This window comes from Amblyomma americanum, chromosome 7 (genome assembly GCF_052857255.1).
Source record: "Amblyomma americanum isolate KBUSLIRL-KWMA chromosome 7, ASM5285725v1, whole genome shotgun sequence".
Lineage (NCBI taxonomy): Eukaryota > Metazoa > Arthropoda > Arachnida > Ixodida > Ixodidae > Amblyomma > Amblyomma americanum.
In genome coordinates, this window is record NC_135503.1 from 102,672,720 (window position 1) to 102,744,808 (window position 72,089).

Below are 72,089 nucleotides of genomic sequence, written 5' to 3' on the forward strand. Positions count from 1 at the left end.
GAACGCTATACACCACTCTGCTAACCACAAGGCTCCTGACTAGCTTGAATGTGTCGCTCTCCTTCATGCCGTGTCTCTTGCTGGATATTCTGCTGATCATACGGGTCACTTGCATGGTGGCGGTCTTCAGCAGTGTCAGAGTATGAGTGCCCCGCTGATTTGACTGAAGCCACATCCCCAGGATCCGAATGGTGGTCTTCTCCGGAATGCGTTGCCCCTCGAGGTATACGTTGAGTTTGAGCTCATCGCTTGTAGGGACCATTCGAGTTTGTTTGCCTCGCCACACCCTTAGGAGCTCGGACTTCTCCGTCGAGCAGCCGAGGCCCCTGGCCCTAACGTAGGTTTCTACGCAGATGGCCGCTTTTTGCAGGCATTCTTCTTTTTCGCTGAGCGATCCCCGGTTCAACCATACTGTTATGTCGTCAGCGTACATGGCGTGCCGTGTGCCTTCAATTTGTTCGAGATGTCCTGCTAGCCCAATCATTGCGGTGTTGACGAGGATGGGGGAGGTGACCGACCCTTGAGGAGTTCCCCTATTTGGGGTGCGAAACTTCTCGGATGTGAATTCTCCCAGGCCGATAGTTGCTGTCCGGTTAGAGAGGAAGGCCTTGACGTAGCCATGAATCCTTCTCCCACAGTTCAGGTTGTCCATTCCCATCAGGATGGCTTCGTGGCTGACATTGTCGAAGGCTCCTTTAATGTCCAGTGCCATGATGACGTGTTCGCCGTTCCGCAGAACGTTGCTGAGCACCTCCTCCTTGAGCTGTAGGAGCACGTCTCGCGTCGATAATTTAGCGCGGAATCCAAACATGCTACGGGGGTACAGCTTGTCCTCCATATAATTTTGCAGCCTCATAGAAACCGCCCGCTCGTATAGCTTGCCTAAACATGACGTGAGGGAGATTGGTCTAAGATTTTCTACTTGCAATTTTTGCCCGGTTTTGGAATCATCACTACTTCCGAATGCTTCCACTCCTCGGGTACTGTCTCCGCCGCTCAGTGCTTGTTGAGGTATTCAGTTAATTCGACTTCGACTACCAGCTCATCACTGAGGTTGCGAATCAGCGTGTTCTTTATCTTGTCTGCGCCTGCACCCATATTTCTAGTGGTATTTCTTATTGCTTCGTAGACTTCCTCTTTGGTTATAGGCCTGTCCAGATTATAATTTTCTTGCCCCTTGTAGTACTCCGTGTAGGCTGCTGGGTCGCCGTCCCCGAAGCACTTGTGCCTTACTTTTTCTTTGAGCTCATACTCTGGGCCCAGAAACTGGTGAACCAGCCTCTGTATGGCCTTCTTGTTCTCCGACTTGGTTTTTGTCGGGTCCAGGAGTGGCTTGAGTATGCTCCAAGTTCGGGCAGTAATCAGGGTTCCGCTCAAGGAATTGCTAAATTGCTGCCAATTTGCTCTCGCCAATTGTTCCGCATGCTCTTCTGTATTTTGTGTGATTTCCGCAATCTTCAGCTTTAGCTTCCTATTAAACTTCTGTCTCCTCCACCTTCTGGTCAGGCTCTGTCTTGCCTCCAATAGCCTAAGCAGTCCTGAGTCTCGGGTGCTTGCTCTGCGCGGTCAATCTTCTTGGTGTACTTGCTTTGCCTTTCCGTCAGCATGTTCCCCCATTTTTCGATTGACAGTATCTCGCCCAGCGGATGTCAATCGCATGCTTCTCTAAAGACATCCCAATTAGTTATATTTGCTGTACCTATCCGATGCTTTGCGTGATCCACACCGAGTTGCGTCTTGATGATGTTGTTATCACGACAGAGGCTTTCCAATATATTTTCCCAGACCGCCTGTCTCGCTTTTCTTTCAAAGGTGAGGTCGGGGCTGGTGTCCTCCTGGACGCTGCTCCCCACCCTGGTGGGGACCTCTGGGTCCGTTAGGAGTTGGCAGGCTATGTTGTACGCCGCCTCCTTGACTCTCGTACCCTTTTTATCGGTGGTCTTGCATCCCCAGCTAGGATCCTTGGCGTTGAAGTCTCCGACGATTACGAGCGTGTTGTTTTTAGCCAGTCTGCTTACACCGCGGAAGTGTTCCGCGAATTTGTCCTCCTGCTTTGGAGGACTGTATATGTTTACAACAAAAGTACTTCCCCCGTTTGTCTTCTTTTTCGGTATATTTTCGGTAATATAATCTATGTCTGTGTCAGCAATCTTGTCATGTGTTATGGCGGCAAGGGGTTTTCTGATTAGAATGGCTGTCCGACCATTCTCCTCTTTTTCTTGACAAGTACACCCCTGTAACTTTGGTGTGAAGCCCCAGGTCTCTTGCAGAGCAATGACGTCGGGCGGAATTAGCGGCTTGTTGATGCACTGTTGTTATTGTGCCTGTTTTCTTCGGTACCCGCTGCAATTCCACTGCCATATTTCAAGCTTTTCGTTTTTGCCTCTTCGTTTATTTGGACTGGCCATGATTAGTTCTCTGAATGCACTCCCAATGTTTGACGTCGCTGGTCAAATTTTTTTTGACCTCTTGTTTTCTTTCTTGTTTACGCATGTTGCGTATTTCTGTGTTTTGCATCTCTATTCTTTGCTCTACTCTGTTGAATTTCTGTCTTATCTCTGCCATAATGTATTCGGGTGCTTCTGATGCCTGGTCTTGTGGCTGCGATGCCCTGAAGGGACTCCCGATGGGAGGTCCCTGACTGCTCTCATTAGTTCTTCAATCTTTTTATCCTGCTCCTCTCCCTTCTGTCTGAGGGCCTTATTTTTTTTCTCTGAGTCTCGAGTGTACTGATGTTATTTCGACTATTGTTACCTGAGTGCGAAACAAGCGATTTGGGAGGGCCTGCATCCCACCTCACCTTGCCGTTGTTATTGTTGTCGGGCTTCTGCTTCTTCTGTTTCTGCAGCTGTTTGCCTCCCTTGTGCCTTGGGACGACTGGGAATCGTTGGTCCGTGACCGGCTCCGCGAACGGTTCCGCGAACGGTTCCGCGAACGGTTCCGTGAACGGCTCCGCGAAATCCTCCTTTTCTCCTTGCTCTGGTTCCGGGGTTGGCTCCGAGATTGGCTCTGCTCGCCCTCTGACCTGACCATCTCTTCCGCTGCTGCTGCTGTTGCTGCCCGCTCCGTCTCTTCTGGTGGCTTTGCCGTCCGCCATAGGCCGGCCCGCGAAGCCCCTTGAACTGCTTCAGGCGCTCCTTGCAGTCTCCAGATCCTGCGGCATGGCCGCCTCCGCATATCAGGCACTTTGGCTAACATTGATGTCCATCCGGCGGGTTCTTTGCACCGCACTGTCTGCATGCACTGGCATACGGAGTAGGACATATGTCGGATCTGTGGCCTTGCTGTCCGCGGTTGTAGCACACTTGCCTCGTCGGTCGGTATGGGTAGCATTTGTATTCGCCGCCCCACCAGTTTACCATCTTGGAAATGAAGGGCCCATCGAAGAGAATGAGGGCTGTCTACGACTTCCCCAGCATTCTGACCCCCAGTACGGTAACACCCTGGGTGCGCAGTGTCAGGTTTTTCACCAATTCTTTTTCTGTGGTCCCAGCGTCTATCCCGTGGATCACAGCACGCTTGCAAATTTCAGGTGTCGCTACGTAGGTGTTGACTTGAAAGGAGCTTCCTCTGAAACTCAAGCTTGTGATTCCACGAATTATCTTCGCAGCCTCGTCGCGTGGTGTGCTCGCTATTATGATGTTGGAGCTCAGTCGCAATCTCACGATAAAGTCCTTGCCGCCTCTAATCTTGTTTCCGCTGGCCGCGCCGATGACTTTCGCTTCATCGGCTCCTTCCCAATCAAAACGCACGACAGAATTTTTTGTCGCGCATTTGTCGCGCGACACAATTTTGTGTCGCAAGACAAGCTGTCTTGTCGTGCTTTGTGTCGTGCGACAAGCTTCGTGTCGTGGGTTCTTTCGCGCGACAAAGTTGGTTGTAGTAGGTTCTGCCGCACGACATACATCTTTCCTGCATTTTGTCGTGCGAAGAAGGTCCCTGTTGCAGCATTTTTCGCGCGACAGGTTTCTGTCGCAGGTACTGTCGCACGACAGAGGAAGTCGTGCCGCGCGACAGAGATTGCGTGCCTCAGCAAAGTTGCCTGTCGTGGGTTCAGTCGCGCGACCGACTTCTATCGCGCCTCTTTTCAAGCGACAAAAGTACCTGTCGTGCGGCCTGTCGCGCGACACAACAGCTTGTCGTGGGATATGCCGCGCGACAGATACCTGTCGTGGGATGAGTCGCGCGACAGATACTTGTCGTGGATTGTGCCGCGCGATAGATACGTATCGTGGGATGTGTCATACGACAGATTCCTGGTGAGGGTAATGTTTTACTGCAGAATTCTAGAAATACTGTCGTGCTGTCGTGTGACAGCGTTAGGATCAAATTGACCAAAGATAATTCAAAGCGCGTTCATTGTGGCGAGTCGAGAAGAGGATGCGAGGTGCTCTGGTCTGTTGGTGACGGCCACCGATTGTAATGAAGTGCTCATTCACATTGGTGAATCGAGTTTTCAACTCGCTTCCCGCGACCTGGCTCTCTCACCGAACGAGAATTGGCTTAGAGGAGAGGCACTGCTCGAGCACTCACCTAATTCCCTTCTTTTCCCACATGACAATGTGACGAAAGTAGTGCATGCTCAAGTGTATAATGCGGCTTTGAAAGCCCAAAAACCTGTAATCCACAGGCGACGAAGCCAGCGGTGCCTGCGTATCCGCACGCGCTTGCGGTGGCGGCATGTAGCTGCAGCCACGACAGCGTTTGCACACCAATCGGTGTGCGCAAGTCAAATGGCGCAACTGAAAGTCAGTGTCCTCTTGGCTTCTGTGACATGTTCAAGCCATGTAACATAATGTACCGCTACTACTACATGCGCAGAAAAGGCCAAGGACACTTCTATGCGTCGCGGAAAAGAATGTCGTTAATCGTCAACCAGGGAAAATTACTCGCCATAACCATCCGGCTACACAAAGGCAGCATGTGTGTACATGCACCCAGTTCTCTGTATAAATGTTCAAAGCAACCCCGATATCATTTTTCCGCGTTTCAGTTTCAAGAGCGTCAGCTCTTACTACTTACGTTTGTCAAGGACACGTCTGTCTGCAGGGAAGGTCAAATTGGCCAAGGCAGTTACCACACTATATCACATAGCAACAGCGGGCGCGCAGAACCTCAGTTGTCATAGATACCTTCGATCCGTTTTACATATGCCAGTATAGCGGCTATCGAAGCGGAACCCCGGGGACCCCTATTTGCATCAAATTTTGGGGCCGCCCGTTTGACGCATAACGATCGAAGTGGTGTCATTTGACTTGTCATGTTCCTGAGGATAAAATAAATATTTAGATGAAGCCCAAAATATGTGTGGGATTCGCACCGACGACCTTTCGCCCCCAAACCGTGCATTCCGGGGACTTCCAGACAGCCATAAGACCTAATCGTTTGTCGCACAGGGTTCCGGATGCGGTCAAACAATTCGGGTTGTTGTAATGCACACGTTTATAAAATTCATTAACTGATATATAAGGAGGAAGCATACCGGATATAGCGAAGGTGGCTGTAAATCGCAATAGTAGTGCAAAATCTTTGAAGTAGATGACGCTGCTTGTACCTTAGAACGAATGTTTCCGAAACGAAACACCCTAAGATGTTTGTATTTTGTCTTCTCCACGTTTGCTGAGCACCCCGATCTAGCACCCCGATCTAAACACTTGAAGCTCTCGTAGCTAACGCTGTTTAGTCCGACGCTGATGCAGTGTTGGCGGAGAATTTTTTTAGAGGCAGTGACGTGGTGCTTATCATAAAATAGCAAAAAAAAATACTTTACGACGTCGCTCATTGCCTTCACTAAAAATTTCATGACGGTGACACGAAAATGTCGCTAAATATAGACAACAGCGTATGCAGCCGAAGGTGAAATGCGGCGGCCGGCGATTTTGAACCGATTTGATTCTCGGTCGAAATGAGAATAAAGTCTTGGGACTGACGTGAACCGCGCGCTTTAAAGAGTTTCGCCTGCTTTGACACAGTCTAGCTCCTGTGCACCCGCGCTCGGTCCTCTAAACTACTCTGGTCCCAGTGTGACTGTGTGCTATGACAATCTGAGCGAAAAGGAGGATGTCTGGGGGTTTTGATGTGCACCACGGCCATACAGTTGAGCGACATGATAACGCACGGGCGCGGCATGCCAGCCTGAATACCGGCCGCCAGCGTCACAAAAATGCGACAGTAATGTTTGTTTAAGTCCATACTAAGCCGTCGGATGGAGTATCGTTGGCCAATATCGAGTCGTTGGTAGAAGCGATAACAGGAATACAAACAAATGCCTCCCCACGGCGCCTTTAATTGCTGCTGCTCAATCACGGATGTCCTGGCCTCAGCTGGCTCCCCTCCTGAAGGTGTCGCGGAAATCGAGCATACCTTTGTTTTACTATGAGACGAGGTTCACAGTAAAACGATGACGAGAGCAGCACCTCAGCGCTAGCCAGTTTGGAACTGCACTCAGCTGCTGCATGGATGTGAAACTGGCTAGGCTTAGCGACGACTAGGGCAGCCAGGGGGTAGTGCGTAGTTCATTGCCCGGCGCGCCCGCGGGCGGCGTCGTTCCCGAAAGCTCGCCTCGCTCACTCCGGCTGGCTCACTGATTGGCTCAACAACTTGCCACCTCCACTCGGAAGGCTGGAAAATCGAGAAGCGAGCGGCTGGCGCTGCGACTGAGCGATACTTTATGCCCACGTTTGCAGTACTGGTGAACAACTTTTAACGCCCATATGCTTGGGTTATCGGCTGCGTTGCGGCGAGTGGGCTCTTGCTTGTTAAACTACACGCGATCAGGATGCGGCGTTAGCTAAAGTGAGACGCAAGTATCGACGTAGTTTCGTAATGCAGTTGATATCAAATTAATCCGCTTGTACTGGTCACCGATTAAGCTGTTAAGTTTCATGATCTCCGGTGAGCGTGCCAGTGTCGAGCAAATTAATGCATCGCAGCTACTCTCCATCATGCCAATTGCGTTCAACATATCCACGATATTCGCCAGCTTGAGATACGGCTCTTTTCTTCGCTGTTTTGTCGCAACTTATTGATTTTATCTGGCATCAAACGAAATTGCATTCTGTCAACACCGTCGTCTGCTCCGTCATCTGCTAGGTCATCCGGGTCACTTCAGGGGATCACAGGATCGCAGCTTCTACAAACGACATGCCAGAAAAAGTAACTGAAAGCGCTTTAGTATTCTTAAATAATCTAAAAATAATTTAAAATAAATGCAGTGTCTTTGTTGTGAAGATAATATAAATATTCATGGTTTAAAAAAACAAATTTTTTGTCGGTTGCAATTTTTCACCGACACGAAAGCGCAGCCGTCGGCGCCATTGCAGCGCAACCGACGCGTCGTGTTTTGTAATATTTGCCTCTTTGAGGCATTGCTTGAGTACTTGTACGGCGGACACGTGTGAATAACTCATTCAATAGGAAGGTGAGCAGGAGTGTGTATTGGAAGCCAACGACCAGGATTTCGGCCTGTCAACATTGGAGAGTTTCAACGGGTAAGCCATGAAGAAAGACAGTGCTGCGACGTCTAGTCACCTGTAAAGGGAACGAAGACTCCTGCGCCGTTTTACTAAGCCTGGATGAATCGCATGGCCGGTGAGTCCCGATCTGCGTTTCTTTGCTAAAGATCTGTATTCACACGCGCTATTTGTATGCGGCTATATAGGGATGTGAGTGGAGGCAGTCCGCCTGCGGTTGCCGCAGCTATAATGCGGCGCCAAAAAAGCAGGGCCTGTATCCTGCATGGCAAGTGTTGTTCTCATTGTCTTTATGTGCATTTAGTACTCGCGTGCCTTGGTAAATAAAAATGGCACCAGATATCACAACAGAGTTACGCTTTCGCTTGCTAGCGCTTCGACACTGGGTGCAAAAGCATGGATTTGCACTGCGTAGAAGACGATGAGCGAGAAGTGCCGCGCGGCGGAGCGCTCGCGCTAGGCCAGCTGCGATCAGACACCGCACTTTTTTGCTCAGGGTTAGTACTCTTCGGATTAGTGCTTGTGCCTTAATGTGCGTCATACTAAATTCTGAGACAGTGATCGCATGCGAAAGGCTAGGTCATATTCATCGCCTTGTCATTTGTAAACTTGTCTGTGCTTCCCCAGTGGAACAGAATTTGAGGCAGTGTTATGTCAGTTAGATCAATCTTGCGTCTCCTGAGCTGTAAACGTTGATGCTTCCTCTCCTTCCGAGCACTGCGAGCTGTCGGAGATGCAACTGCACAATTATTTAGGATTTCTACCTTTTTGCTATATCCCTCGCTCTTGCGGCCCGCATTCAAGTCGTTCGCCATTGTCGATGGTTTTTTTGTTACTTATTTTCGCTTTGTTATTTATTCTTGGTTGCGTGCCATCAGCTGTGGTACCGGCGATTCTCCGAGCTCAGAACTCTTCCCAGGCACGGGATCCTACCCACAGACCTCCCTTCGCCGCACTCATGAGTGTCTTTGGTATTTTTTTGTTTCTCTTGCCCTTATTTGCATGGCCAGTTGACAAATTTGTGCAGCTTTTAATTGTTTGCAGATTTGTTAAATGCGCTAGCAATTTTTCTATGATGCTATGCTGCGCTGTGAGATATCATGCTTCTTGCTAGTGAAGGCATGCTTTTTTTCATTCTCTCTTCTCATTTAACCAAGGCAGACTGGTTGCAACTTTCAATTTAATACCTAGACATTGGTGCAAGGCACCATGATAGGAATTAATGAAAACCTGCACATCCTATATTCAAATTGGTGTGCGGCATTTCAGCCAGCTCATCTTTCAGTGTGGTTATAACAGTCATTGTGACTATTCTCAAAGAATGTATATGGGTGCATTACATAAAATCTGTTCATTTGTTTTGTCGTGGGCTAGCTCATTGGTTTCTTATTTACTTATACTACGTCTAAGTTTAGTTTTTAAACCAAAAGACGATTTCCTTTCTTGTCATTCATGACATGGCTACAGCCACTGACAGCTGTTGCTCTGGATGTATTTATTTGCAGTTGCCAGCGGCCAGCATCTATTGGGCCATGCGTGCTTCCTACCTTCGGCTGTGTCATCCCTCCTGATCAGTTCATGGTAGTTATTCTTTTTCAGTGATGCATATCTTAGCTTCCTATTTAGAAAAATATTTTCAATATAGGCTTGCAGCAAGGTTTAGAAATGCATGAAACTCTACATGCACTTCACAGCAGTACCTCAGCTTATAATTACCGGAACTGTAGACTTGTACAAAATATAGTCGCTGATGTAGCTCTTGACGCAACTGCTGTTAACATAAACGTGCTTTGACATTGCACACCTGTTGCCTGGTATGCATATGTGTCCTCGAAAAGGACCTATATGTTCATTTATCCCTTTAAAAACATTGTGCTCTACAATGATGGTTTACGAGTATTTCTGATACAGAGACCAAATTGTCAGTCAGTAATGTAACATTGCACGATGACTCCAATTCTTGTATGGCATAGCATCCTTGCAATGCACTGGGCAAGCTGCTGTCAGCACAGATTTCTGCTGGTTTATTGTCATAGCATATGGTTATACTGCACAGTTTGTACCTCTACCTTCTTAAAGCTGTATACTTAAAAAATTTAAAATTAGTTGAAGGAAAATTCAAGGAAATGTAACAGTAACTGTCTCACATTTTGGTGGACACTTGAACCGTGATATAAGGGAGGGATATAGAAGGGAAGTAATGAAGAGCTGATGCCCATGTTAGATGCCCCTCTTTAGTAAAACATACCTCGCGATTAACACATTTGGTGCAAAACAAACATGGGACTCGCAAGCTCACAAGCACCCTCATGTCAGTAAAACAAAGTGCCAATGTTGCCGTACTTTAGAGCTTTGCTCTTAAAAGCGCAGCTGACTGCTGCTCAAAGTTCAGAGCAAAAATATGTCTACTTTTCCTCATGTGCAGTCTGCGGTGCTGGTGCCATTTGCAATGGTGATTGACATTGAGTTGCATGATGCGCAGTCCGTTCCTGGAGTTAGTGATTTTGTCTGTCGTGTGAATGTGCTGCTAAAATTAGTGCATAACAATGGTTCTCTAGTTCATTTTAGGTAACTGTGTCCTGTGCCACATGCTACCACCCTTTTTCCTCAAATTTCCTAATCTCATTTAGCTATCTGATTGCCACCCATTCATGCATTCACCTACTCTTGGAATCCTCCCAGTGTTTTAGTGTGGTATTGCTTATATCTTCTCTGCATTACTCATGCATTGCACTTCCTCTTTTTTTTTATTTAGTCAAGATATCTGTGTTCCTGTTTCTTGCCTAAGCATAAGAGGCGACTCAAGTGCACCATCTGGGCTTGTGATGCATTGTGTAGGGCCCTTCGTTTTTGAGTAAAACCTCGTTTCTCCCTACTGTTGCACCAATAATGATTCTTAAATATCAGGTTCAATGCAATTTCTGTGCAAATGTGCCTGTAAGAAAGTGTGCTTTGAAGGTGCACAAAGCCGAAGAACTGCTGGAGTGTAGTCGATGTCACATAATTCTTCTGACAAATTTTTTAAACAATTCTGGTTATTTTATTTCCCTTTTAATGTTTGTTGTTTGTCGGTTGCTTATAATTTTTGGATAAACTGAAAACTACATGTACTGACTGGTATTTCATCCCAATAATTATACCCATTATTATGAAGCTGTGTTGGAAGCTAGGTGTGCATTTAGTATGCGTGCTTTGAAGTTCAGTGATTGTTTCTGCAATGCAAAATGAAGGACAGGTCTCTGCTGTGCGAGTTTTTTGCAATGGAGTGAAAGTAGCTGGAGCAGCATTTTCTACTGTGTCACCCAGCCAAAAGTTCTCCCACAGACCACTGAGCTTCTGAATACCTATGGCTTAAAACTCGAAGCTCTGGTTGCCTTTTACGAGGTTTTCTGCATTAAAGAGTGCAAGCCCAAGGGCTCAGAGCTATCAAGCATTTGAAACCATAGAGCTATACACAGTAGTGCTGGGACCGTGCAACAAGTCAGTGTGAATTAGGTCGCGATAAACGTGGTTTACTGTAGAAAGCTAGTGTGAAATAATAGTTGCGCTCACAGAAACCGCTGTTTTTTTCTTAGTCGGTCATTGAAACAAAGCAATGCATGTAATATTTGATATCTCACTGATCCCTGAATTTTTTTTCCAGCTAAAGACCAAGAGTTGCATGGAAGTTGTGCAAGCCACCAAGTGGCGTGCGATTTTTGCCAGGGACCTGGAGCAGGCTGGGAAATTAGTGGATGACTAGTGGTATTCACTCAGTAAGGCAAGCTTTTTCTGTAAGTACAGTTTTTGCCATGTCATTGCTTAGGGAGGCATGCACTAATCTGACTACTCCACGCCCGCCCATGTTTCAAGAATAATGAAGTACATGAAAAAAATTTATTGCCAAAAAAATTGCTGCTTCTGTTATGTTTTTTCAGGAAAGTATTTGCCATTTAAAGGGCTGTGAAAGCCTTAAAACTTATTATGTGCTTGTTGTGGCTTTTTTTTCAAATTTCTCCTTCCACGTCTATGTTGGCCTGACCTTGTAGCTTGTCTGCATGAGATTGGCTGCTACCTACAATTCGCTTTTTTGTTGCTCCTTTATTGCCTGTCACAATCTTTACCTTCCGTGGCAGTGTCATGCAGTTTGGGAAATAATCTGATCTTATTTCTGCATTGGCCTGAAGTGCAAGCTTTTGCATGTGGGGCAGGTTTATGGTGTTTTTTTTTGTTTGCTGTAACTGCAATTTGGCGATGAGGGTTAGAGGCTTAGTCCTTTTTTATTTTGATGCAGTGTCAAATACTTCATGCATAAATTAATGAAGTAAGCACTAATTTTTGTAATAAATGAACATTCATTATAGCTGTGGCCAATATAAGTGCACTTGACTCTAAAATGGCTGTCTTCCGGCATTCAGTATTGCATCTTAAAACCAGCCGGAAGACACAAAACAGGAGAAGAGATGAGCACAAGATGAGGCTGGTTTAACAACTGACATTTTATTGAAGGAAAGTGGCAAAAGAAGACCTGCAAAGAGATTCAAGCACGCAAAACCCCAAAGCAGTGAGGGGGCAAAAAACAATCGAAAGGCACTGACGTACTAGTAAACCATCTAAAAAACTAATTCCTTACAGTGAAGGTTCACCGACGGTTTAGCCAGGCACTTGTTTTTAGCCTTCCTGATGTAGTAAGCCTCAACTATATCAGGACAGATTTATCACTTCCCTAAACCACTGATGTGCCGCAGAAATCAGGCGTGCAAAGAGAAAGGTCGTCCTCCGATTGCATTCACGAGATTGAATTTGCAGTGTCAGGTGAAAATTCGCCTTCCTCTCTATACAGTGAAAGTGCTCTCAGTCAGGCGCACATTCAGATATCTGCTTGTCTGCCCATAGTAGTTTCAGCTACGAGGCAGTGGAACGCAAAAAACTTGTTTACTTTTGCAAGTGGTGAACATTTTTTATCTGCCACTATGCATAGCGGATGATTACCCGTAGTTGTATTAAGCCTAGTTTGAACGAAGAAGCAAAGGGCTCCTACCATACTTTTAGCGGTCAAGACAACAGCAACATCATACTTTGGTGCAACTTTCTTGAGATGGTGCGAAATGGCGTGGAGGTAAGGTATAGAGCCCGTCTTTTTGTGCTGCTCAACAACGTCAGCATCATGTGAATGGTGTTCCGTTCCCTCGAGAGTAAAAACACACTCTGACAGGTGCGCGAGATGGGTAAGTGGGAACCCAGGTGCCATTGGCTTGGAAACCTGCTCCGAGAATGCATTCTAACCACTGTGGTGGCATGACTTCCATAAAGCGGTCCTGATGCATGCGATTGCCAACCTGTCCTTCACCAGCCTCGAGTGGTTCAACTCGTAGCTAAGAGGCTTCCTGATCTTGGGCTGTGGCGCCAACATATGTGGTCTTCCGCAAAGCGCAGGTCTAAGTCAAGAAGCTACAAACGCTTATGCTTAGTGAAAATCAGACATAAAAGATGGGCTTTTACCACATGCCTAAAGATTTCTAAACGTCTTGTCCCAACTTATCTGAGCCCTCCTTGTGCAAAAAATTAGGTAGCTATCAACATAACGAAATGCTACTATGCCGAGGTTTTCCAAGCAGGGCTTTGATGCGGTATCGACTCTGGACAGAAGAATGTCGTGGAGGAACACTGCAACCTGGTACCCTCTGCATATGCTTGATTTCCGATGTAAATACCGCCTTGCCAACTCACAAAAGTGGAGTTTTGTGGAGTTCTAGTTTCTTGTGGACAGCAACCTCGGCAGCTGCTCTGCAGTGAGCATCGACATGGACGGCCTGCACTATTCATTGTCGCATGATAGACATCTGAGGCATGTGCAAACTACATCAGGGTGAACAATGAACATGCTTTTACAGATGATTGCGTGATTTCGGTTGCTAGCTTCATGGGGCTGTTGTCCTTTTACTGCAAATCTGCATTTGTCAGTTGGCAGGGCGGTATTTACACGCAGGTCGTACCTTTGCTCAGCAACATTTTTCTCTAAAGTCGATAAGGCATTAGAGCCCTGTTTTGAAGACCTTGGAAGAGTAGTATTTCGTTATGTTCATGACTATCTAATTTTTCTGGACATAGAAGGGTCAGATAAGTTGGCACAAGATGTTTTAGGAGTCTTTAAGGCATGCGGTCAAGGCCTGTCTTTTACATCCGAATTGTCAAAGCAAAACCGTTAGCAGTTTCTTGATGCAGACCTGCGCTTTGCGGACGAATATGTTTGTCGGGGCTACAGCTAAAGATCGGGGAAGGCTCTTTTTAGCTACGAGTCGGACCACTCGTTGCTGGGGAAGGATGGTGAAGAGGTGTATTTGTCGCTGGTTAAGGTCAGTAAAGATGGAAACACTTGATGGTTGTGCAATCGTGTGCATGACATCAGCTGAGGACGCATCACTGCTGAGGACGCATCACTGCTGAGGACGCATTCTTGTAGCAGGTTTCCAAGCATCTGGGTTCCCACTTGCCCATCTCAACAACCTGTGATAGTATGTTTTCACTCGCTCGAGGGTAAGGAGCACATACTCCGATGAAGCTGATACACCTTACTTCCACAGTATTTTAGAGTCTCAAGAAAGTCGCGGGAAAGCGTAATGTTGCTGCTGTCTTAACAGCGAAGTGCAAGACAGGAGGCCTTTGCGCCGCCATTATAAAGGCTTGATAAAAGTGGGTACTTGTCCACAATTAACAGTGTCACAAAAAAAGGTTCACTACTTGCAAACGTAATGGAGTTTATTGCGTTCCACTGCCTTATGGCTGCAACTAATATGGGCAGACAGGCAGATATCTGAATTTGCACCTGACTGAGCACTTTCACTCTATAGGGAGAAGGCAAATTCTAATCTGGCACTGCATGCTCAATCTTGTGAATGCAAATCTGAGGATGACCTGTCTCGTTGCACGCCTAATTTCCACGGCACATCAGTGGTTTATGGAAGGGATAAATCTGTCGATAGATAGTTGAGGCTTAGTACATCGGTAAGGCTAAGGACACGTGTGGCTAAGCCATCGGTAAACCTTTACCGTAAGGAATTTGCTTTTTTAGATGATTCATTAGTATGCCAGTGACCTTTGATTGCACTTCGCCCTTTCACTGCTTTGGGTTATTGTGCGCTTGTATCTCTTCGCTGGTCTTCTTTTGCGGCTTTCCTTCAATGATGCCGCCGCCGTGGCTCAGTGGTTATGGCGCTCGGCTGCTGTCCCAAAAGACGCAGGTTCGATCCTGGCCGCGCCAGACAAATTTCAATGGAGGCGAAATTTTAGAGGCCCGTGTACTGTGCGTTGTCAGTGCACGCTAAAGAGCCCCAGGTGGTTGAAATTTCTGGAGCCCTCCACTACGGCATTCCTCATAGCCTGAGTCGCTTTGGGACGTTAAACGCTCACAAATCAAATAATCAAAATCTTTAATTAAATTTTTGTTAGTCCCGCCTCTTGAGCTCATGTGTTCTTGTGTGTTCTAGCTGGTTTTAAGGTGAGTCAGTACCAACTCGGCCAGTCATAAGCCTTGTTCAGTATTACAACATTTTGAATAAAGTGATAAGTTTACTAGGCTATGTTGCCGGGGATCGTGTCCGCAGCAGTTGTGGGCAACTCAGAAGAGATAGCGTCATACGATTGGTTGTGAAATTGGCAGAGGATGATGTGAGGATGCTGCTCGAAAAGAAAATTTCATGATCGGATAATTGTTTACAGCCAAAAATGTCCAAAAAGTGGCTGGGCCAGAGAAAAAGTGCTGCTAAATTTGAAAACTCTGAAAGTAGGTGGAGCTACAGCGTAGTGCCATGTTTGAAAAACTGGAAGTATGGACAAAGCCAAAGCTTGGCGCCAAGTTTGAAAACGCTAAATGAGCAATCACGTGACCAGTGATAAGTGCCCTATACTTAACCAGGAGATAGGAAAAAGAATGATAAATTAGAGGCAATTAGGCAATTATTGAGAAGCGAACGGCAATGAACGGGTGATTAGACTGGGCGGGTATTCAGTGAGTGGGCAGGAACGATCCATGGAGGAAAGTTTGAAAACTCGAAATCGTTACTGGGATGAAATGAAAAGAGCTAATTGATAACCAATCAAGTCAACGAGAAAACAACCATGGCGCCAAATTTGAAAGGCGACCAGTGTCGAGGCGTCAACGCTTTCACATCTTTTTTGCGCAGGTAGCAGCGATGATCTCTATTTTTTCTTTTTTTCAGCCAAGACAAAAACCATTTTTCTTGGCTCATGGGCGATGTATCTCGGAACCTGCGGCCAGGACAACGCTGGAGAGCATGCATCAGCAAGCTCGAAAAAAAAGCACGAAACAGTAAATAATTATTGATCATTTTCATTTCAATTCTAGTGGTTTTGTGCACGAATTACTCTGGAATGCACAAAGCTTGTGTTAATTGACAGGCGACCATTACCAAGCTGCGCATTTTTGTGCATTGCCTACTCCAGAACACAAATCCTGTGTTAATTGACAGGTGACAGAGTAACGACTGTTACACAGTGTACGAGCACTTCACAAGACACACTACAGAAGACAAGGCAAACTACAAAAGACAAGACAGACTACAGAAGTCAAGACAGACTACAAAAGAGGACAAACTACAGAAGACAGAATATAAAAGACAAGACAGGCTACAGAAGACAGGACTACAAAAGACAAGACAGACTACAGAAGATGAGACAGACTACACAAGACATGCCCAAAATACGACAAGACTACAGACTACAGAAATTTTCTGTCTTAGAATCCTGTAGTGCGTTTTGAGTGGGTTGCAATGCGTTCACTGGCAATCCATCCTTAGGTCTAATTATAATTTTCGCGTCGTTCCTCGGGAGAGGCGGCACCCTTTGCCTGGGCCGCTGCGTTGCTGCCCCGCCGTTTGAATTTGGCGCGCTCGCGCTTTCCGCGCCGGCAACTGCGTCGCTCGTTGGGACGTCCATAACCGGCGCCATCTTGCCACTGTTTTCGCCTGCCTGGGGCTCTCCATTCTTCAAAACGGCGGCGTTCCGTGAACCGCGTTTTTGAGACTTAATTTGGCGCTGGTCAGGAAGAGAGTCCAATCGTACTCACTCTTCGGATGATTAGTTGGGTCCGCTGCTTCGTAAAGCATGAAGGTGCCTTCGTAGTCCCCGGATGTAGTCCTCTTGATCGGAGGTGGCCTCGAGGTGGTCGGCTTCCATTTCTTGAGCTTCGAGCGTATTTTGGGCGAATCCGCTCCGTGATGATTCCAAATTCGGCAGAGACCGGTTCCATGCTACGTCGATGTCATGGTGTCGGTCTTGCTGCCCGCAAGCGCCGTAAAGCACTAAGCCTAACGTTAGGTCTAGCGCTAGCGCTCCACTCGGCCAAGAGGGAGGCCTGAAAAGTCCGATAAAAACCACAAAAATGGGACTACCGGCTTGAAACCGGTATCCAGCTAGTTAGAACCGTGAGCGGTATATGATACAACCAGTGGTTAATGGCCCGATGAGTGATAGCGGTCCAAGTTGGTCAAAAGAATGCGGAGCCCATGCGACGCACGTCCGCACTCCTCCGCTGCCATGACGGAACCCCCAGCCGCGGTCAAAAATACGCGGCCCACGGCTCCGGTGCAAGGAGCGGCTGCGGGGCCGCACCGCGGCGCTCCTACCTCCGTAGGGCGCTCACTGCGAGGGTGCTCAGAGTGACGACAAAGATTCGCCCTAACTCTCCCCTGAGCACGACACACGGCTGGTAAGTGTCAAGTGCGGCGTTCAGCTGTTTCGCGGCTGACTGTCAGTATGAAGGGGCGCGTCCCCGCTTTGCGCCGTTTGCAAGCCGTAATGAAGGGAAGTTCGCGCGGTTCGCCGTTGCCACCTCGATACTGCTTCGCTCTCGTAAGCCCCGCGCGCCCTTGCGTGGTGAGCCTTGGTGCATGGGCATTACGGTGCTCAAGAAATAGGGCAGAACAAGTTATTTTCGCGTCAGGACCCGGCCTGTGAAATCAGTGAAGCCCTGTTTTGCGTCTGGTAGTGTGTTACTCGTAATTTTGTTGCAGAAAGGGCGTGCTTAGATTTTTTTATCTTTAAATTAACGATTTTAAAGGAGCGAGCTCCAGCTACTAATTAGGGTTAACTCGACCAAGCGCCGGGCACTGGAGCGCGGCGTACACGGACGCGATACGCGCGTAAGTATAGAATGCGAACCGAGCTCGGACGCTTCGCAGGCAGACGCGCTTAGTAGAACTGCCGAACGCACGCCTGCCGTAGCCGGTCTGTGCATAACGAAGACGAGCCATTCCAGTAGGCGCTGAAAGTCACACGCAGCACGCATTGCAGAGCCCTCTTTCGTGCTGACCGGCAGCCGCGAAACAGCTGAACGCTGCACATGACATAAATCAGCCGTGTGGCGTGCTCAGGGGAGAGTGAGGGCGAAGCTTTGTCGTCACTCTGTGCACCCTCGCCGTGAGCCCCCGTCGCAGGTAGCAGCGCCGCGGTGCGGCTCCGCAGCCGCTCCTTGCACCGGAACCGTGGGCCGCGTATTTTTGACCGCGGCTGTACATGCATATAGTGGTTCCGCACCGGGACAAGCTGCCGGTCTTCGTAGAAGCAACGCAACAGCCTAGAGCGTAGCGGACCCCTTAACCCTGGCCCCAGCAGGAGGTGCCACCCCCGTGCAGGATCGTCGCCCCGGCATCGGGCTTCTGGCCGGCTGCCCGGTAATTCCTGCCGCCCTGCCGAACCTGGAGCCTCGTGGAGGTGCTGCCCGCGGCCCCCAACCCTTCCCAGCGTCCCATCTGCTGATCCCTGTTCCCGGCCCGGCACCAGAATAGCATCCAATGGCCCCTTCCGGAGGACCGACGTTCCGCGCGCCTCCCCCGAAGGCGCACTGTTTTAACTTCTCTTTGAGTAGACGTGAGGCCTCGACTGACGACATCGTCGACGACATCGAAGTGGTCGTTGGCCCTAAGGGGCTGGAGTCCCTCCAGCACCAGGTCGGCTTCAAGTTTTGTATCGCCGTAGCCTCGTCTGCGGCGGCACAGAAGCTGTTAGCGGAGGGCGCCTTCTCGGTGAATGGCGCCTCCATTCCGGTCACCTGCGTCGGTGCGGCGGCCGTCACCATCCCCGTGTTTCGGCTGCCCCTCTACGTGGGTGACGTTTCGTTGGCCTCGGCACTGAGCCCTTACGGCAAGCTGCTCGAGGTGACCCGCCCGACTCGGAAAGGCCGCCGGCACGTCGACAACGGGCAGCGGCTGGTGCGCATGGAGGTGCGCAAGGCGATGCCCAAATTCGTCACCCTAATGGGCTTCCGTGCCATGTGCGGATACCGCGGGGTATTTAAGGTATGCTCATGCGGCGCACAAGAGGGCCACGTCGGCCCGAGCACAAGGCTTCGACATCCTGTTCTTGCACAAAACCAACTCGCGTTGCCCACGCGACATCACCGATTTTAAGTCTAGGCTTTGTGCTGATGCTTTTTTCTCACTAACCTCCTCTGTTTCTTGCGGAGTTGGTGTAGTCTTTGTTAACAGCTTTTCTCACTCTGGCGCGCACAGCATTTAATGTTATCGACGGCCGCAGACTTGCGGTCGATTTTTTATTTGGGTGGCAGGCGCATCAGAGCGGTTGTAGTGTACGCTCCAGCCCGCCGTTCCATTTTGTCTAGTTTTTTCAGTTTTTTAGGTTCATATCTCTTAAACTGTTACGCTGGTTTTCTTGTGGATAATTTTAATTGCTTTTTAGATCTCGAACGCGATGTCCGCGGTCCAGGTCATTGATGGGCCTACGCCGGGGCACGATCACTGCGGGATATTTATATTCAGTTTTCATTGACTGACTCGTGGGTAAAACTACGCGGTACCAGTTTTGATGGTACCTGGGAGCGGGGCAAGTCCGCCAGCCGTCTCGATATGTTCCTGCTCCCGCGTGAACTGGAATGCTCTTTGTTCTCGTGTGATGTTCTCGCGTTTCTCCCGGGTACCCCACGCATTAGCGATCATCGACCTCTTTCAGGAGCACTGAACATTGGCGAGGGCACCCCACTTCCAGATGCGTGGCTCATGGATCCCTGACTGCTGAGAGAGTCGTCGATCATAGCAGCTATTGAACACGTGCTGGCAAGCCCGGGTGGAGGCGACGACAGTCCAAGCTTCTGGGACGACAAAAAAGCAGCGCGGCGCTCGCTTTTAGACTGCGAAGGATGCCAGCGCAGAAAGCGCATCACGGGTGAGATAAACAGCACCATCACCCATATACGCGCCGTGCAGCGAGGCGCGCCGCTCAACTTCGCGATGCGCGATTATCTTAATTTACTGAAAGCGCGCTACCACATGCTAATCAGACTGTCCTCGCGCGCAGCAAGCCATGCACTAATACAGGGCAGACCAGTTTCTGACTCCACCGTACTACGCCAGGGGCGCGCAGGCAGTCCCGATGAGACACTTCAGGTCCGCGTAGAGGTGGTTTTGCCGGACAGTACCAGGAGCAGCAGCGCGGCTGTCATCACTGACGGTTTTACGCGTAACTTATTGCAGCTGTTTGTTTCTGGTGCCGAGCGGTTTTTGCGGGCAGTAGCCGCAAGTGCCGAGAGATCTATGAACACAGCTTAGCGCGGACGAACTGTTCGCCACTAAGAAAAGCGTGAACGCCGCCTCAGCTACAGACCCTGACGGCATTCCCACCAGCTTCTATGCCAGGTTCTATACCGTCCTGGAGGAACACCTCCTCCGGTTGGTGAACGCCTTTGTCAGGGATAGCGAGAGGCCAGAGTTTTTAAAGAGAGCCATGTTGTGCTCATCCTGAAGCCTGGCGGGTGTCATCTGACCCGCAGGCGAGACGACCGATCATTCTGCTTAACGCAGATTACAAGATCGTGGCGTCATTGCTGTCTGAAAGATTGAGCAAGGTTTTAGCGGTATACTTGAGCCCTGCGCAGACCTCAGCGGCCCGGACGCTCGGTATTTTAGTCTCTCGCACTACCGCGTGACTTGTTCACGTTCACCTCGAGGACGGGAATACCAGGCTGTTTCGTCTCACTTCATCAGGCGAAAGCCTTTGACCGAGTTGAGCACCGCTACCTTTTTGGCGTTCTCGGGGCCTTCGACTTTTCGTCAGAGGTTGTGGAGCGTTTAGAGCAGCTATGCTGCTGCCTTACAGATCGGTTGCTCTTTAATGGGGCGTTCAGTGACCTTTTCGGCATTGAGCGCGGCATAAGGGCTGTCCCCGGTCACATATGTTATTCGTATTGTTCTTACACCCGCACATACACATAGCAGTGTCCATCGGTGCGCGCAATCTGTTTGCCGGGCAAACGTCAGATAAAGGTGTCCGCGTACGCTGACGACGTTACCCTTTTCTTGCGGGACGAGGACAGCTACATAGCGTTTTTACAGCTTTTTGTGCGTTATAGCGAGCGGTCCGGCGCCCTGCTTAACAGGGGCAAGAACAAAGATCTGCGCTTCGGCGCTCTTGCGTCAGACCTGATAGGCGATGTGGAGTGGGTCCTGGCGGTTAAGGTTCTAGGCGTAGTGTTCCTCTCCTCAGGGGAGGTAGCCAGGGAGTCATGGACGCACTTGAAAGCAACACCAAAGAACGTCTGGCAGTGGCAGCGCGTTTTCGCCTCTTGCTGTCGGAGCGCGCATTTATCATTAGATCATATATGTGCCCGTAGCTGTACTACGTCGTTCGCGTCGCATGTCCGCGACACACTTTCACGCGTCGCCTAACCACAATGTGTGGCGCTTCTTTATGGGCGGGAAAGACGGAGACCGTCGCTCGCGCGCTCCTCCGCCTTCCCATGCGCATGGGTGGGTTTAGCCTGCCGAACAGGCGCACAATGTGCAGCGTCCTCGCTGTCCGAGGCGTCCGCCACCTTGTCAACTTCACCAACTGCCCTGCGAGGGGGCTTCTCGGAGCGTCGCGGCGCCTCTTTTAATGTCAGTTAGTAGGTGCTTCAGCCGTGGTTCTTCCGGTACGTGTGCCCGACGGCCGAGACTCTACCGCCGCCCTTCCTGAGGTCGCCTTTTCCCAGAAAAATTGTCCCGCATTTGCAAGGCCACCTGTCCCGACAGCAGGCTTCAGAATAGTTGCACGATTCGGCATAGGAACCCTTTCGTGCAGTGCACTGAGGAAATAGTGTACAGTATCGCGCTTTCATGCGGCAAGGCATACATTGGGCAGTCATGCAGATGCCTTAATGAGCGGTTAAGTGAGCACCATAGAGAAGTTAGGGATGGCGGTTCGAGCTATTTGGCAAGGCACTGTCGTGCTCATAAATGCAAGCCTGGTTTTAAAGAATGCGAGGTGATTGGCAGAAATGCGGATAGATTAACAAGAGAAATTATCGAAGCTGCCGCAATCCAAAGAGCTGGACCTCAAAGCTGCGTGAGCAGTCCGTCATTGTCGCTGACAAAGATATGGCAATTTTGGACTCGGAGCAGTATGCCAACCGGTGAAATGTGTTGCATGTGCTTTTTAAGCTTTTGTTTACAAATTATCTTGTCTAATCTGACAGGTATCGTTCTTTTCTTCATGTATCAATTCTGTGTGCATCAAATAAAGCCTTAGTGGAAGTTTAGCGCTTGTGTTGGTCCCCTGTTTTGTTGCTACGCTATGGATCGTAACGCATACCCACTAGCCCGAACCATCACCTTGTTAAGTTATATTTTCCAGGCCTCCCCCGATTGCGAGCTCTTCGGAATACAGGAGGCTACGCCAGAGCAGCTAGAACGGAGCAGGCGGGTGCGGTGGCGACACTTGACGTCTCACTTTCTTCCACCAGACTTCCGCGACTTCGGCTGGCTGCGAGGCTGGAGGGTCGTGCCCACGAGAGTTCGCCTGGCAGCGTAGGGCATCGCCACTTCTTCGCGGTGTCCGCAGTGCGGCGGAACGGAAACCTTTGAGCACACGCTATTTGAGTATGTTGTGATGCGCACTTCTTGACGAGTGCTATCGCGTATGTTTAGTTTTTCGCTCGACTCGCGCACTACGCCGCGCGACGCATTTATGCGACTGTTGAGTGTTCGCGCTCTCGTTTTGTGGCGCCAGATAGGCGTCTCTTCTTTACAGGCCAGACCCCAACGGGCCATCTTTCCAAGGTTGCAGCGTGTCCGAGCACACCTGTTTGCGCAGGCGTGCTTAGACAGGGTGACGTCGCAGGAAGAAGAGTTCCTGAGAAGCTGGAGCACCCGCTTCATCATCGCAAGCGGGGGCTGTGTGACGGTGCGGCTCCTACCCCATTGAGTGGTGCGCGATAGTAATGTGTGCGACGTTTTTGGGCGGTGTTTTGTGCGCGGTTCGCTCCCGCGAGATTCCCCCGCGCTTATGGATCTCCTTGAACTTCGTTTCTGGACACTTTTTCTGTGCGTGTGTGTGCCGGGCGACATTAGTCTCCGTAATCTATCTTTTGTACAACTGAAGGATGGCTGTCGCTTTTCAGATGAGCACCCACATAAACTTCTCTTGGGGTGGAGGTGAGATGAGGGGAAATGGGATTTGAGGGCACAACAAATTTCAATGGCCACCTTCTTAGATTCGGTAAACCGAAACTCTGGCGCCATTTCGTCTTCTTACGCCATATTAACATAGTTCCACCGCAATAAACAATATTGGACCGTTACGCCCTCATTGGCACGAGGCAGGTGGTTGTTTCGGCAATGCTATTTTAGACGGCGCTACAAGTCTCCGTGCGAGATGTGCTGTTTTCTAGTTGTTTCCACAGATAACGGTGTGATCTCAGGGAGGTAGCAGACCCCACGAAATCTCTAAACGTGACGAGTAGTTGCTGCCACAGACTGCGCTGTGATCCCAGGGCGGTAGCAGACCAAAGAAATCTCTAAACCTGATGAGTAAGAGCTCACGCTCTTAAAACCGTGATAATGTCCGATTTTATGCACTGCTAAGGGTGCTCGGCTAATAATTCGGAGTACCCAAATTTGAACCCGACCGCGGCGGCAGCGTTCCGATGGAGGCGAAATGCAAAGGCACCCGCTTGCTGTGCGATGTCAGTGCACTTCAAAGATCCCCAGGTGGTCGAAATTATTATGGAGATCTCCAGTACAGCACCTCTTTCTTCTCTCAATCCTTCATTTACCCTTCCCTTACATCACGTTTCAAGTTTCTGCCGAGATATGAGACAGATACTGCGCCATTTCTTTTCTCTTAAACCTAAAATCCAAATCCTGACTTCAGGGCCGAGGCCACTTATTTCCGGTGGCTTCATTTTCGAGCGTCCTATGCACCATCCAGCCGCATGGTACAGACCAGTTGTCTATGCTGCGTTATTTGGGAAACTCGGTGGTAGTAGTTTCATTTTTCTCCGTTGGCGACGCTTCGCACATTAATGTCATAAATCTAGGCCCGAACATCGTCGCTCTCCTAAAGCCACTCAGTGTGCGCAGTTGCGTAGGAGATAAAAATAGTTATAAATGCACGGTAGCAGTCGTACAGTGGCTCTACACCTGCACCCAACCGTGAAGAAAGCAATATATATATTGAGGGATGTAACAGGCAGATTTTATAAAAACGGTCTTTTACGATGCTGCCACTAATTTCGCAATTTGCGAAACATGTCCAACATTCGCTGACAGAAATCTTGAAAATTGAACAATTGTAAGACACTGTTACGGAAATATTAAAGGCGATGTTTCATTATTCTCTTAAGTTGCGAAATATTTTTAAGTGCTTCCATCGACCACATCTATTCGTGCAGAGTGCCGTAGAAAACCGACGGGGAACTCTTGATAGCAAAAACACTACGATACTAATAAAACGCATTACTGCCGTCGAATCACCTGCGCATATATTAGTTGTTATAGTGAAATATTACGTTATATGAAACTACTGCGTTTTACTAATAAAGAGTTTCCCGCTCAAACATTGCTTGTGCCACAAAAGGTATATGATCATTATTGTGTCTTTTAAGTATCGGAGCATCTTCGCAGCAGTCAGGAAAGGTTTGTTACTACAAAATGCTTTCAGTTTCCATTGGCCGCAAATTGATGCCATTATCCGAAAATCACGGATAACCCCAGGCCGAACCCGACATCGAGCATATAAGGGAACATTTAGAAACATCTCGGAAATTCTCAATACCAATGGCATCAAACAAAATAATTCATCCTTGAGCATGATTAGAACTTGCGCTAGTGCAAGGAGCGCAGCTTTGCTTTCATATGTATGAAGTCAATAAGAAAAATAATCATCGTCATCGCTATAGCCCCTAGACCTATAGGTTACAATGCTGATTGTCTGGTGCAAGTCTCTTGAATCATCTTCCTCATCGTTCTTTGACTAGTTCTGCATTTCCAAATATTCAACGCCAGTTCCGCTGCAGCTGGGACCGAGGAGTCATATTGATTCACTTCACAGATATCAAGCCTCGCCTCTGCCGAGCAGAGCAGCTCAGTGAATACCCGTCACAAAAATACAAGTTTTTCACTATCCCCATCACGTTCTTTGGCCACAAACGAATATGAGAATGCGTCCGAGAAGGCGCCACACGTCACGATGCTTTCGACTGCCGTCCAACATTTCACTCCAAAACGATATCCTACACGACGCCACCCGGTGTACTACCCTGCCTCAATACTGTTGTCCACCGGACTGCCGCCTTGCACAACACTGACAGACGTCACGGGCTGCTTGCTGCAATCGAGGAAACCGCCGCGGCATCGCAGGATCACCGGGTTTGCTCTTCGTGCGGGCGGAAAACCCCTATTCACAGAGTGTCCTCACGCTGCTCGTCCGTGCAACCAGCTCTGAACGCATCCTCTTCCTTTCCTCTCTGTGCATATAGAGGGCATCGGGAGTTGACTGCAGTCGTCGACACCAGAACTGAGCGTACGGCGTTGCTCCAACGTCACGCGCCGGTACCCTTACGCCCATGGACTTCGTCCCCACTGGCAAAACTTGGTGGGCAGCGCTTTCCGGTTGGCGCAGTGTATCGATACATTCTCTCTAAGGCTGACAGCAAGGTACGGACGGTCGCCTCAGTCTTTGCGGAGTTTCCTGCTGACCTTGTCTTGGGTGCGGGCTACCTCCCGTCGGGCGACGTGGCTCTCATCATCCACCATGGAGGAGTGCAGCTCCGCTCGCGACCCGCCGCCCCTAGCCTGGCAACGATCGAGCCTACCAAACGGCGAGCCTGTCGGCCCTGAAATATGGCCTACCCTGTTGCGCCGGCACAGCGCCATTTTCGCGGAGAGTAGTGCCCAGCTTCTTAGAAATTACTTGCTGGTGCACTGCATACCAACCGAAAATCAGCCGCCCCTAACCTTACTGCTGCAACCCTACACAGAGCGAGGGTGTAGAAAATTTCTTACTATGTTTTCTGAAGCAAATGTGCCAACGGACGGCTCTACACCGATTGTTACGCCTTATTTTGCACAATGTTTTTTATGGCAGGAAACATGTCACGTCTTTCTGTGAAGTGTGCCACTGCTTTCCTGTGCTTGAGGTCAAAAGAAAAACATTAGGGGTGATAATAATGAGGGTTGGCGAAAAATGTTCGCCTTCCCACTTGCATTCAAAGGTTTCTTGTCCATTCAAGATTTCAAGATGGCGGCCGGTCATTGATCAAATCTGAGGTCAGAAAAATGTTACCGCCCATCAGGTGACCGCGCGCGCAGTTGTCAGGCCAGCACAGCTGGCGTTCCGCGATATGTTTGTTAAATCTGAGCACGCGTCGAGACTGGTGCCACATAGGATCACCATTGGTGAGAAGAATGTGGGCCACCCTTTTATCGCTGATGGTTCGGAGTGAGGAAAACATATCAGCACAATTCTGCGCACAGATGTTGGTCGTGTTGAAGCCGGATTTGTGTGAGGGATTCGTACCGACGACCTTTGGTCCTCAGAACCATATTATACGGCGACCTTCGGAGGGCCGTAGCAAAAACCATTCGTCGCTGAGGGATTGTAGTGGTACCAAACGAATCCTCGTTCCATGATGCGCACGTTGGGAACCGAATTTGTCGAAAGCATAGCTGAAAACAATTTACCTAAAGCTCTTCATTTGATTTCGTATTCGCGAATCATTATTTAACTTTTCCTTTCACTCATCAATCTATTCTAATTTAGATCTATTCTGATTCTAATTCCATTGATTTCATTAGTCAATTCATTACAATCATGATCCTGAATATATTGCAATTTTAATTTTATTCTTATATAATTTCCTATTCGTAATGGCTGCTTTTATTATTGTTCGCCGATTAATTTAAATTTCTAGTAGGGTGTCTCTTCTTTCACCTACAAGTGAAGAGGGAGGGAGAGAGAGAGAGATCGAGATGCTTAGAAGGTGGAGGCTTCGTGCAGATTACAACTTTGCTCAGTTCTTGTCTTTATGGTCTTCCTAATGCTGCGGCATTACAACGTTGAGCGGTAGACTTAGCGCAGTTCTACAGCAGAGTGGCCAGAAATTTTTTCGACGCTACTTGAGGATGCTGGTATCTGGATGTGGTAAAGTCCACGACGTTGCTGAAAAGAGTTCAGTTTATTTTTTTGCGTTTCTTGGTTCTTGTGCTTTCCGAGCATACTGCACCTTTATCTACAGCTTTTTCTCGCGAGTGCCGCATGGAATACTTAATGATGATAACGGCAGCATTCATGATGGGACACAAGTTATGTCACGTTTCTTGAATAATTTCACATGTATACTCGTTCTGAGAAGTTTTCGTTTTTCTCTGAACACTGGCCTGGAAAAACGTTTTCTATGTTTATACTATGCTGCTTCAGCCACTCCCCAGGTACTACTTTGCGAATTGTTTTGACAGTCGCGGGAGACAAACGAATCTAATTATTTCCTTGAAGTGCTTTCTTTCGGGGGGGGGGGGGGGGGGGGCGGCTGGAAGTCGCCAGAACAACTCTACTTTGTTGCGCGCGAGGCGTTCCATTACGCAAGGGTCAGGGAATTTAAAGTACCCCAACTGGCGTCGCAAGAACGCTCGCAACAACTCTTCCGTTCTTTTGAAGATGATATGATATAACAATGTTCACGTTGAGTTCATTTACTGGTCGTTGATAGGCACTGGTTGGAGTTTCCAACTTTCACTGGGGAGCCTGCACACGACCTCGCGCCCGGCCTATGGGAGGCGTGGCATAGATTAGGCACAATGGCAGGAGTAGTTGCACCGCGCTTGACTCACTGCGTCACAAAGTTATAAGATCTGAGGGCAGTGTACGCCAATCGCTGCTGAATGCCGCAGGGGCGCTGGGGCCCGCAGAGTATGCCAGCAACCTCTAAGCGCGTGCACTCGTACGTTTCACTCGTTATTGTTATATTATGGAGGAAAAACGCTAAGGCGCCCGTGTGCTGTGCGATGTCAGTGCACGTTAAAGATCCCCAGGTGGTCGAAATTATTCCGGAGCCCTCCACTACGGCACCTCTTCCTTCCTTTCTTCTTTCGCTCCCTCCTTTATCTCTTCCCTTACGGCGCGGTTCAGGTGTCCAACGATATATGAAACAGATACTGCGCCATTTCCTTTTCCCCAAAAAACCAACTATTATTATTATTTATTATCGCAAATATTTTTTGGTCGCTGCAATATAAGTGCCTGCTATACCGCCTCTCTGGAGGAAATAAGCAAATACACTGCTTGTGAAGCCTAAATTAGCAGCATTGCGTCCCCGCAAACTTTCAACGCTTCTGGATATATACCGTTTACAGTGCGCTGTCGTTCCCTTTTATACCAGATGACGCCACAGACGTGCTGGGAACATGGCGCCATTACGGCCCTTTTAAGTCGCCGGAGTGCACGCCTCGACGCAGTAATGAAAATATCGGAGGTGGCTGCCAAAGTGTTCTTTCTGCGAAATTGGGAAAAGGCAGAGGATATACGTGCTGTGTTATGGATTGCAATAATTGCGACAGGGAGTTAAAGACGCGGGATGCGATCGTTTGAGAGCTTCACGGCACCGAACTGCACAAGGACGTACTGCTCCTGTTCGCGCCCGTTCACCATGCACCCTTTCCGAAAGGGCGAACGCAACAAACACGTTCGCCAGCGATAGATAGCCAATATAGAAAGAGAGGTTTCGATCCTGAAAAATCTTCGAGGGTAAGTGCACAACCCAGCCGCATGAACAAGCTGTTCCGCCACCGAAACCATCACTTCGCGCTTTCAGTTGCTGTGTAGTTGCGTCTGCGTGCGTAGCGAGACCCCATTGCTCGTGACTTAAGATGTGCGGCGATTATAGTAACAGGAGCGCCCGAGGCCTGAATAGCAACGAAAAAGAAGGATGATTTAAGCTCCTACATACTGCTACTGCATACAGATTGTACAGAGCGCAGCCTTGCGAGCGGAAAACGCTTACCCTAAATTCCGTACATTATATGCCGCCTTGGTGCTACTGTTGAATTTCGCTTCAAGTAGAGTGGTTCTCGTGGGCCATATTCGGAATAAAGCATATGCATCACTGCTGCCCTGCTGGGTGGTTGTCACTTACGGTATATGCGAGACAGTCACGAAAAGTGACTCCACAGGTTAGCGCTCAGAGTGAAGCTGATTACTTACCAGCAACGAGAGATCGAGCATCATTTCCGCATATCGAGCGTGGAGCGTACCGCAATTTTATATTTGAGGCTGGCAAAATTGTGAACTTCGTGTTGTGTGAACGCGTTGCCGTGCGCGCGTTATAACAATTATATCGCGGAATCCTTCGAAACGATTTCACGCCAGTTCGTGGCGGCTGCTCGATGCATGGTACTGCTACCATGATAGTTAATTTTGTGTCTATTTATTTTTGTCGCCTTTCTGTGTTTAACAAACCTGCAGAAAGTATTTTAGGTTTCCTAAGTGCCGTTAACAGGTTGTAAACAAATGCGTAGGGTGTGCATATGTGATTGTTTTACAGCGGTGTCGGCATGCATGTACACAATACGACAACGACCTGCGCTGCCGCTGGAGCATTAAACATTGCCGTTTTAGATAACAAGAATAAAAATAAAACACTCAGCAAAGCTTTCCGTGGATGCAAAGGCAAGCATTCAAGCGATCCATGCGTTGGCTCGAAGAGGCGGATAGCTGAGAGGCTCTCCGCGAAATGAAGCCTGATCATGTTTTCAAGCCTCAATTGATCAAATTAGGGTTCTCACATGTCCTTCGAATCTTTAGCCAAACCACAGTGTCTTCTTCCCACTCCTTTACAATCGTAGTATCCTAAGATTGCCTGTCGGAACTGAACCATCAGGCGCAGCAGCCGCCGCGATGAGGCGCGCGCCGAGCAGTCAGGAGGCGTGTAATGGCGACGTGCTCACGTGATCAAAGATGGCAGCCCCCATGATACCGCGCTGTAAAGCGTCTATATGACGAAGCAACGCACGCACACGATACTGCGGTCCTGACAAACGACTGCTGACGCCATCGTTCGTAAACAGGACACAGCGTGTAGGTGGCTCGCTGTAACTTCATGGTGGTTTTTTAGCCACTTTTGTGATGTTTGCAAGGCACTGGCTCCCTCTAAGGCTCCCTTTTGACCTCAGTAATAACCGCCGCACTGCACGCGAGGGCCTAACGAGAGATAATCCTTCCGCTTGACTAGACCTGGTTCGTTGCAGAAAGTTGGCTAGTTTCGACCACGAATAATTTTCCAGAACTCCATTAAATCAAATCAAATCAAAAAATTTATTTTCAACATTGATACAATGTTGATGGCTTCCGTGACAAAAAGCTGTGAGGACAGCTTGACTAGGTCAGGGAACCATTTTGGCAGCAGCGACTTCATATGCACTTCAATAATTCAAATACAAATGAAATGTGCAACAGACTACATACATTGTCCTACTTACTGAGTACAATAGTTAAAATGCAAGTGAATATTGTAATGGAATACACGGACTTCATTCATCAACTTAACTACGCCACAAAAGAACAATGTGCACTACAATCAAACTACGCAACAAACGAATAAAAATTAGTACCATAAAGAGTTTGACATGTGAGATCTCGATGAGAAGGCAAACACACACACACACTCACTCTGTATGCCCAATTTCACAATTACCACAATTACCACTCAAAATCATAAAACAGTCTTAGAAAATTGCCCAGAAACAAACATGCTGCGCAATGCGGTGCGCGTTAGGGCAATGGAACCAGAAAATTGCGTTTTAATCTTGTTTAATAGAAATGGTACGTTGTACGTTAATGTTTGCAGAAGATAATTAGTGCGTGGCCGCGGTACAAACCATTCCTCAGACGACCTGGTTCGATATGTGCGAGTTTGCAAAGTAAGAGTACACAGCTCCTTCAGGAACTGCTGGTAAGATACACTAGAGAAGTACAGCAGGTATAGTAGACGGTAATCGTTAATATGTTGTATACTGACCAACTTGAACTGAGTAAAGAGGTCATGAGTGTTGTGAAAGTATGAAACATTAGCGATGCAACGAACAGCTTTCTTTTCGAGCCTATGTAGTATAGTTATGTTTTTTTTAGTAGTCGTGGCCCAAATTAACGTGCAGTAGTTAATGTGGGACCGAAAGACGGAGTGAAAAACTTGAAGTTTAATGTTAGTTGGAAAAATATCTCGAGATCGACGTATTAAGCCAACGGCGGAAGAGAGTTTTTTCACCAGTTGCTGTATATGCGCATCCCAAGTCATACGGTGCGATAGTACCACTCCTAAAACCTTGTGCTCTTTGACTATATCGATTGTAGAGCTGCCCAAGCGGAGCTCGCCAATCAAACTTACTGGTTTGTTTTTTGAAGCAAACAGAATGGCTTTTGATTTTTAGGATTTATTATTTATTATTTTAGGATTTATTAGCAATTTCCAGAGTTTCATTAGTGGTATGCAGTAGGTGAGAACTATTATCTGATGTGAAAAACAAGCTGGTATCATCAGCGTACAAAACAAACTTCACATGCTTATCAATACGAACCACATCGTTAACATAGATATTGAACAAAAACGGTCCCAAAACGCTGCCTTGAGGGACGCCGCATGGTATTTCTTTAAAGGACGACAGACTGCCATCGATAACTACAGATTGCATGCGTGTTGCAAGGTACGATGCGTGTTGCAAGGTACGACTTTAATAGTGAGTGGGGTACGCCCCGAATGCCATAGTGATACAGTTTATTAAGGAGAACAGTATGGTTGAGGCAGTCGAAAGCTTTGCTATAATCTACAAACACCCCAAGCGTCAGTTTATTCGCATCCATGTTTTTGAGTATCAATTCCTTTTGAATCAAAAGGGCGGACTCGGTAGAGCACCCTTTTCTGAACCCATGTTGACATTCAGAAAGAAGTTTATGCTTGGTAAAAAAGGGGTCGAGACGAGACAGAATAACTTTTTCAAGACCTTTTGAAAACACTGGGAGAACTGACACTGGTCGGTAGTTGGCAGCATCATTTTTGTCGCCGCCTTTATATATAACTGAAACTTTTGCGCGTTTCATGTTTAGTGGAAAAAAACCAGTCTCCAAAGCAAGGTTATAAATGTGTACGAGGGCTGGACAGATGACGTCGAGGACGTATTTGACCGGTCGGACCTGGATATTATCTATGTCAAGGCTTTTACTGTTCTTTAGTGACGTAAATATGTTGTAAACCTCAGCTGTATTAGTTGGCACCATAAAAACAGTGTTCAAGAGGTTGTCGTCAAGGACGCAAGACGTTACAGAAGGAGCAGCATTGTTAGTCATGGCAGTTATGTAGTGGGTGTTGAAATGCTCTGCTAGAGCACCCTCAGTAAGCAGTTGACCTTGGACAGTCATCTGAAACTGATTAGGCGCAGCTGTACGCAGGCCGAGTGCGTCGTTCACAATCTTCCAGATCCGATCAGGACGAGATGTCGAGGCATCCTGAATCAGCTGCTGAAAGTACTGCACTTTGGCTTTCCTTAGTTCTGATGTGATTCGATTGCGTAGTTTCTTGAACTCTGCTAATATGGAAGGCTTACGCGTTTTTAAGAACAGGGCGAAAAGCTTATTTTTATCTTCAATCATTTTTACCTGCTCGATGCCGATCCAAGGTTTTCTTATCGATTGACGCTGCCTAACAGATTTAAGTTTGAAGCATGCCTTGTAATGGGCAGAAAAAATAGCCATAAAAGTGTCGTATGCTTTATCTGCAGTACTTTCTGGAAAAACCTCAGACCAGTCAGTGCTAATAATTTTATTCCTAAAATCATCGATACTGGTGTCATTTATAGATTGAAAAATGAACTTTGAACGAGAAGGTTTGCGACGCACAGCGACGTCTGAATAAGCCATAAAAACAGGACAATGATCACTGAGGCTGCAATTGACGGTTCCGGCTGCGGTTACTGGTGTGTTGCTGTTCGTAATCAATAGGTCCAAAACCGGTGAAGTTGTTGATGTGACACGCGTTGGTGTTTTAATGACGTTTTGAAACCCACAGGCTGCAAGTTTGTTGTTCAGTTCAGTAGAAGAGGTATTACCTGCAGTAACATTAATATTAAAATCTCCACCAAGAACTAGCCGCAATCGTTCGAAGGATGCATATTCGAGTAGGTTATCCACAAAGTCCATGAATCTTTTAACATCGCCTGAAGGAGGTCGGTATACGACAGCGAAAAGAGTGCTCTCTTGCTGCAAACAAAGTGCTTCATAATGTTTGGTGATATCGGTAAACTGGGACACCTTCTCACTTGATAAACTGTCAGAAATGTACATGCCAACGCCGCCACCACGCATGTCGGTTCGATTGATAAAAAAATTATTATAACCGGGTAACAAAGGCGCACAGCTGCTCGTTGTGCACCAAGTTTCAGTTAGCATGATAACATTAAATCGGAAAGAAAACTGATCAATGAAAAGAGCAAATTCATCGTGTTTTTTTGCCAGAGAACGGATGTTAAGGTGAATAAAGGATACTGTGCATTTTGCAGATGAGCACAGTTTAGCTGTTCTAGGTTCAACAAACTGCTGGTATAAGACATCAGAAAGACTGAACATTTTATGGTAGCTGCAATTCGCACCGCTTCATTAACAAAACCATTCAGGAGATCTTAGTAAGGTCGTCCACAGACTCAATGTGAACAACATCGCTACCCTCAGTTTTCCGTGCCAATATTTTGCCATTGCGTGTCCACACGAACCGCCATTCACATGCTTTCTTACGTGCAATGGCCGATGACAGCAGCTTTTTTAGGCTTGGACACAAGTGTTCGTTGACGAACACTGGATGGCTGCTTGCAGAGCTATCTGTACCGTCAGCACTGCTGTCAAACAATCCTAGACTTTCATTAGTGATGCGCTTCTTCCTTGATTTTTCTAGAACTTGGTCACGTTTCCGGCGACTTCTGAACTGCACAACAATATTGCTCGCAGCGAACTTTTTTGTTTCTTGATTTTCGCTCAGCTCAACAGTGTCGCTCTGTCGAGCATTCCGCGCTGACACACGATGGCAGGCCTCAATATCTAAAGGCGAGACAGGTTCGCCGACAGCAGTACCAATTTTACCAACAAGCTCGACAACATCCTCCGCCTCTGTTTGAATTACACCTTTGATCTCAAGGTTGCATTTCCGAGAGTACTGGTCGTTGTGAACAAACATTTTTTCAAGATCTTTTATCCGTTTCTCATTTTCCTCACACTTCTTCCGAAGGCACTCATTTTCCTTCTTAAGCTGTTTATTTTCGGCAAGGACCGCCCCCAAGTCTTTTCTGAATTGCTCAAGATCCTTATTAATATACTCCATACTTTTGACCATTTCTCTCATCTGAGCCCTCTCCTCCCGACTGTCGCTCCGGGCGCCCTTTTCAGATGAATTAGGGCCCTTTCCCATTCTAGACAGGTCCTCCTGATAGAAGAGCTACCACAACAAGAATCTACAAACAATTTCAAAGAAGTCAATGTAACGGCAATGCAACAACACTTCAGCAGCAGCAACGACGCCCTTACTAAAAAAAAAGAAAACAGACAGACTGCAACTAACCTGCGTAGTCGACAAGGCAACTGTCAAAGTTGTGCCTTCAGGCGTCGTCGGTGCTGCCAAATGGCGCGTCCAGGGATAGCACAGAGTTTATATAGGCGAGCGGTGACGTCACAGTCCCTCGTGGTACCCAGCAGACGAGGTAGATATCAGGGTTATCGGTGATGACCGTGCAGCGTTGGCCCGTCGGTCCAGATGTGTGCCACACGTGGAGGGGCGTGGAAATACAGAAGTGCTGCGCCAAGAACCTGCGTAGTCGACAAGGCAACTGTCAAAGTGGTGCCTTCAGGCGTCGTCGGTGCTGCCAAAATGCATCATCCCGATAACTTCAACGCTTTCACGAAAATAGCCTTGATGAGGCCATAAAAACGCCGACACGGACGATGCCTTAAGTACCGCGTTCAGTGTTAACGTGGAGCTAAATGCCGCAAAAACACTTTCAAGCGCTGAAGAACCTTGCTTTGACTTTAATGCGGAATTCAACCTACGGCAAAACAAGACAATGCAGTCCGTATGCGTTGAACAGAACAGGAGCCCCGATTAGAGGAGACCACTATAGAAGTGATTTTTGACATCCATAATTCATCAATCTGATTTATGAAATTCGCAATGTTTCCGTTGTTTTCTTTTATTAATTGTAAGAAAATAAGCACCGGGACCCTCTGCTTCTGCTACAAAGATGGAGTTGAATTCTATGCAATGCCGTGGCTGTAGTTTAGTCTTCGAAATTTGTGTATTGTTCTCGCCTTGGAACAAAAGAGCGCGGGTATTACGATGCACTGTTTACTCAAGTATTTTTGAAAAGGAACGGCGGTCATTCAGCCGCGTAATATGTATGATCTGCTCATATGTTTATTGTTTAAATAAGAAGAAATAATTAATGGCACGTGGTCATGTTGATTATTTTCGTAAATGTTGTTTCCACAAGGATTAATCCCGCATATATGGGCGTAAACAAATTAACGCTATCACGTCGTACTCTTAAGGCGGGTTTAAAATATCATTTCGTCGATCTTTCTTAGTAGCGAGCTTCATCTTGAAAACCGAGGCTCCTACCCAAATTCTAATGCCTAACCTCGACAAATCTTCCATCACTGGTTTTTCATCCGTTGCGAGGTATTCCGGACAGTGGTAGTGTTCACTAGTTTCGCCACCACGTGCCGCGCGACAAGCAACTGTCGGCTGTATTTTTGCAGAAAAAAAAAGCACGGCGGCAATGAAGTTCGATCTCAGAGTGTCTTTAAGTGTGCGGTGCTTTGTTAGACCACTCGGATGGCGCCAACATCTATAAGCGGTAGAAAACGAGGTAGGAATAAATTCTCCTGTGCATAATTAAACATCCTTAACTTGCCTGAGGTAGCGCTCACGACGTCCGGCCGGCCCATAAGATACAAAAATGTAGAAATGAATGTCCGCGCGCATACACTCATAAAATAAATATCCTCTGCAGGCTACAGTGCGCTTGCTACTCGCCCCAGTTTCATCAATGAATACTGTTTCCCTGTGAAGCGATGTTTAATATCTAAAATTAGTGTAATTAGTCCGCCTGTCACGGACATACGACGTCACTACGAAGAGTGTCCAATTTTTTATTCCCTTGCAATATAACGCCACGTTTTTTTATCATCAACAGATTGAATTCAGGAATCGTTGAAATTGAAATGCCAGCCTGAGACGCCGTCCATTCTCCGCAAGTGAAGGGCGAGATATTTTACGGTTGGACATCACACCTGCACGGGTGTCCACCCGGAATCGCACATCAGTGATATATTTTTATTTATTTATTTTTTATTTTCAACATACTGTCAACCCCAACCGGGGTTTTTACAGGGGTGGGCGGATGTCAAAAAATACCCATCTTCCAGATAAAAACAATTATAGAACAGTAAGCAGTTGTACAAAAATAAGGATGGGTCTACCTAAATCAAGACAAGAACAAACAAATTCGGGGTAATCAGTTATACAGAACACAGTATATATCACGAACATTTTAAGAATATTTAGTCAGTTTACTGGCAGCATACTCAGCTCGGCAAGCTCCAAAAATTTGAGGACTGTCGGCTGCATTACAATCGAAGCGTCAAGGGCCTTCTATTCGCGCACTGCTCGCGGAAAAAAGGAAAAATAGAATGTGTTATGGCAACAAAAAAATTCTTCAAGTGTAAGAGGATGTTTGCGGTGGGTGATTCTGGAGTGGCTTATAATGACGATCTTCAGAGTTAAGCTTAAATGAATTATGCAGAAGTATAGGAATTTCAAGCGGTGCAGTTTCGATCGGATAGATAAAGGCTGAACTCCTGCGCGATGCAAAAGTTCAGTAGGTGAATCTGTGCGCCTGTACTGGTTATGCATAAATCGCGGAGCTTTTCGCTGCACACTTTCCAGTGCGGCTACGCTAGTGTCTGTATCAGGGAACCGTGTAATGTTAGCATTTTCTAATACCGGGCGGATAAGCGTAGTGTATGCCGGAAGCTTTATTTCGGGAGGCGAGATTTTCAAGGCACGTTTGAGGAAAAACAGCTTGTTCATTGCCTTGTTTGCTACATACAGAACGTGCGTTGTCCAGTTCAGGTCGGATGAGATAAGTACGCCCAGATATCAATATTCCATAACAGTCTGGAGCGCAGTGTTATCAGAACCATAAGTGAACTTAAGCGGATTTTTTTTCTTTGTGACGGACATAGAAACAGTCTTGTCATTGTTAATGACCATACTCCAATCATGACACCACTGAAAAACTTTGTGCAAAGCGATATTTAGTTTGATCTGGTCAGACTGATGTTTAATTTCACGATAAAGAACGCAATCGTCTGCAAAAAGTCTCATTTGTACTTCATTTTGGTTAGTTATATCATTAATAAATAGCAAAAATAAAAGAGGCGCCAGTACAGATCCTTGGGGGACACCAGATACCACGGGAATAATGTTGGAGGTATGTCCATCAAATTGGACAAATTTACAACGTTCAGACAAAAAACTGCTGATCCATTTTGCGACGGGACCATCACCAATTAAATGCTTGAGTTTATACATAAATTTTTGGTGCGACACTTGGTCGAACGCTTTGGAAAGTCAAGGAAAATTATATCGAATTGCGACTGATTGTTAATACCTTGCGCAAGATCATGCACGAATTCAACAAGTTGTGTTATAGTGGATAGACCATTTCTAAAACCGTGCTGGCAAGGCTGAATTAGCTTTTTTGCTTCTACGTATTGAGTCAGAAATTTTAGGATAATGTGGTCCAGAATTTTCTCACATGTACATGTCAGAGATATGGGTCGATAATTATTCGGGGAGTGTTTGTCACCTGATTTGTGGACAGGGATTACTTTGACGATTTTAAATTCAGAGGGAATACAACATTAACGGATTGATTTCTGGAAGAGAAGACAAAGACATTTGCTGCAAGGCTCGGCATAACGTTTCAGAAAACCATTAGGAATGTCATCTGGGCCGCTACTTTTCTTTTCATCAACATTTAGAAGCAAGGATAGCACACCAGCCTCAGAAATTGTAGGTGTATCAACGAGATGCTCGTGGCCATAGTGTTGTGGCGCAGTCTGGCCAACGTGGTTTTTATCAACAGTGAAGACCGATTGAAAATATTTGTTGAACGAATCTGCATTAAGTTTGCCGTCCAGAGATGACATGGGTAGTCTTATATTTTGCTTTGTGCTCAAGTAACGCCAAAATTTGCTTGGTGCAGTTTTAATAAAGTCTTGTAATGTAGTGTTGCAGAAATGTTCTTTTGCATTTCGAGTTGCATGTTTAGGTTGGCTATTTAATGAATTAAGACGAGGGTGGTAGTCAGGAATGGAGCGAAATTTGTTCCACTGTCTGAGTCTTTTGATCCTTCGTTTAATATGAATTATTTTACGCGTGATCCAGGGATTGTGGTTTTTTACAAGTTTTCGAACTGTTGGGATGAAGCTTTTCATGCAATGCATAACAAGATTTTTAAAAATACTGCCAGAGGCTGTCAATACGGGACTGCTTATCTAGACATACATAGGAAAAGTTCTCGTATTCATGATCGAGATAAGTCATAACAGCATCAACATTGGCCCTATTAAATGCGAAGACACGTTTTACAGTACGATCCAGGCTAACAAGGTTAGTTGTAGGCAATTTACACACTATTAATTCATGATCTGACAGCCCTTGAAGTGTTTCATTGTTATGGCACTGCTTGGAAAGTGATCGCCAATGAAGAATAGGTCTAGAATAGAACTGGTTTGGTTATGAACACGAGTCGGTGTGTCGACAATCTGTGTAAGGTTGAACGTGAACAAGAAATCTATCATGAGGTTATTTGTAGCATTTCCGGGGCTAAGAGATTTCCAGTTAATATCTGGTAGATTAAAGTCCCCAGCCATCACAATTTTCCTGCCGGGAGGATATCTAAGCAAGTAGTCGAACAACGGGTCAAGATACATTGCATCGGAATTTGGAGGCATGTAGACAGCTCCAACGTGAACAACGCCATCGGTTAAATAGATCTTGCATCATACAGCCTCAACACCTGCCACTTCCGTCATAATGTAGTATACTATTGCTTGTTTAAGCAGAATTGCCACGCCCCCACCTCTAGATTGTCTATCCTTGCGAATAACTGTATATCCTGGTGGGACAAATTCGGAGTCTGAAATGCTAGGATGTAACCATGTCTCAGTGATGGTTACGATGTCAGGCTCAATAGCCAGCAAAGTAGCCTCTAGTTCAGGTACCTTATTAGTTATGCGGCGTGCATTCAAGTTGAGGAAGGTAATCGGCTTTTGCTTCAATAACAGAAAAGCCAGAGCCTTTCAGTTTCGAGCATTGATTGAATGTGCTGACCTTATTGCGGTAATCGAGAAGTTTCATGATTACAGATCTGCATTTTGTTGGATCATCTTTGTCTGGTTTTTCGAGCCGGTGTATTCTCTCTATTCATGATATATTCAGTCCTAGCAGACCCTCAAATACGGTTTCTTTAATAGATTGGAGCAGCGTTTCAGAAGTTTAATTCGCATCTTCTTCAATGCCGTACACAATGACGTTAGAACAACGACTTCTTTTTTCCAGTTCATCAATTTTTTTTGTCATAGCTGCAAGGTTTTTCTCGAGCTCAGCTACTCTCTTTGTGCAACAATGGACGAAAAGAGAATATTTTTTACGCCGGCAGAGGGATGTTTGTGGGATTTGATTCTGAATTCCTATCGATGTTTTTTTTAAGGCCAGAGTGGCATGTAAGGTAGCCAGTAGAGTGAATACTTAGAATCCTTGGTTGTATTTCCACATATTTCAATATCGGCGGGTGGATGGAACAAACGAAATCACCGTTTTGCGGCTCTTATCTCGGGTCTGCGACGTGGCCATCGAGCATCACTTCGATAATTCACCATAAATGCACGTAGTACGTCAATACTATTTACGCAAATAAAACAGAAGACGGTGACAGAGGACGGCCTGGCATTTCGCAATGCGTTCATATGAAATAAAAACTGCTACGCAGTCGAATATAGGTCGCCAAACCGGAAGCAATACAATGCTCTCAATTGCCGCTATTCAATGCTTACGGGAACTACCGCAAAATTAGTGTTTAATAAATGTCGCTTTGTACAATATCTACATCTACTGCGCCGTCATAACTTGGAAGTATGTCATCTTTTTTAAGATTGATTTCTTTCTTCATCCAGTAGGCGCCCGTTTTTTTTTCTGGCTGCCAAGCCCTCTACCTTGACTTCGCCGTCGTAATTCAATAATTTATTAAAGCTTTTTTCACTGCTGAGTTCATTTTGGCTAACACTGTAGCTGCAGTGCACTGTCACTGTAGCCATAATACTGCTGCGAACGTGATAGACTAGAGACTACCACTTGTGGAAAAGGTGCACATCTTTCCTTTGGCTTTCACTTCCTTCTCTGGCTTCGAAAAACCACCGACATTTAAATTTTAGTCTATTGTTACGCGATCGCCCGTGGGCTCACTTTCCGGTCAATCGCCACTGACGCCCCGCCTCCACGGAAGGAACACCTCCCTTCGGGTGGCGAGCTCACAACATTCCACGAAATAATTTCTCATAAGCTCGGTCGTAAGACCTATCCAGCAGCAAATAAACAGCTCAGCAGAAAAGAGGAAATCATGTGGAGGAAGTAGCAAACCGGGGTGTTTCCAAACCTTCAACTGCACAGAAAATGACATCCGGATATATTTAATCCTAGATGTACGCACCGCAGTAGCATTGCAGATCTAGTCCGCATGTTCTGTACCTGCCCTTCCTATAACGACCCAAATAGGAATGTAGAATCCTGAGAGACCTTATCACTCAACCACGAAGCAGAAGATCCACGCAAAGTCATCGATCTCGCCCTGACCGCCGCCGGGTCCCAAGGGATTCCGGCCGACGGTTACCGGAATGAATGGAGGTTTAGGCTAAAGCCTTCTCCCCTGTCATTTTGATGAGTGCGAATTAAAGTTATTTCTCTCTCTTTTACGCTGATGTTCAAAGGCTACGCTAGCAAAGCATGTTTCATTTTTTTTTTCGAAGTCTTCAGTAACCTTCAAAAGCACCTAACTATTACTATATTACTGAATTGTTTGGCTTTATTTAAGAAAATTGGCGTATTTGTCACCTTCCTTATTATAAAGTGCGTCGCTATTTCATCGGTGTCATTTAACGCAAAAAAACTATAGTTTGCTTGCTGTTCAGAGAAATTTATCTAGTTTGTCTTGGAAAGGGCACTGTAGAGAAGGTGTCGCGTTTACGGTTGACACGCCGCGCATGTGATTTGAATGGCACTCGTATGTGAAGGGAAGATAAGTTGGCTGTACAGTAATGGAGTTACACATACTGTAAATTCTCCATATGTGGAGCAGTTGCGCGATCATCCGCCAAATCACTCATCAAGGACTCCAAGTTATGAGGGAAAGCCGCAAGCGTTGATTGTGCGAGCCATTCTTGGGGCAGCGGTTGGGGCAATGCCCATTCAATTCACGCAATTTAAATATCCAACTCGCTTTATCTGAAAAAAATTGTGGTTCTGCTGTGAGCTGCAGCTTTTGACAAGTGCGTTGGGCGCAGTAAGGCCTTTCGGAGCATGTCGTCATCAGAACATTTGCCTCCTGATTGGGTGACGCCATTTATCGGAAACAAGAGATATCAAAAAGTTGTCTTAGAAATTTAGGAGCGTAGCCTCAAGACGTGCTGTTGTATATGCGAAACCACTTGAGAATGTGGAATCTAGCAAAAAAGAAAGCTCACAAATCGCAAGAATCGTAGATATTGTTTGTTTCGGCAGCAGTGGAATGCCAAATGATGAGTTGGCGTCCGCTTCTATGCAATGCATAGACGCTCAGGAGCCATGCGATCAACAACGATGAATGGAAGCCATATGTGGAACTCTGGCTTCGGTATCGAGCGTGGGAAATACCTCTGGCTATTCTAACCTGTGCTCTGCTGGATAGCTTGAGGAGAGCGAAGACACGGGGCTAATTTTTCTTTTGCATTCTTTCCTTGTACGCCAGGATATCGTCATGGCTGTGGATCTTCGAGTCTATTTTGTTTTCTCTCATTCTGATTACAATTATAAATGGCAGCTATCACATTGTCAAAGCACGTAGTCTATCTTAAAGTCAAATGCCCTCTTCTCAGAGCGTGTGCATCTGAAGACTTTTGTTTCAATCTTTACCACTTTGCACGGTCGCTTGTGCATTTAGCTTACATGAATATCACACGCGCACAATGCTTTCGAAAGATGATTACAAAAGGCGGCGCACTTATTTTTAAGCAATATAACTCAGGAATAAACATTGTTATTTCAGGAAAGCTCCGTGTTAGGTTGCAATTTAGCTATCCTCGTCGTACAACGCTTCCACCAAAGTGAGTAAAGCTTTCTACAAAACTTGGTTCTGCGTCCTTAGGGGGGGGGGGGGGGGAATCAACGGTACAGGAAATATATTATCAGCCGCACGTTGCGACGCATTCATTTATCTTTGTTATGAAGACAGCGCTGAATTTTTGTTTTGTTGGTGTGTGATATTCGAGATACAGCCCTTCATCGAAGGCATCGTGCTCTTAGGGACTCAATTTTGAGCATCAGTCAATTGTAACTAACCTCTGAGGGTCCTCGTACACATCGGACACAATCTTGGCCTTAATGGTAATCAATACAATTATGTGTTAAACAATTGTCATCTCGACAATGTAGTTTGGACATAAAAAGGTGCTGGATGAAATGTTAGCCCTGCTATATGTGTGCCAACTAAATAAAAGTTTTTTCCATACTTGAAAATATATCCCTGAAAAGATACTGACGTCTGCAAGAAAGATTAATCCACGTGCCCCTTTTTAACTTTAGAGTGAAGCTGTGAAAATCACTGCTATGCATCCTATTGCACTCCCCCATGCTGAGCATCTACTCCAGTTATCATGCACTTTCCCTTTGTACTGAAGCCTTTTCCATTTGCATTATTTAAGTGGCTCAGTAAAGTCTTGGTGTATAGCTATTTTTAAGGAGAAAATCAATGTTTTTTGTTCTTAGTGAAATGATTTCATGCAGCATACCGAAACCAGCACAGGTCCTTTTAAAGAAGGGCAAGAAAGGCACGAAATCAAATGGTAGAAGGGCCATTTGAAGAAGAGCACAACCTTCGCGAAAGAGAGGAACAGCAAATGAAACCGTGCAATGTAACAAAAGTGTGAGCTAATTCTCTCCCTGCTTGAATCTAGGTCCTTATAAACATGTTAGAACAACCTGGGCCTTCAGGAGCACCAAAAGCAAGGCCGCGCTAAGTAAAGGTCCCCATGGCGACCCAGAGTAGTTAGTTGCCTTACTAACTCACCCAACTAAGACGACGGCCCTCTAATGCTTCAATAATGGTTTTTCTTCTTCTTTTTCTCTCCATACCCCTCCAGCCTGAAGGACACAAGGAAAACGGTAAGATCTTCCGGTGGTTGATGTAGCTCCTCATTTCCTCTGGCAGAATCAAGGCCTTTGCTGTGAGCTGCAGAAAAACATCACCCTAGACCGCTTTTTTGCTTATCGTGAAACCATTGCTGTTACCCATTTCTTTATTCCGGAAGGGATAATCTATTTTTGTTCTCAATTCTTGAACACGTGTTTAGGCTCGTTCGTAGCATTCGACTACTCTTTTACGTGAAAAAAAGAAAACTTCAGCGGGTTATCGGGCTGTGGTTTTAGCACATTACATGCACAGTTCTTGGTGAAAAAAGGGAAGCCCGCATTTTAATATAGTTTTGTTCGTAGATTCCTATTTTAAAATAGACGAAGTGCGGGCATTCAGCAAATAAAAAGAAAAAGTAAGACCACATTATTGCTTATATTATCTTGCATATTCAAGCGGGTTGAGTCTAGCTGGGGTATCTAAATAGGGGCAAGAGCAAGGAAAAACGCATATAAGGATATGCCCTATTAAGTGCATCGGGATAAGACAATGCCAACCCGCGTGCAAGCCCCTGAAACATAGCACAGGAGCAACTCGGTCACATAAAGGATCAGTGAATAATCACCCCATCTGTAACAGCGTTGGTTCTGCGATGAGGGTGGGCACTGAGAGTGAGTGCCGCACACGCGAGACCAAGTTTAAGTGTCGGAAATGCTCTGCGCTATGCTGTAAAACGGCGGCGGCATGGTTCCTTCCTGTAGGTACGCAATTATTTTATGAAACCCGTGTTCATTGCGGGAAAGCCTGCATGAACGATGGTATGTTCGTTATGTGGTCTAGTGTGGTGCTTTCTGATGGTCTGTGAACGGCGGTTATTGGTGCTTTGCGTAATCAAATTTTTTCAGTGGGGTGCGTATGAGTGTGCGAAAGTCGCGACGAGGTGCGATTGCTTAGGTGAGAGTTTTTAAATGTCGCGGACTTATTTTTTTATTCTAGAAACAAAAATGGTGTCAACAATGCTACCTAAAGTTTTTTGGAAAATCGGTATCTCTTAGCATGCTCTACAACTTCTCCATTGAAATTTTTTCGCCTAAGGTAAGGGTAAAAAGTAAGCTAATTTGTCTACCATAACCAGAATCTTGTAAATATTCATAAAAAATGCTGGCCTTGTTTTGATCAGTGCCTACAAACCGGCTATATTTTATTCTTCGCAGATCACTCGGTTCTTTTGAAAAGATTGTGCAACATAGCTGAAGCTTTTTCTCAGCTTCTACCTGCCCTCCTTGTAACTTTTTTTCTTGCAGAATAAATTTGGTTTGATATTTGATAAGCAATTTGTGTGTCTAGGTAGACGGCCGCTTATTCGTGTGCTCCACCAAGGAGGACAATTAAGACGTAGGAAGGCGCTCGAAGCGCTGCGCTGATTAGTCACTGTATAAGTTATCCATTGACTCTATGCACTGCGGTGTCATGAAAGCGTTGTGTGAAGCAAAGCAGCCTAGATAGAGGCATGTTCGTCGGTCATGGAGACGTCAGATTTGAATCTGGGTCTCTGTTTCTATGGGCTTCCCCCGTCTGTTAATGGCCCCTTGGTTCCCGCAGCACGTGCGCCTCTCGGGGCATCTTCGTTCGAGACTGCTGTACGGTGTGGCATCTTGGTTCCCTTTGAATCAGTCTTCTGAATGGCGTCTACGGCCTCACCTTCGGCTCCGGCAGCATCTTGGAAGGCATGACATGGAATGCGCCTAGCGTCCCACTCCACCGTCGGCCTTGTGCATCCACCAACTGCCTTGATTCAACGACGGCTTTTCCGCAGAGCGTCAGCCATGTGTACACCCGTACTCCTTCAATCACTATAGACGCTCCCTGTATAATGAGCGTTTTCCTATTTGCCATGGCATGTGTGAGTACATGTTATGCAGCAATGTTTTTTTTGTTAATTGGGCCGTAAAATATTGCAATGCTTTGTGCTTTCTTGTTTCTGCTCATAGACAGATTCGGCCGTTTTTTTCGCTTGGCTCATTTCTAAGACACTAAACGCGATAGCGCCTCTCTCTGGCAATCTCTCAAGCACGTGCTCACCGCAAGGAAACTCCCATACCGCGTTATTGTTCTCCTAAAAGAGAACATCGATGACCTGCGGTTAATTCCATCGCCGGCGCAAAGATTAATTGCAGGGTGCTGCCTGCAAACAGGCAGGGGCAGACCTGCTGCCCGCTGATTGATTATTCTTTCGCGCCGAAAGTCCTGCCATGCAGAATTCAGGCCATTTATTCTTCTTTATCATCGTTTTCTTCCCTTGCTTATTTCTCTATTGCTCTTTGGCACGTATACATGGCGCCACTTTCCATCGTGCCGACGCCTATCACCGGCATCGCTCATTAAGGCCCGAGAGGTCTCGTCCCTTGGGATAAACGCGGCCTGCGGAAGTGGGTCGATGGGGAATGAACGGGTCCCAGGGGATGATTTTTTCCATTTATTTTTCTTCATCTGCTCTGATTGGTGCCTCTACGTAAGCAAAGCCCCGCTCTGAGCATGTGCATCAGTTAAGGAGGAGGAGGAGCAGGCGGAAGAAGAGGAAAGGCAGGCAGGTTGACCGGAAGAATAATCAATTTGCTTTACTACCCTACACGGGGGAAAGAGATGAGGGGATAAAAAATGAAAGAGAAAGGCGAGTAAGTTTTGCGAGCCAGTAGGCCCTTGAAGACAGCTGTGCTGGCGCTAGAGGAGTTACGCACCACCTCTGCAAAATGGCAGTAGACGCTTCCGGTTGCACATAGAATTATTATCTTTAATTACTAATCAGAGTGAACGAATCGTCTTCATATAGCGATATGAACAGGATGACTGGGGAGAAAACTCTTTTTAATGTTGATCGGCATATGCCGATGTGTTTGCCTTTTCCTTTGTCATCCTTGTTCGCTTTGTCATTTCCTCCACTTTGTGACAATGAACCAAAGAAGCAAAGAAGGAAGGAAAATCATTTCACTAAGGAGATTCACCGGCTGTGTTTTGTCCACTCCCTCTTAGTGAGTATGTGCTATACTTATGTGATGCCAAACAACCAATGCTCCATACTGTAAAACAAACCAACCCCATCTACAAATTGCGCCTAGTGAGCCCATTACTTTTTTGGCATTTAGCGAGAAAGCTGGTTTCGGTTACTGTTACTGACCTGACGGGTCACTGATTAAATCATCTAAAGCTCCGTATCTGTCGCTGCCTGTTATGTAGGAAGCAACTCACTATGTGGCCCCAGTGCCCACGAATTTCTGTCTTTCTTATCAAAAACATTTTCTCAGCATATATTGATATACAATTTGCTCGATCAGGATGCTAATAACTAACAGTATGCAAAGTGTCCTAAACATGAACATTTCTCACAAAAAGATGTTATATATTGATGTAATTGTTTTTCTATCAGGATGCTAACATCTGGCAGTATGGAAATTGGGTTGTTTTGTTGTACTGAGCTTTATCCCGGACTTGAATATTGGTGTTACAACTGATATTTTAATACCTGGCGGCATACCTGACTTCATAAAACAACCATTAAGGAATAAGAAAGAGAAAGAACGTGGAAACAGAGACAAAGCGTGGTACCAAATCACCTCATCAATAAGTACGTGCGAAGTAAATCGACATGAGCATGAATGACAGAACTTACTAGAATTGCTATTCGCAATTCCTTTTTGAATTCTTTATTGTTTCCTTAGACAAAGTGAGTGGGGGGGGGGGGGGGGGCTAAAAGCGACAGTTAACCTGACAAGGGCCCCGGCCCCCTTGCCAATTATATATAAAACAGGTAGAGTATAACAAAGTGCACTCAGGAAGTCGTCCAAGTAGGAATTTCTCGACGGCAAGCTGGTTCATTTTACCACCTTCAGTCATCCTAGCCCCAGGCAAACGGAATTGATACAGAAATGACTAAAACATAATATCATGTAAAACCAGAAAATCCGACTTTTGATCAGTTCATAAAACGCAAAAGAATACCTGGAATGAAATATGCATAGATGAAAATAAAATTACCAAAAACCATGCTGTAAATTTGACTCTTTACCATTGGGCAACATAGAATTTTTGCCTGTTGAATGACAAAGAGAAACTGGACAAACAATTTGCTAATTGGCAAGGAAAGCTGGAAAGGTAGGCCATAAATGTCAGGCGTGTAGAAAGCTGAAAGTTAGTTTCAAACGAGTCAGCCTTCAATGAATTGAAATAACAGAGAAGCTTATACCGGCATAAAAGCTTATGGCGAGTTTTCTGTTACACGAGCTTCTTAAAGCTATCGTGTGAAAAAAAAATTGCGTAATATTTCGTGCTTAGCAAAAAGGATCAACAATTTTTCTTTCAAAGAGGCCTACGGGCTTAGGAAATGTGAAAATTTGCTAGAAACACCTGTGCGTAGGATGAAAAATTAATTAAAAACGTTTTGTACCAGGTGTTTAAGCATCAGTTAGCGCCAGCTGCGGAGTACACCTTGAAGTCATGACGGCCGGAGCGGCTAATGTGGGCCACCACATTCATGTGGATGTACGCGTTGCCGGCAAGCTCTGGTTTCTCCTTTGAAGAAGGAGGGATTTCGGTGACGTCACAATGATTAGAGAAAGTGGGCTTTAACGCCACTTGACGCCTGCGACTGATATGTTAGAAGGCATTCTCCTACGCCTGTGAACCATTTCATGTAGTTTTTTTGCGTTCGAAATTTTTGTCTACCAAAACAAACATGGCCCCAAAAAAGAGATTCTAAGTTCAGTGCCATGTTTTCCTTCTGCTGTGATTACTTTGTGATGTTTTAAAATAGTCCATGCACCAACCGCCTCAAGGAAACGTCTTATTAGCGCCCATAGCAAAGTGCCAGTAGAGGTATCACAGAGTAGCATATACATGTATGTTTAGGTTTTTCTTTATTGCGGTATCAGAGGACCAGTGCAACTTCGCTGTTTTATCTCCACAAGTGACACAGGCAAGTTTTTATGCTTTATAAAGCAGAAACACTAAAATATAAAACAAATTGATGACAGCTTTGAATTGCAGGCAGGAAAAGATTTGATTTTTTATCTTGTGCTAAGGAAGATTTAGTGTGATTGGCGAAAAACAGAAAATAAAAGCTTGTTTTGGTGCACGGGACGGTGCTGAGTTGAGCACACGTGAGATAAACAAACGTGCTGGTGCTCCTTTTTTCTCTCCAGTGTGCCTTGCTTCACTATCACTTGCCCTTGTTGTTTCGGTGACCTCATAATCTGGTATTTTCGTGTCCAAGTTACCGTCCTGTCCCTTATTGAACCGTCGTGCCCTGCAAGACGTCTGAAGATCAGCGGTATCTTTTTATTGCTGTATAACATACCACTATGGACCTTTACTCCCTTGTAACTCTTTGGAGCAGCGATGTGATTTAGCAGGCATCAATCTTCCTGTTTCAAAAGCTGCTTGTGACATATCTGCACCATTTCCAGCAGACTTTCCTGATCACTGGTGAAGCCTGGGGGACCTATTTGTATCCTTCAATCTCCAATCAACTCTCAACTCTGCTCCAGTTATCGTGTCCCCAAATGGTAACCTCGGGAGACTGAATGACAGCGAAACGTTTTACAGTCATTCATCTTCATCATGAAGCGAAGTTCCAGTTATTGAGAAAATGCTTGGAATTCTTAACCCGCGCGAAGATCACTGTCAACCTCCAAGGAAAGCACTTAGCGCATCGAGCGTACATTTGCTTCACGAGCCGTGACTGAAAGACCCCTGCCCTTTTTACATTCCTAGACAAAGTGGCTGCAAGCTACACTTCGCTGGCCAGCGCCTATATTGTGTTTCTTAATATAGCAACTCTTGGATTCCGAGGCAGACTGCGATATGCACAAGACAAATTCGCAATGACGACGCGATGAGATTGGCAATTAGTACACTGAAGGGGTGAAAAAAATACGTGGAAGATTACGAATTGGCTGTCTTAAGTTAGGAGGACCAGTTTAACGATATGGCTCATAAATAAATTACGCAAGATTTGAATTCAGTCAGTACTCTTTTGTGGAACCCCAACTTAGAGGCGCACTAAAAAACCGAATAAATTGAAGACAGCACATCTAGATACGGAACGCAAACTGTTAGATGCAGGAACGCAGCGGACACAAAGAACATGGGAAGAGTGAATTAAAATAATAGGCTGTCGGAAATCAACCCGAGGAAATGGACTTGGATTTGACATCTAATGGACAGAAAGATTACCCGCAGTCTCTTGGACTGTCGGGATATATTTCATGAATATAAAATGTATTAGAGGGCATCAAAAATAACCTTTTGACGCGCGGCGTCTATGGTTGTGCAAGTCAGTGATGCCAAAAACATTTAAAATCTTTGCTGGACAGAATGTTAAGGTCACTGCGTGCTTAGAAACAAGCATACTTTTTTAAAAACAGGAAAAAAAATTGACGTCCCTAAGGTCTAAGATGCGCGTAGAAAGCGCTGTCTGGTTCTGTAACTTTTTTATTCTGTCAAAAAATGTTGTACTAAAGGACATTGTAGCTGATTTTTCGTTGCAAGCACTGCTTCGAACGATAACCAAATTAATTAATCAGTCATAAATGAGCTTTTTTTTAAAGTAGAGGTCTAAAGTTGCACAATCGTGCAGCTGTGCGCCGTGAGTGAATTCTTAATTTTTTGAGCTTTTTATGTTGTTTTTGCTAAAGTGAGGTTTCGAAATATAGACACAGATTTTCAGATTTTCCTTCCTTTTAAATAAAATTCGTGCCTGAAAGGGTTAATGATGGGGAGCTATGAAGAGAAAATTTTCTCAGGTAGGATTACTGCGGCCGGCGGAGGACTGAGCAAATTCTATCCCAGTAAGAAAGGGCACTGCCGTGCGCGTGTCCTGATACGCAGACAGGCGTAGTGAAGACTACGTGGGAGGTCGAAGTTTTTGTACTTGTAGAGAGGTCTCGGCGAAAAGAAGCAAACGCTCATTTCTGCCACCTGTCCTTCGTATTTTAAGAGAACAATCAACGTATACAGTTGTGAGGCTTGCAGGAATTGAGAATTAGGAATAGAATTCGGCGACCTAAGGTTCAAAACTTCCACCTGAATTGACGTACACAAATGTATTTGCATTTGGTCTTCTTTAATATGTGGCTGCTGCAGCCGGACCTTATCCATTTCAATGAATATTATGAGGCATTCATTCTTTGCATGGCAGAATCTTGCACATGCATGGGTACTATTCAACCCGAAACAAAAAAACAAACATTTTTGGATGCTCAAACTCAAGCGCAGTTATTATAGAAAAGCTATATTTTAGGCTCAAATTTTGCTATCAATGTTATCAATGCTCCGTTGTTCAAGCCGTCATCTTGTAGGCCAAATTTTCGTAATAAACAGCTGTTCGCATGTTCTTCAGGGTCATAAAGCGCTTGCTAGATTACATGTAGCGAGTGTGTGGTCTTAAATAAAATCGGGTAAAATCATAACGTTTCTTCAAAACAATGCAGCAAAAGCAGCAAGGATAAAACGCCGCCTTTTGTAAGTTTTAAATGTCGGAAATTCGAAATTCACTGGTTTTGTAAGGCCCTTTACGTGTTTAAAATATCACCCATTTCAGGTAGTTTAAAGGACGTGTTTAAAGGTCCCGATATCCCAATGGCTTGTTTCTATACAACCTACACGACGTACAGCCGTGCGCCTTGCATCGGTTTCCTTTAGGTTATTTGACTTAGTATATGAGGGAGGCACGAGTGAAGGGCTCCAGAAAATTTCGACCTGTGGGCTTTTAAACGTGAACTGACAACGCACAGTGCACGCGCTTCTAGCATCTCACCTCTACCGAAATGTGACCGTCGAGGGTGCGATCGAACCCGCGTATTTCGGATTAAGCAGCCCAACACTGCGGCAACTCAGCCATCCCGGCGAGAGTTTTTCTTTCTACTAATGTTGGCATCGAGAAAAGATGGTTTAGTTTGATTTTATGGGGTTTAACGTTTCAAAGCATTCAGGCTATGAGGGACGCTGTAGTGAAGGACTCCGGAAATTTCGACCACCTGGGGTTCTTTAACGTGCACTGAAATCGCACAGTGCACGGGCCTCTAGAATTTCGCCTCTATCGAATTTCGACCACCGCGGCTGGGATCGAACCCGCGTCTTTCGGTCCAGTAGTCGAGTGCCACAACCACTCAGCCACAGCGGTGGCTGCATCGAGAAAAGGAGGAAGGAAAGTATACGTTTCTGACGTTTATTCTCCGTTTGAGCTAAGGCTTCCAGGTTTCTTGTTATTAGTGCTCTTCGCTTGCTCCAATCGTAAAGAAGAATTTTCGCACAAAAAAGTTACTAACAAATCGGGGACTACTGCAAGGCCTAGTAAGACCCGTTGAGGGAAAAGGCAGATATCTTGCGTATTCGATGTGAAAAAGTATGATACTTATGCAAAGCGTTACAAAGATGCTGCAATGTTAGTTCAGCCCAGTGGTGGCCCCATCTGCATTTTCGAAACAAAATTATGCATTGCATTCAGTGAAACGAGCGAAGCAAACAAAAAAAAATTCTCAATTCACAAAACACTGAAAAAATAATTGGAAGAAACAATGACACAGGAATACAAAAAATTTTTTGCGCCATACATTTCATGCATACACGGTTCAGAATCAACTGAATGCACAGCAATGTATAGGATAGCCAAAATGCTCTAATAAAGCGCGGGACTTAATTGTGTAACTGAGACAGATCCCTTTTGCAGCAGTGATTTCTTACCCAATCTCGGATTCTAATGTTCTTTCTCGGGCAGCAAAAGAAGTACTTATAAAATATCCTTCGCTCCGAGATTTCTTACTCGCGCTAACAGTTCACAACACAAGCGTAGCATCAAGTATTGCAGTTGTACAGCTTTAGACAGACGTTAAACGCATCAGAGTAATGAGAGATGTGAACGATGTCATGGCGTCGGTGAAGAGAATGTTGAGGCTTTAGGTGCAACTCAAGCCAACCGCGCAATGTCAAAGGTGGCGAGGATCCTAAGACGCAGGACCGACTTCTTCACAGTTACCGGCTGCCTGCTGGGAGCACATTAAGACGTCCCATCATGCAACGCACTGTGGTTATCGCATAGGCCTTCGGTCACTCGCTTGAGGCTACAAAGTACGTGGCACAGCCGTAACCTGTGACCCACATGCTAGAAATATTTTAACCGTTCTGCCAGTTAGTTTCGTAAAAACGAACTAAATGATAAGAAAAGCTGTGAATTGCCTGCTGAAACGCTACTTCTCAGTTAAAATTACAGCTCGTATTAGTGATGATACACATTCGTGGTGCAAGGACACAAGTAGCCAAAGAGCGCCTTGGCACAATGTTTTGTGGTATCTTCAAAGTAGTGTAAAAGATCCATTTCCCAAGAGTTCCACACCTGAAAAAGCCGAGCAACAGGCCAGTGTAAAACTGGTGCCCAATGTATCACCGCTGGGTACCCGGTGGCACTGCCATTCCAACCCCGCTCCACCCGCATCCGAGGTGGATGCTTAAACCATTAGGGCACCGGTAGTTACTTTAAAATGTTGCCAGACTTTGAAAGCAATGTTTGATGAAAGTAAACATATTACACTGTTCCGCCAGAAGTGTTTTAGCTGACCATAGATCGCACAGTCCAGCGTTAGACAAGCCTGTATACCACCCAGTATAACTACCTAAAATATGTTGAGAATAGTCCCCGCTAGCGCACTTTTTCTCTATATGAGTGCTGTTTGGAGCAATGTTCTATCTGTATTATCCAAGCAGTGTCATGGTTCTCAAAAACTTTTGCCCACATCCCACAAAGCAGCCTGTCCTCAGAAGCATAAGGCAACCAATATTCTGCAGGACTCGCAGAAAGAATGGTTTTTGTTGCTTCTCGTAGCCAAGGATATGGTTCACCTAACTGTTGCTCTAGTCCAAATACGCAGAACATTGGCCTTGAGCAAGAGAAGTCTTGGGCCTTAATGGCTTTTGGCCTCAGTCGTTCATTAGATACAATGCACATTTGGACGCTGCAAGTGACTCTTATCGCATTATTTAATTGAGCCTAGTCTTCTTAAGCGCAGTGTAGCCAGGCGCCTATTCACAGCTTGAATTAGGAGTGCATGTACTCACCGTGCATTCAGCTGTTTGCGGCTGGGGGTATTATAGTCGACGCGTTAAGATTACTGCACTGTTTGAAACATCGCTGCTACTGCCACGAAATCAGTGATATTAGAAAACAGTACTTTTCAACTTGTTTGCTTGATGTGCTGTTGCTATAGGCTCGCAGAAATTAAGCTAATTGATTTCGTTAAATCCACTCCTTAAACAGCAAACCTTAGGAATCAGCTTTGCCCTAAGGACGGCTTCGCAGAACAAACGTGGACAGATGCTACGCTCAAGAAGTCAGGAACGTGCCGCCAACTTGTGTCGTCACTCAGTGAACAAAGATCAAGCAATTACGGAGGGCACTAACTTCAACTACATCAGCATCATCAGTCCCACTACGCCCACTGCCGCACAAAGAACACTGCCATATTTCTCAAATTAACTATGGCCTGTGCCTGCTGCGGCCACCCTATCCCTGTTAAACTTCGCAATCTCATCCCGTCACTAAACTTTCACCATCCCCTGCTGCACTTTCTTTCTCTAGGAAATCAGTCTGTAACTCTTACGGACCATCGGTTGTCTTGCATTCGCGTTATATGCCATGCCCAAAGCCATTTCTTGATTTTGATTTAGATTAGGAATTTCAGTAACCCGCGTTAAATCTATGACTCACTCTACGCGCTTCCTGTGTCTTGATGTTTGTCCAGGCAATTTTCTTTTAGTTCTTTTTTAACTGCCCATTATTCTCTTAGTCTCTTAACGTTACACATACCATTTTTGTTCTCTAGCTCGCTGCGCTGTTCTAAGGTAAATTGAACTCTTCTCTTCAGCCTCCACGTTTCTGCTCCATAGGTGTGTACCGAAAAGATACGGCTGTTTTTACACTTTTCTCGTGAGGGATATTGATTAACTGCCATTTTTGATCTGAGGGAACCTGCCAAATACGCTCCACCCCAGTCTTATCCTTCTAGTTATTTCACTATCGTGATCCCGATCTGCGGCCAGTCCCTGCTCTAAGTAAACCTGTTATCTTTTCCACTTCCAGCACCTCGCTACTAATTGTATACAGCTGTTAACTTCCGAATCTTTGAACATTACCTTTGTTTTCTGCATATTAATTTCTAGGCACGGAGTACTGCTTTTCTTGTCTAACTCTCTAATAATACTTTGCAGTTGATGTGCTGAGTTACTTAGCGGGGCGACATCATTATCGAATTGCAGATTACAAAGGTATTCTCTATTATCTCTTATTCCCAACTTTTCCCCAATCGAGGCCTCTAATAGTTCCCGTAAACAGGTGGTGAAAGGCATTGGTGACAAAGTGTCTCACTGCTTGACACCCTTCTTCATTTGAATTTATCGCTGACTTTGGAGCACTATTATAGCTGTGCAGCCAATATAGATATCTTCCAATATTTTTACAAAAGACACCTCTACACCCCGATTCCGCAACGCCTGCCTGATTGCCTAGTTTTCGACTGAGTCAAATGCTTTCTCGTAACCTACAAAGGCTATATACAGGGGCTCGTTTTACTCTGCGCATTTCTCTATCACATGACTGTGTGAATATAGAATATTGTCGACTATCATTTATGAAAGCCTGTCAGATCATTTGGTCGATCGAACTGTAAGGTTTTCCGCACTCTATTAGCGATTACCTTAGTAAATACCCGATAGGCAACGGACAGTAAGCTGATCAGTCTGAAGTTTTCCAAATTCTTGACTTCTTCTCTCTTATGAATTTAGATTCATTTAGCGTTCTTCCGAGCTTTTGGTACGCTCAACGTCATAAGCATAGCATATACAGATTGTCTTGTTTTACTTGAGCAATCTCGCCTCCATCCGGGAACAGATACGCTGCTACCTGATCCTCATCAGCTGCTTTCTCTCTTTTCATTGCCCCTACCGCTTTCTTTACTTGCTATTTCGTTACTGGCGGCATGCCGCATTGCTGCGCACTACTGCTTCTGTTATTATCGCCCTGATTACTTCGGTTACTTTTGCACTCGTTGAACTCCTCGGCTACTTTAACGATCTCATCAATATTGCTATTTACATTGCCCTCTTTTTCTCTAAACGCATGCCTACGCCTACGCCTGGCTTCCTCTTCACCGCTTTCAGGCCAGCTCCATTCTTTAGAGCATGCTCGAACCTCTCCGTATAAAGCTTCTTTATGGCAGCTATCTTGAGCTTATTGACGAACTTTGATAGCTTTGACAGTTTTATTCTGCCTGTGAGGTTAGACGCCTTCATGCTTTGGTGTTTATAATTCAGATCTTTTGTCTGCTGAGAATGCTTTCCGGTATCCTAATGATACCTGTGAGATTATTGTTAATTCCTATTTAATTAAGATCGTCTTCTTCAGTTAATGCCGAATATCTGTTCTGCAGCGAAATCCTGAATTCGTCTACGTTCCGTATAACCGCTAACTCGTCAATGAGCTTCCGCTTCAATAGCTTCTTCCTGCGGTCGCAAGAGCGCACCTTTTCGTAGATGCGAACTTATGTGCTGTTAATGAGGAAGCAGGCAGGCGGGGTAGTCGGGTGTGGCAATGGCGTACTACTCTAATGCAGTGGCCGGCGAAGCAGATCTGTTCGCGCCGCACTGGGTTCAACACCCTCTTCGGGAGAGATTGTATTTCAGAAATTTTAATTCTCTTTCTTTCCTGATGATGTAGGCACTGCCAATGATATCATATTGTCACATGTGTTTTTCGGACCACCTAGTTTGGACAACTACGACCAAGCCAGAATTTCCTCCTCATGAGCATTATAATATGTCTGCATTAAATGCGGGCATTTGCGCATTTATTCTTTAAATGCTAACCATTTTTCTCAATCCAAATACTACACAAGATTCAGGTTTGCATCGACAAAAATGAAAACTGCGGATAAGTGGAAATATTTTGTAGACAAAATTTTAATATACGTTTGAGAGCGTTTTTTTACACACCTGGCGAAACAATGCGAATGGCCGCTGACGCACCAAATTTTCGGTCTTTACTACAGCCGTAAAACTCACAACCTTTGAAGATAAACTATATTACCGAACCTTCTAATTGTATTAGGTCTCATTAGAGGGAGTGTGCTGCGGCTGCTTTTAACGCACATTACCGCAAGCCGCAAGTTGTTGCAACCTCAGGAGACACGTTTAACGCAACAGCGGGGAAAGAAAAAAGTGTACGGTGGCCGTGTTGCAGAGATGTTTTGCATGATGTGATCCGATGTGGATGGTTATAACGGTAACGATAATAGGCTTTAAAAGACAGGGGGTGGCATTTTGCATCAAAATAACTTATAACCAGGAAGTTAATATCAAACCATATGCAAAAATGACGTCGTTGTGTTTTACCAACTTGTTGTCTTTCCCACTGCCAGTTCTGAGGCACTAATTAGTAAATCAATGTTTAAGCATTTTTTGGAGCTGATCTTGCATCCTTTTAGAATTATAATAAAATATCTGGTAATTTTCAATGAGGTTTTACCACTGCGGACCAAGGCCACAACCAAAGATTAATTATCTATTGCATGCAAACATCGGATTGTCCTGCAAAATGAAACTCGCTGGTGACGGTATGAAAATTACAAGAAACTAATTTATTTGCGCTCTGTGACGTCTCCTTCTGTTTCAGGAAGCAAGCTATTTTTCATTATAATCATGCGAGCCACGAGCCACCTCTTTGAGCTACGATGTCTGGACTTCATACGGGATGGATAAGTCAGTCGGGTTTCAGCTGGAAAAAGCGTAAGACGTCATAATCCTACGAGCAAACTAAATTACGTTTGTGTTAACCACAGAACTAGTCTGCGCATATCATTAAACAAGTTATAGCTGAAGTGCAAGAAAGTCGTTTAGTCTTTTCGTCTCGCATGTCCCTGGCGTCAAGGATCCTCTTGCGTCGGTCACATTTAGGAGGGAGATGAGATGGGGAGAGAGATAAATCAGTCTAGCTGCTAGACGCACCACCTTCTTGCTGTCATCTCCACCCATTAAACTGGCATACCCAGGAACTGAGGATTAGGCTTAATGTGGCAGCACCGGTGACGCCATTCTCCAGCGTCTTTCGCTCTTTGGCGTCAACTTCTCGTTCTTTCCTGCACGTCATGAGCCGACAAACTAACATCAAGCACGACAGCCTTCGCCAAATAGGTAGCATTACACAGTTTGCATCGTAAAGGGCCTAGTCTTTCCGAGACCAATTCTTAATACTCGCCTCGCCACCTCATGGCTTTTCCTGTTGTTGAGAGCAGATTATCTATGCTCCTCGAGCAAAAACCGACAGAACTGTCTGTGGTCTAGATACAAAGGCAGTGGACGGAGCAGCGAGGGTAAACTCCGATTCTTAACTTTTTTATTAACGTAATCACAATCGCGCACAGCCTTCCTGGTTGGATATATGGATGCCTCCTTCGAAAGGAGGTATGGCGGGTGCCGGCAGGGTCTATGAGCTTTCTCCGAATGCATTTTAGCACGTGGTGGATGAAGTTTGGAGCATTTGCAGGAATATGATGGCCGCAGCGGGCACAGTAGATGGTTAATTGCACTGATATCGAGAAGGTCTTTGTACTACAGTGGACGCAGTGAGGAGGAAGATGGTAATATTTTCACCTGTGCTTAAGCCTTAAAAGAATTACCTTGAAATGTAAAGATCCCTGTGAGTTGTGCGTTTTAGTGAGTCTTGACTCCGCAACTTTTACTTTTCTTTCACTATACTACTTATAAGTCGCCATTACTCTAAACTTTAACGTCTAGTACAGTTACGTTTACATTGCATTCCTTCTCTCTGAACACCAGGATCTCTAAACAGGCAAATGGGTGCTGTTTTGCTATTTGTACCGGTGCGGTGGTGAGTGCCACCTTGCGTGCGATGTCCGTTCTGCCTGCGATAGCGGCCATCTGTCATCCGACAGTAGCGAATACTGTTTAACTGAATGAGAAAATTCTTCCTAGCAATCGAGAAAAATGTATAGAGTCTGGTGAGATGCTGTGCAAACACGTTGATAATGATAGGTTTCTCTTCCTGCTCTGCAAATATGCCTCCCGAATATTTCCAGCACCTGCCCCAATAAGTCCAGAAGGGCACAGAAAATTAGTGATGTATGAAAGTTGTCGAATAGACGCGAGAAGTTTGTACGTTCAGCGCCATGTCATGTATGCTGACAGTCACGGAAGCCCAAAGTGTGTCTTTATATATTTGGTCTCGGCTGTGATAATTGGTTCTTTCGTTAGAACTGTGCTTGTTACTCGCTAGGTTTAACTTCGGCGCAAGTGCTTTCTGACCATTGAAATGAGTAGATCTGCGAATTACAACAATAAAGTGCCAGCAGAATGTAACAAATTAGAACTTACCTTCCTGCCTATCAAGAACCGCGCAGTCATGGCCTATGCTAGCACGCATTTAATTTTAAGAGAGTTACCTCCTACTCGCCATGTTTCGAGATTTCGTATGGTCTGCTACCACCCTGAGATCACAGCGCCATCTATGGCAGGAACTAGAGAACAGCACGTCTCCCATTGAGACTTGTAGCGCCATCTACAAGCGTTGTAGAAACAACCACCGGCCGCGTGCCAGTGATGTCACGGTCCAATATGGTGGATAGATGTTGAACTCTGTTTGTATGTCGTCAGTGGACAAAATGGCGGCAGAATTCCAAAACGTATCTCATAACGGGTTGAAAAACTGTCCCGTTACAGATCCGCCAGATATATTTATGCATTCGTTCCGCTATATATGATCCTACAACAAGGGGCACCCATCCTGGAACAGATGTGTGCCGAATTTGGTCAGCAAATAAAACCCTATGGGTTGTGTTAAGAAATAAATCTACAATGAAATAATAGCTAAACATTGTATGGATGCAATTACATATTGAAGCGTTACCATATCGCACCGCAAGCCAAATTCTAGGTCCACCTTGACCCACCAAACGAAGCAAATTCTCTTTGGGACGGATCTTGAGGGGGTATAACTCGACAACGGGTAGATGTGCATCGCAATTTCTCTTATAGATGGCGCTAGGCGTCAATCACTCGCTAGCCGGCGTCATGCACGCGTAGCCGAGCATGGTGGCAATCCACCCCGATTCAAAGTGGACGCTCTTATATTCCATCCATCTATTCGTAATGAGACGTCTCGCTCGGGAGCTCCTCTGAGATGCGCTCGTTTCTCCGATACGTTCACTACCACAGATTTTCTTAAGAACGACAGGAATTATCCAAAACCGTCGACATCTTACGCCGTGGCCGAAGATCTGGGAACTAAGTCCAAAAGAGCAGACATACTCGGATACTTCCGAGAACGCCGGGCGGCCAGATTCGAATTTTCCTTGGTGTACCTCCCTTCAATCTCTTTCGGACCAATTCTAGTAAACCAAACAGCTAGCGCTCTTTATTTTAATGTCTTAGACGGTGGCGGCCTTTTTTTGCTTGGAAACGCTTCTTGGCGTTCAAACCTTGTCAAACACTGAACGCACACCGCAGGCACGTCGCAGGCAAAGGTAGCCAACATCAAAAAAATTCCGCTAGAATATTCCCGATATCCCGGTTTTATACTCCGGACGCACGGTTTTCGTGGCGTTGTGGAACTAAACGCAGTTTTTTTTATCCATGCTTGCAGCGGAGCGTACGAGCGTTGTTGATACAGTTTGTTAGGCGTTGTTTTTGTGTAAGTTCATGAGAAAAAGCATTCACTGAACGTAACAATGGGAGAAATTAACGTGCAATAAAAATGCCTTGCTAAAAAAAACGGAAGACTCGAAGATATTTGAGCGTTTCAATCGAAGTTCTACTCAATGTGCTTCGCCCGAGTAAGGCTAAACCTATAATTCCTATGAATTCAAAGTTAAAGATTCAGCAAAAACTTCAATGAAGACCTTCAAGAAACCTACTAGTTTAATGTTTTTTTTCTCTCTCTCTAGCCCATGACGCAACACAATTTTTCGTCTCACGTGGAGCAGACACTTTATATTAGAAAGAACCCTAGGCGGTGCCGAATGCTCTCCCCCCAACAAAGGAGTCCTGCATATACTGAATGCCACAACACCTTCTGTCTTCCTTTCGCTTCGCTTCTGTACCCAGAAACTGGCCCAAGAAATAAAATGTTCTCATGTTAGGACTCCTTGCAGAGCCACTGAGGACAAGGACATATTTATGGGCGGATAAACATTGCAAAAATGACGGCGGAGCAAAGGGAAGCCAAGAAATAGTCGTCCATACGACACCACGACGGCCAGCCTTTCGGCTGATGCTATTTCCGTTTATCAGCCCACAGCCACCGTATGTGCTCTTGCTAGTTTAATATGTGCTGCCCTACGCCGTTTCTTTTTATGTACTATGGAATGCTCGTAATTTATTTTTTTTTCTCTTTGCATGCATCGCATTTCTTGCCAGGAAATTTGTCGCAGCAGTTTTTCTCTGCCAGTTTCACACTCCGTGTCTATGGCCGTTCACAGGTCGGGTGAAACAGGGCGATGGAGAAAAAAAATGGGCGTGATTTAAAGTCACGTCTCGTAAAATTGGTTTTCCGGTTCAACGTACGTCTGGTCGTTCGTTTTCTATGCTATGCTACCCACGGTTACAAGTGTTCTCAGCATTTTCTAAATCACAGCACCGAGCTGTCGCCTTGCTCCTTGACGTGTGGATCGATGCTTTTTTTTCGCAGTAAATGTAGAGGCTTTATATAAGAAGCTATCGACGTAGCGTAAAGTATGCGTAACATGTCATAGATTTCATTTGCTAAGCAATACATTTTTAACACTTTTCCTCGATTTTAGGAATGGCATCAGAATAGTGGGAGAGAACTTGTGCTCTAACTGCAAATCTGAAATCTCAAAATTTTAAAAACAAATCTGGCTGTTTGAAATTTGATCTCAAAACGTTATTAAGTGTTGTTATTGAATCTTACTTTGTATCGGTTGACTATTCGCTCCTTAACTTTACCAAGGTCGTAGACGTCCCTAAATAAGGCTTTCGAAAGGGAATGCTTTGCTGGTTAGATTCGGGTTGGGGTTCACGACTCTCAGGTTCAGGGTCGAGTTCGGCTCCGCAGAGACATTCCGTACCGGTTCGAACTATTTCAAACCTCTGCGAATCGGCTCAAACCGGTTCAAACAAGTTCTGGACCAGACGAAATATTTAACACAGAACATGTCATGGGAACACCATGTAGCTCACGTTGTCAAAAAACTGGCTCGAGTAGTGGGCATGATTGGTTGCACACGGCACATTCTTCCGACGTCACTCAAACTAACTCTTTATAACGCACTTTTTTATTCTCACGTAAATTATTGTCATCTTGTATTGGGAACTGCAACACATTCTTGTCTTCGCAAAATACACATGTTGCAGAAAAGGGCCCTTTGCTACGCCTTCAATGTTAGCTATGGGTCACCCAGCAAAGGTCTCTTTCTTGCAGCCGGTGTGGTCCAAATCTATGAATTATATCGATACCGGTTGAGCATTTGTTACAAAACAGAAATAAAAAATGGTACCAACCATATTCGACGATTGGCAAACTTGCAAGAGAAAACCACAAATTACCCTTTCAGACAACCCGAACAATGGATGGTGCCAACAGCACGCCTAAACTCCGGGCAAGAACGTTTGCAATTCACACTCCCTTCCCTTCTGAACGCTTATACATCTGCACATTTTGACTTATTCACCTGTACTCATAAGGTATTGCGTAGGATGTATATAGAAGGTAGCTACGAAGAATTTTCATCCTCGGCTGTGCCAAAATAAGTCTTTGCTCCTGTATCTCATATTTTATGTATGAGAGTGTGATATGTAATAACAATCTTTTTATCCCTGTGTTTACTCAGTACGCATTGAAGTGCTCTTGCGATGTATAGCATTACATTTTTGTTCTTTTGTTTCGTTTTATACGACACCTGAAGTTGAGTCGTTGTTTGTTTGTCTTCTGCTGTTGCCTGTAAAAATAGGGGCTGCGGCTTTGTCAAGCTGTATTTTTTACAGCTTTTTCTGCAGCTCCTCTGTCCATATACATTTGAGGCAGAAATAAATTTTATTATTATTTATGATTATTATAAGCACTGGTGGTACTTCGCTTCTCTTCCCCTGTGACATAGGTATGCATATTAAGAAATATAATTTCTCTTAAGCCAGATGTTTTGACTTCACCCAGTTACATTTATCCTTCGGGAAAAAGAATGCCCTTCTAAGGCCAGAACAACCAATTCACATCAGCTAAAAATTCGCGTCTCACCACTATGCTGATAACTTTATATTTGAAATTTCAGCAGCCTACTTTTTGCTATAGCCCACCTTAATTACCTGTTACGTCCTACTTCATTCAAAAGCCCCTTTCGAAAACATCTCTGAAAAGATAAGACATGTATGTGATATTAATTGCTAATACACTAGAAGGAAGTCAATAGTCACCGGAAGCAAAGAACTCATACAGGAATATATTTTCTTGTTCTTTAGTTCATCTGTTGTTCATGCTTTGTTCGATAATGTCTTGTCTTACACTGGTAGCTTAAGACAAAAAAATTAAACGCTAGAGGAACGAGAAACCACAATACCCTTGAGAATGGTACATTTCTTTCCCTTCACGCCGGCAGCAATTAAAACTGCTTTTTTTTTTCTCAAGAGGACGGGTGGTGGTCATGTGGTTATTTTTGAACATCCTTCCCTTAGTTTCGTTTCTTTGTAATAATAAGGTCATCTAGAAGGTAGAAAAAACTGTAATAAAGGGTTTGAATTACACGTAGAAAGATTAGATAATGTAATTTCAGTTCTCTACCGCTTGAAAAGAAATTTATGGAACCGAGGAGTACTTAGTGATCTACTCTGTAGCGCCAGCATTTCAGCTCACGATTTGAATGGAGCAAAAATTGGGTTTGTTGAATTTGTACAGACTTGTTCAGCGTATTTGAAAACATGATTCAGGTTAGCCAATTTTTCTCTTGGTGCTTTATTCAATGTAACTGAACATGCGTAAATATATTTAGCTGGCAGATGAAGGCCCCAAGCATAATTGCAATCTCCAAACTGCATAAAACTCTTTCCGTCTCCGAAAAGGTAGAGCATTCAGGGCACCAAAGATATATATATATATATATATATATATATATATATATATATATATATATATATATATATATATATATATATATATATATATATATATATATATATATATATATGTGTGTGTGTGAAATATACTATACGGCAGAAAGTCATTGCGCTAGCTAGAAGCATGGCCGTGCGCTAGGGAACAAATGGAAGTAAACGAAATTCCAGTCCAAATCTACAAGTAATGGACATGGGCATGGCGTGTAATGCGAAGGCAAAATATAATGGGATAGACAGAGCTACAAGTGAGAAAAATCATAGCAGGGAGGTCAGAAAGATTGCTGGAGGATGAGATTAAGAAGTCTGCGGGGATAACTTGACCGCAACTGCCACAGGAAAGGGCTAATCGGAGAAACATTGGAGTGAACTTTGTCCTTCAGTGAACGTAGTTATGCTTCTGATGATGTTGATAATTTAGAAAAAAGCTTTTGGAATTATTTGAATAAGTTACGCTTCGCAATTTGCCTCGCTCGCCTCGATTTCAGGCCGGTGTTTGTCTCAGTTTGCGCAGAACATGCGCTAATAATATTTCATATCTAGTAGCACTGGACTCAATGAAGACAATCAGTCATGCTGGGACTGATCAATCACATCTTACAAGAGGGAAATGTGAATGCGCTAAGGCCTATCTACTGGAACTGCAAAGTGACCATACTTAAGCACAGGAAAAGTTCCGAGGTCCTGAGTTGAATTCCGAGTGCGCACGGGCACCAACTTGTTTGCCAGTGGGTACAAGATGTCCACCAGTCTCGTCCTCGGCATTTGTGGGGGAAAATTCTTGCGAAAAGGACCAAACCGCAGCTTGTACCGTTGCAGTGGCGTTATGGTTGGAGCGTCCGCCTCGTATGTGGGAGCTCTGTGGTTCGATCCCCAGTGCCGCCAGGTGTTCGCCGGTTAAGCAATGGGCACAAGCTTTTCCTTGGCCTGATGCTCGGTTTCTGTCGCGTGAAAAGCTAGAAAAATGGGTCTTTGATCCCAATTTGTGTCAAAGGGTGTCACGCATCGTCACACAATGTCGTCATTGATATTAATCGCACGTTTATAGAAGTAGACAAACTTGTTGCTAAAGAAAATTTGTGACTGAGTATTAATCGTGAAAACTTGAGTAACCTGATGCCAATATCCTGCTGAACAACTCACAAAATAATTACAGCCCATCAAAAAACATCTGAACTTCATGCTAAGAATCAAGTTAACTCCGACAAAAAACAGCAGGTCGCTGTTCAACAATAGCTTGTGTGTCTCTCATAGCAGCTGCTATGTTTGTCGCACACGTAAATTTTAGACACTTCTATGTGAAGTATTATCCTGACGCAATGAAAATTGCTCTCTGTATGCTTCTTCGAAAGTTCAGAAGTTTGGTTTGGTTTATGGGGGTTTAACATCCCAAAGTGACTCAGGCTATGAGAAACGCGGTAGTGAAGGGCTCCGAAAATTTCGACCACCTGTGGTTCCTAACCTGCACTTACAGCGCACAGTACACGGGCCTCTATAATTTCGCCTCTATCACAATTCGACTGCCGCAGCTGGGATCGAACCCGTCTCTTTTGGGTCAGCAGCCGAGCGTCATAATCACTGAGCCATCGCGGCAGCAGAAAGCTCTGAAGTGGCTGTTCCTTTGAGCCCTGCGGCGGCCACCAAGCCTGTGATTTAAATCACGAAGATCTCATCAAATGTGTAAGCATGATACATGACATATCCTGTCTGCAGGCCACTGCAAAGTCAGCATATTTGAAAAGCCTGTGAAGGTGGCTCATTCTTGCTGCTGGTGAAATGGAGCTGCGATGCTGACCTTACGGAGGTCGCCTGCAATGAGGACGTGCTTTGCAACGAACAAATCTAATTAGCACCGGCCGGCTGAATAACTTCTTCCTACTGAATCAAAATATCCTTAAAAATGGCTTTGCTTTTTGCGACTGGCCATGCACTTAGTCTTCTGCAGCTTCCATCACGGCTGAAAGCTTCCATTCTATTATAAGGAGGCAGCAAAGAAACCGTAACCATTGACTTTCCATTCACATGAGCGCTTCCATGCTATTTAGACACCTATAATAAGAGATGTTACTGTAGGTTAGTGTTTCCTGTTCAGTAAAATCCTGCAAGACACAGCCGCACAGCCCAGTCATTTAAAATGCTAAGTAAAGCTTAGTGAACTGGTGTTAGATTTTAACTGTTTGAAGAGAGCTGGCAATGAAGTGTTTAGGTTTAAGTTTACGGGGGTTTAACGTGCCAAAGCGACTCAAGCTATGGGGGACGAGGTAGTGAAGTGCTCCGAAAAATTTGACCGCCTTGCGTTCTTTAACGTGCACTGACATCGCACAGTACACGGACCTCTAGAATTTCGCCTGCATCGAAATTCGACTACGGCGGCGGGGATCAAACCCGCGTCTTTCGGGTTAGCAGCCCAACACGCTAACCAATGAGCCACCGCGGCGGCGGCAATGAAGTGTGGGGTTTCGAGCCGCCTGTCGCTTTCAAATTGTAGGCAGAGAGAAAGGGCGCACCGAACGAGAGTTTATCGCTTCTAAAGCCTTGTGGAGCCTCCACCACTACTTCCTCCAGTTTGTCGAAGTATAAGAAGTTCTTTTTTCTGTTGGCTATGACGACGTACAGAACATTATCGGCGTCGTTGCTATCTTCGCGCCGGGGATACGAAAGAACAGCACACGACCAAAGAGTATGCATGAAACCTGCCCAAGAAACAAACAACATGGCGACAAAATAGCAGATATAAAGACACCACGATGACTGGTATAGTGATACTCCTTTTCTTAAACTTTTTGCGTTCATGAAGCAACGTAGAAAGAGGATGCGACGTCATGTTAAAAGGAGATGTGGTGCAAAGGTCGCGAATATAGCCAGAAAGCACTTTCGCAATCAATCGCGATCGGACGCCCAACCAGCTAATAACCAATTAAGAAAGTCTCAATGTGGTTTGGAGAGAAGGAAGCGAAGTACTATATTTTCATAAATATGCTTGAATGTCTATAGTCGGATACAACTCAAGAACGCAGTGGCTTTTCCTATTCAAAGGACCCCCTTCCAGCGAATGGCGTCGGCCAATTCTCATGACTCTGCTAGTGCGATAAAGCAGGGAGTGGTAGATGAAAGGGGATAGTCATCTTCCTCAATGGTCGGAGACAGACCCCTGCCTTCATTGTGGCGCCGCTTACTGCATTGCCACGCTATGGTGATGAGAATCAGCCGACGCCATTCGCTAGAATTGGGTACTCTGACAGGGCAAAGGCCACTGCTCTCTTAAGTTGTATCAGACTGTAGTTCTTCTGGCCGCATAACCTGGGACAAAAAGTGTTGGTCAGCACCTACTATTGCATTTTCGGGCTTGAAATACTGCTCAAATAAATGAAAACTCAAGTTCAAGAACCCACTCCGCAAGAAAATTTTGGCCTTATGAAATATTGTCGCTTTTCAAACTTTTCAAATGAATATTGTATGAATGATTTTTTTCAGTCTTTCAGTGAAACCAGTCAATCGGTAAAATAAAACTTCAGCCGCTTAAAAATATAATTTTCCTTTCCTCAGCTGATGTTTTTCATTATTGCTGTTTACGTATGTTCGTTTTCAAGTACGAAGGCCCTTTCCCAGATTTGAGCTAAATGTTATCATGTAGGGAGATTTCGGGTTTGCAGCCAAAGAAAATTGCTCATATCTGAAGAGGTGTCGCCGTTCACCAATCGTTTCTACTTGACATTGACGCCGCATCTAGTGCTTTTCGAGGGCCTCAACTGTGGACTTATTGCTGCAATCTTGTGGCACTACTGATACGATATTATGAAGCTTACTGTTCGTGTATGCTTTCTTTTACTCGACGTGGAGGCTGTCAAAGGTAGCGTGTGTTCAAATATAGACACCGCTGTCCTTACAGGTCTTCTCGAAGTGTCACCCGCAGACACGCCGCTCCCACCCAAATGGGAAAGCAAAACCAAAAGCAGGAATCTCATATCCGGGCAGATTGCCTTTACCGCGAAAAAAAAATATCCGGATACAAATCAAGTGAACAATGGTACTGTAAAGGGTGAGAAATATCGGCAAGCAGTCAACCATTTCAAGTGGTGCCATGAGCTATGTTCTCATGCAGGATGGTATGTTCTGATGAGCCTGAAATGATAATTTAGGCTTTGCACATCAGCGTTCATCCGATCAACTCTAAAACAGATAATTTCAAGATGAAAACAGCGCACAGGTCACCTTTGCCACGTTAGAGCTTGTACGTTTCGTTGTGAGGAGGTCTACCGTGCTGTGGATAAAAAATGAACAAAAAGCAGCAGTGCTTCGACTGTATAAAATAATACGCCTCACCAAAGACGTTCGCTGAGATGGTTTTCTACTGTGCAAGTCTCCAGCCGAATAAAAGGCGGGACTTGAACCTAGAAAGTTAGGCGCCAAACAAGTGCCAAAAAGACGTGTGCTGCTGCGAAGTAAAATTGGATTTACGGCCATGATAAGCTGCATAATTAATTTGTTTTTGAATAGTGCAGCTGAGAAAGGCAGCTTATCCAGTATGAAGTGATCGGTTTTCGCACGCGACGGTGACAATGACACCCCGTTTCAACATTTCATTCTGGCGCTTCCCACGTGTTTCGATTGACCACGACAAAGAAGTGAAATGCATATATTATACAGACCACGGCGGAAAGCAGTTGAAAGTAAAATGGAGATTGTGAGCAAGTTATCGTAGTCACCTAACTATCGAACAGCGGCACAGCATTCTGGATCATGCTTGAGTAAGTGTTCCTTGATTTTACAATTAATTACTGAATTTTGGGTGAAATTACTTAGCCGAAAGATAGATGCTTATGTTTATTGAGAAAAAAACAACTTTTCGCTTTCCTTATTCTATCAGGAAAACCAGCTGTTTTCGTTTGTCATTAAGTTTCTCAACGACACTGCTTTCAGTGCCCACATCACACGCGAAAGGACTACGCACACCGCTTTCAAAAGAAAAAATCTGACGACAAGTGCGAGCCGACTACGCTTACCTTTTTCCTTTTACCCACTCACCCTCTTGTCCCAGTGGCCGCCACGCCTCCTTCCTCTGCTCTCCTTGGTTTGGTCTGGTTTTGGTTTTTGGCGAAAAGAAATTGCGCAGTAACTGTCTCACATAAATCGATGGGCACCCGAAACGCGCCCTAAGAGAAGGGTTAAAAGAGGGAGTGAAAGAAGAAAGAGGTGGCGTATGGAGGTCTCCGGATTAGTTTCGACCACCTGGGGATCTTTAACGTGCACTGACATAGCACAGCACAAGGGCGCTTTTTGCGTTTTCGAATTGTATTCCTCAAACGCCTCACCCTCTCTCTTAATCGAATCTACGGTGGGTACCCATTCCATCCAATAGACTTTATCATTTATGTGACGGACAAACACTGCTTTTATTTCCCGATGAGGCTTGTATGCTGCCGTATTGAAAGTGAACTGCCATGTTTCCGGGAGAGGGGATGCATGTGAGTTCCAAACATTCATAATTCTATTATAGCTATAACCTTCAATTGTTGGTTCAATTTTTCTAAATTTTTTACAAAGAAATCTGCCGTGACTTTTTAGTGTCGCGATCTAAGTGTAAATTGAATTACTGAGCAAAGAATTTCGTACTTCGCTGACATTTCTGTTGCGTTTTTGAGCTCAAATAAATGACTAGACTGTAAGCGCACGCTGTTATTTTGGACAAAGATTGGTTTATGTAAATCAATAATTTGATTGACACTCTAAGCGACATCTTGAACCAAAACGTCCTCTCACCGTCACGATTTTTCATTTTATACGCATTATCACGCTTTTGTGTCCTACATTATTATTATCAAGTGCAGCACTTACACGTCTGTCCTGTCTGCTTTGTACGCTGTCAAAACATTCAAGATTCATTACAATCATCAGCATGGCTACACCCACTGCAGGGCCAACGCCTCTCCCATGTCTCTCTAATTACCCCCTCCTTTGCCAGCTGCGCCCACTCTATGCCTGCAAACTTCTTAATCTCATCCGGCGACGTAACCTTCGGCCGCCCACTACTACGCTTGCATTCTCATGGAATCCACTCCGTTACTCTTAAGGAGCAGCGGTTTTCTTGGCTTCGCACTGCATATGCTGCCCGAGCCGATTTCTTCCTCTTGATTTCGAGTAGAATGTCATTAACCACGGCCGTTTCAAACTTCAACAGGGAAAGGACGTCATTAACGTAAGTAGAGCTTGATACAGTGATGCCCATTGAACGTCCCATTACCCCTTTGGGCTCCTACTTGTCGTCTCGAAGATTTACTTTGAAATTCGCCCACATATAAATCTATGGCGTGGATAAAAAAAGATTAAAATGGGTTTATATGATCTCCATTAGACGAAATAAAACAGCGCATTAAGAAATTTTACTAATCATCCTCTAGCCTTTTCCAATGCCTCCAGCTTTTCATGCAAAATCTGTAATTTTTTATTTACTTACGCACAAAATCTGGTTTAACGTGATTTTTAAAATCTCGGTCCGGAGTGCGAGCATCAGGTGAGAAACTAAAAACGAGGAGCCTATTTCATATCACGTCATTTTTTTTCACCCCTGGCAGTTTTCAGCTCAGATGCATTTTATAAAAGGTTATCTCCACTGTTTATCTTTACTCGTCTCAGTGATATTAGCATCAGCGCTTTAGCCACCGCGGTGGCTGAGTGGCTATGGTGCCTGGCTGCTGACTCGAGACACGCGGGTTCGATTTCGGCCGCGGCTGTTGTATTTCGATGGAGCCGCAATACCATATGCCCGTGCCACGCTGCGATGTCAGAGGACGGTTAAGAATCAAGCTTGGTATAAATTCTTGCAGCCCTCCAATAGGGCGTCACTCACAACCTTAGACGCTTTTGGACATATAAAGCCTTAAACAAAACAAGCATGAACAATTTACAAAATCGGTAACTTGGGCACATAAGTTTCTGCATGTCACACAGTTTTCTCAGAAAACCTCAAGAAATCTGCCTCCTCTGTTTCATAGTAGTGCGCGGCTAGAACTAGATGTATTACCGCATACCAAACAGACACCGGAAGGCGTACGGGATAGAACGTCACACATTAATATGTAACAGATTACTCTTCGTAGATCCGAAAACGACAGCGTTCGATAATACAGAGGGGCTTATCCAGCTCATGTAAACAAAAGTTAGATTAAAATTGGCTATGAAAAGTGTGTAGGGATGGCTTCCGTGCCAGGACGTGTTATCGCTTTTCGCTGGTTTGACAGCAAGATGGATGAGGGGCGGACCTCTACGCTGCCGGATTCAATTTGCCATAACGAACATCTCAGGGCACCAGCAACGCCGGAGAAAATAGCCGCTTCTTATCAAATCAGTTTTTGCAGCCTTAACAACGTATAGGTCGTAAAAACTTTTTTATGCGAGTATTATATATGTGAAATCAGAAACTTCGGCGAGTTTGCTCTCAAATACCAGGCTTTCTTTTTTGTACCTGTTCTCGCTTTCGTTTTAAACTCTGCGAAATTTACGTCAGCGCGGTCTCGGCATGTAAACTGTACAGCAATGCGAGTATTATATACGTGATATAAATAAATTAAAAGTCTATTAGTTTTCTTCAGTTTAATAGATATTACAGTTTATTAGTTTTTTTAGGGCACAATACTAAATTTCGAATCGGGAAGCCTTCAAACTTATAGCGGACCACAGTTTTTCAAATTTCAAGTTCGGTCTCGTGGCTCGATATATCGAACGTCGATACATCGGCCCGATATATCCGCGAAAACGGAGCCGGTTCCAAAACCCACTCGCGATATGCGTCGATGAGGCTATACACTTGATGCCGTGATGACGCGCTTAAAGATACACTTTGGACGACTACTTTGAATTCACGTACCAGTAGAAGTTCAATCGCTGGCAGTTTTTATATGTTTAGATTTCTCTAGCAGCAAAAGGCGAAATTATGGCGGAGAAAATTGAATTTCAGATTTTTCGCTGCCCTTAATTGAAACTCGCAATGTCTACTCCGGGAGGTATGCTTGCCACCATTTCGAAGTAGCCGTGTAACACAACCTCCGAGATCAGCAATGAATTTGAGGTCCACGCACGCTGTTTCCTTGCGATATCTGCCGGTGATGTCGACACCTTCATTTCGTTTCTTGGACTTTAGTACGAGTACGTGAGCGTGGAATAACGCTGTTTCTTCGCTTGTGTAGGGACCAGATTGCCGTCTCCCTGCTTCGTGGGTGTTTCCCTGCTGCGGCTGCTTCCATCATCGACGCCGTTATTAGCACAGCATGAAACAAGATTCCACGTGAGCGCTCATGGCTACAGGGGCTACGGCACAAGTGCGTCATCCAGGAGGCACCCAATCCAGGCCGACGACACCGGGAAAAGAAGCTTAAAAAGCCACCGCAGCTCGTCAACGAGTGCAGTCCGGCGGAGTACATGAGCGTGGAATAACGCTGTTTCTTCGCTTGTGTAGGTAAGAGCGGCCTTTAGTAAGTTTTTTTTTTCCTGCTCCGCCGGACTGCACAACTTTGTATCCAGGATGTCTAAAAGTGATTGCCTCGCGTGCCTGAAAGCTCTTGCGCCTGATAGCCAGAGTATTCGCTGCAGCGATTGTGATAACCCTTATCACACTGGCAAATGTTCAGGTGTCACAAAGACTACCCTGAAAAGCATGTCAGCAGAAGACATCCGTAGTTGGCTGTGTCCCACGTGCGCTAAACGT